Below are 72,089 nucleotides of genomic sequence, written 5' to 3' on the forward strand. Positions count from 1 at the left end.
TCTGCTCTCCTCTCTGCTCTGCTCTCCTCTCTGCTCTTCTCTCTGCTCTGCTCTCCTCTCTGCTCTTCTCTCTGCTCTGCTCTTCTCTCTGCTCTGCTCTCCTTTCCTCTCTGCTCTTCTCTCTGCTCTTCTCTCTGCTCTTCTCTCTGCTCTGCTCTCCTCTCTGCTCTTCTCTCTGCTCTGCTCTTCTCTCTGCTCTGCTCTCCTTTCCTCTCTGCTCTTCTCTCTGCTCTGCTCTTCTCTCTGCTCTTCTCTCTGCTCTGCTCTCCTCTCTGCTCTGCTCTCCTCTCTGCTCTGCTCTCCTTTCCTCTCTGCTCTCCTCTCTGCTCTGCTCTCCTTTCCTCTCTGCTCTTCTCTCTGCTCTCCTCTCTGCTCTGCTCTCCTCTCTGCTCTGCTCTCCTCTCTGCTCTGCTCTCCTTTCCTCTCTGCTCTCCTCTGCTCTTCTCTCTGCTCTCCTCTGCTCTGCTTTCCTCTCTGCTCTCCTCTCTGCTCTTCTCTCTGCTCTTTTCTGCTCTCCTCTCCTCTCTTCTCTGCTCTTCTCTCTGCTCTCCTCTCCTCTCTTCTCTGCTCTTCTCTCTGCTCTCCTCTCTTCTCTGCTCTTCTCTCTGCTCTCCTCTCCTCTCCTCTCTGCTCTCCTCTCTGCTCTCCTCTGCTCTGCTCTCCTCTCTGCTCTTCTCTCTGCTCTGCTCTTCTCTCTGCTCTGCTCTTCTCTCTGCTCTGCTCTCCTTTCCTCTCTGCTCTTCTCTCTGCTCTGCTCTCCTCTCTGCTCTTCTCTCCTCTCTGCTCTGTCTCCTCTCTGCTCTTCTCTCTGCTCTGCTCTTCTCTCTGCTCTGCTCTCCTTTCCTCTCTGCTCTTCTCTCTGCTCTTCTCTCTGCTCTCCTCTCTGCTCTTCTCTCTCCTCTCCTCTCCTCTCCTCTCTGCTCTTCTCTCTGCTCTCCTCTGCTCTGCTCTCCTCTCTGCTCTTCTCTCTTCTCTGCTCTTCTCTCTGCTCTGCTCTTCTCTCTGCTCTCCTCTGCTCTGCTTTCCTTTCTGCTCTCCTCTCCTCTCTGCTCTTCTCTCTGCTCTCCTCTGCTCTGCTCACCTCTCTGCTCTTCTCTCCCCCCTCCCCTCCCCTCCCCTCCCCTCCCCTCCCCTCCCCTCTGCTATGTTCTCCTCTCCTCTCTCCTCTCCTGTCCTCTCCCTTGCTCCTCTCCCCTCATCTCCTCTTGGTTTTACTATCAATCGTCCATGTATCTATGAACTTACAAACTGTCTCATACTTTACACACACTTCACTCTACTGTACAGGTCTAGCCTGGTCCCAGATCAGTTTGTGCTGTCTTGCCAACTAATCGGTCACTGTCACATCTGACGATCATTGTTCTACTTGCCAGTCATTACACTGGAACTGTATTCCTCGACTCTTATGCAGACCACTGACACTATAGGATTTCCTCTATGGTTGTGTTTGTATTGACAAGTAGTTCTGCAAAGCAATACTTGTTAGTTGTGTGGTGTGTAACGTAAGGCTATGGGTGTTAAAACTCACGTCTTGGTTTAGTGTTATTTGTCAGTGTGTTCGGTGAGATTTGGGCGGGACACAGATCTGGCAGTGGGGTTGAGTGGGAGGGTGGGCCCCGGTTGGGTCGGCGAGGGACGGAGTGAGGCTGGCCTGCCTGCCCATCTGCACCCATTCAATTGTAGGTTGTAGGTTGGTGCATCGTGCGGAGAGACTCAAACTATGATAAATAATGAGAACGGCGGTTCCTGAAATAGCCGCCCCCTCTTCTCTGTGGTCCGCTCTTGTGAAGCTCCCGTCCAGCCGTTACTTTCCAGCTGAACCCTCCCTTCTGCCTCCTCCGTTCTGGTTAGCATCCTGGCTAAATCTGTTGCCGTGTGCCTGTAATTAGGCCTTGTGTTGGAGAGTGCTCCATACACCAGCTAGGCTAAACACGGCTAGGCTAAACACGCTGGCAGCTGGCAGTGCTGGAGGAACAGGGTTGGCGGTACTGGAGGAACAGGGTTGGCGGTACTGGAGGAACAGGGTTGGCGGTGCTGGAGGAACAGGGTTGGCGGTACTGGAGGAACAGGGTTGGCGGTACTGGAGGAACAGGGTTGGCGGTACTGGAGGAACAGGGTTGGCGGTACTGGAGGAACAGGGTTGGTGGTACTGGAGGAACAGGGTTGGCGGTACTGGTGGAACAGGGTTGGTGGTGCTGGAGGAACAGGTTTGGCGGTACTGGAGGAACAGGGTTGGCGGTACTGGAGGAACAGGGTTGGCGGTACTGGAGGAACAGGGTTGGCGGTACTGGAGGAACAGGGTTGGTGGTACTGGAGGAACAGGGTTGGTAGTACTGGAGGAACAGGGTTGGTGGTACTGGAAGAACAGGGTTGGCGATACTGGTGGTTGGAGGCGGTACTAGAGGATGGAGGCAGTACTGGAGGTTGGAGGCGGTACTGGAGGAACAAGGTTGGGAAACACTGATGTGTATTATAGGCCTACATGTATGTCTGTAGAAGAAATGATCTATGTACTGTATCTCCCTCTCCTCCTCACTTCCTCTCTCTCTCTCTCTCTCTCTCCCTGTCCTACTCGCTTCCTCTCTCTCCCTCTCCTCCTCACTTCCTCTCTCTCTCTCTCTCCCTCTCCTCCTCACTTCCTCTCTCTCTCCCTCCCTCTCTCTCTCTCTCTCCCTCTCCTCCTCGCTTCCTCTCTCTCTCTCTCTCTCTCTCTCTCTCTCTCTCTCTCTCTCTCTCTCTCCCTCTCCTCCTCGCTTCCTCTCTCTCTCTCTCTCCCTCTCCTCCTCACTTCCTCTCTCTCCCTCCCTCTCTCTCTCTCTCCCTCTCCTCCTCGCTTCCTCTCTCTCTCTCTCTTCCTCTCCCTCTCCTCCTCACTTCCTTTCTCTCTATCTCTCTCCCTCTCTCTCTCTCTCTCTCCCTCCCTCTCTCTCTCTCTCCCTCTCTCATCCTCGCTTCCTCTCTCTCCCTCTCTCCCTCTCCTCCTCGCTTCCTCTCTCTCTCTCTCCCTCCCTCTCTCTCTCTCTCTCTCTCTCTCTCCCTCTCCCCCTCGCTTCCTCCCTCTCTCTCTCTCTCTCTCTCCCCCTCGCTTCCTCTCTCCGTCCCTCACTTTCTCTTTCTCTCTCTCCAGCACTATCTTTCTCTCTCTCTCCATCACTCTCTCTCCCTCCCCTACTTCCCCAGTTTGCCACCCTTGAAATACAGAGTAGGCAGTAGGCTGTGTGTGTTAAAGATTTTAGGAGATGTAAGAGCTTTTTACTTGCTATATAAAAACATCAGAGTGATATTACCTCAGTTCTCCATCCTCCATCCGCCCAAAGGAAGGGAAGGGGCTAACTAGCTAGCACTGTGTGAATCTTTTTTCCATTCCCCTCACTAGTGATTCATAAATTGCATAAGAGAACAGAGTGCGAGCCATGCTATGTCCGTCTGAACACTACTGAGACCCTGATGCTGCTGTCCTGTTATCAACCCTGCATTCAATTAATAGTAACCTCTTCTTAATTGACTTGCCTGTATGAATAAAGGTTAAATAAAAACAATTTTTAAACACACAAGACTATAGTAACCAGTAAACCGAGCATCTCATCATGGAAGCACACAGGAAATGAAAAGAATGTAGTCATATGATGCCATTTCTGTATGGTAATGGTTTTCCTAGGTCAAATACAAGAGAACACCTCATGTATGTGCGACGTGTACATGACTCAATTTAAACTGAGATGTTATGGGGTGTCCAAGGTCGCAGACAGACCTGCAAAGTGCCAAACAGAGAGTCCTTCTGAGATGTAGTAACGTAGCTGTAATACAAGGTTTCCTTCTGTCAGTCCTCACACACAGCCTGAGATGTTGTCCTCCCTGTGTACCGACCACAATAGAGATATTAAGTAGAACAGAATATAGTGGGCCAGCACCAGTCACTAATCACCTGACGAGTCTTGTCCTCATGTGGCATATAGTTATGCTTTCTGACAGGTTATTTGATTCTGAATGCAGATAAAAAGCACTGGGGCAAGTCATTTCTGCCAGCGCTCGCCTCGGTCCGGGTGGTTTGATAGACCAGATCCATACAGACGCACTTGTTGCCTTTCCTTGACTGCTCTCTCTCTCTTTCTTTCTTTCTCTCTCTCCTCTCACCTCTCTTTCTTTCTTTCTCTCTCTCACCTCTCTTTCTCCCCCTCTCTTTCTTTCTCTCTCTCTCTCTCTCGGTCTCTTCCCCTCTCTTTCTTTCTCTCTCTCTCTGTCTCTCTCTCTGTAGCTAGCTACTCCTCTCTCTCTTTGCCTGGCTATTTTAACAGCTTTCCACAGCTAACCCACAATCATTCACTGACCAGCCCAGCCCTTTCCTCTCCTCCTCCCCATAATCATTATGTAGGATATTGATAGTCTATACTGATGATTATGTACTGAATATATATTATATTGTCCCCACGTGGTCACTTCAATCTGGAAAACAGTAAACAAGTAATCATGGGTAACTACTGTATAAGTCTGTTTTGATAACGACTGAGGTAAGTTGAAGTCCTTGCTGAATGACCTAAAGTGCTAGGTTATTTTATATTTTTATGTTTTTATCTACACACAATACCCCATAATGACAAAGCAAAAACTGGTTATTAGAAATGTTTGCAAATATCACATTTACATAAGTATTCAGACCCTTTACTCAGTACACAGTACTTTGTACCTTTTGGCGGCGATTACAGCCTCAAGTCTTCTTGGGTATGACGCTATAAGCTTGACACACCTGTATTTGGGGAGTTTCTCCCATTCTTCTCTGCAGATCCTCTGAAGCTCTGCCAGGTTGGATGGGGAGCGTCTCTGCACAGCTATTTTCAGGTCTCTCCAAAGATGTTCGATCAGGTTCAAGTCCGGGCTCTTGCTGGGCCACTCAAGGACATTTAGAGACTTGTCCCGAAGCCACTCCTGCGTTGTCTTGGCTGTGTGCGTAGGGTCGTTGCCCTGTTGGAAGGTGAACCTTCGCCCCAGTCTGGGGTCCTGATCGCTTTGGGGCATGTTTTCATCAAGGATCTCTCTGTACTTTGCTCCTTTCATCTTTCCCTCGATCCTGACTAGTCTCCCAGTCCCTGCCGCTGAAAAACACTTCCACAGCATGATGCTGCCACCACCAACCTACATCATAGGGATGGTGCCAGGTTTCCTCCAGACGTGACGCTTGGCATTCAGGCCATAGGGTTCAATCTTGGTTTCATCAGATCAGATAATCTTCTTTGGGGTGTCATGGGCTGTCATATGCCTTTTGCTGAGGAGTGGCTTCCATCTGGCCACACTACCATAAAGGCCTGACTGGTGGAGTGATGCAGATATGGTTGTCCTTCTGGAAGATTCTCCCATCTCCACAGAGGAACTCTGGAGCTCTGTCAGTGACCATCGGGTTCTTGATCACCTCCCTGACCAATTACACATTACAGAACAGAAAATGTTACAACAACCCTTTCTCAAAGGGTTATACTTCCTCTCCTGTGGGGACAAATGAGTTGTGGCTATCACTTTCTTTTCTGAAAAGTATGTTTAGTAGATTAGTGCAGCAGCTCTGAGAAAATCTGTTGAGATAAAGGTGCTGTGATAGACCTCACCTTTCCTTCTGGGCCTGTTTCTAAACCACAACAGTGAGGTGATGATACACTGAGGCATGATAACAAAATACTATAACCTTTTAGAGTCTGTTTCTCTATTAACCCAGACCCACATCCTGTCTCCCCCACATCAGCATATTCTCAAACACATCTGAGAAAAAAAAACTGAGTGAATGAGTACATATAGAAAAAAAACTAAACTTAGATCATCAAGCAGGATCATCTAAGTATTGAAGTCACATATTTTTTAAAAGAAGAAGTTTACCTTTTTCATAGGATAGATACAGTATACTCCCTGTCTGGAAAGGGGAGTGACCTTCGTCTGTCAATTACAAGATTATGGGAGGGACTTCCATATGACTGATGATTGGCTGAGAGAAATTGATGATACAATTATTGTGAGGGCTGTCTTGTTAGACTTCAGTGCAGCTTTTGACATTATCGATCATACTCTGCTGCTGGAACAACGTATGTGTTATGGCTTTATACCCCCTGCTATAATGTGGATAAAGAGTTACTTGTCTAACAGAACACAGAGGCTGTTCTTTAATGGAAGCCTCTCAAACATAATCCAGGTAGAATCAGGAATTCCCCAGGGTAGCTGTTTAGGCTCTTTGCTTTTTTCAATATTTACTAATGACATATAACTGACTTTGAGTAAAGCCAGAGTGTTTTTGTATGCGGATGACTCAACACTATACACGTCAGCTACTACAGCGACTGAAATGACTGCAACACTCAACAAAGAGTTGCAGTTCGCTTCAGAGTGGGTGGCAAGGAATAAAACTAAAAGCGTTGTATTTGGGACAGAACATTCACTAAACCCTAAACCTCAACTAAATCTTGTAATACATCATGTGGATGTTTAGCAAGTTGAGATGACTAAACTACTTGGAGTAACCCTGGATTGTAAACTGTCATGGTCAAAACATATTGATGGAACAGTAGCTAAGATGGGGAGAAGTCTGTCCATAATAAAACACTGCTCTGCCTTCTTAACAACACTATCGACAAGGCAGGTCCTACAGACCCTGGTTTTGTCGCACCTGGATTACAGTTCAGTCATGTGGTCAGGTGCCACAGAAAAGGACTTAGGAAAATAGCAGTTGGCTCAGAACAGGGCAGCACAGCTGGCCATTGGATGTACACAGAGAGCTAATATTAATAACATGCATGTCAATGTCTCATGGCTCAAAGTGGAGGAGAGATTGACTTCATCACTACTTGTATTTATGAGAGGATTTGACATGTTGAATGCACCGAGCTGTCTGTTTGAACTACTGGCACACAGCTCGGACACCCATGCATACCCCACAAGACATACCACAAGAGGTCTCCAAGTCCAGAACAAACTATGGGAGGCACACAATACTACATAGAGCCATGACTACATGGAATTCTGCATCAAGTAACTCATGCAACAGTAAAATTAGATATAAAAAAACACCTTATGGATGCATGGACTGTGAAGCAACACAAACATAGGCACACACACACACACACACACACACACACACACACACACACACACACACACACACACACACACACACACACACACACACACACACACACACACACACACACACACACACACACACACACACACACACACACACACACACAAACACGATAACATACGCACTATACATACATACACATGGATTTAGTACTGTAGATATGTGGTAGTGGTGGAGTACGGGGCTGAGGGTACACAGTGTGTTGGGAAATCTGTGAATGTATTATAATGTTTTTGAAATTGTATAAACTGCCTTAATTTTGCTGAACCCCAGGAAGAGTAGCTGCTGCCCTGGCAGGAACTAATGGGGATCCATAATAAATACAAATACTTCCTCTTTCTTCCTGGTCCCTGTTTCCTGTGGTTATGTAATAGGAAAACCATGTTTGTCACATTGTATATCTAAATACTGTACATGAACTCATCTTCATACAGTCAAATCACTCCAGCCTGGTTTATATATTCTCTCTACCCCATGCAGTGACAGGGTTAAGTTGACAGAAGTGCTCCCTCCCTCCCATCCCTATCCTCTCTCCCTCCTGCAGCTGCCCACCCACCCACCCACCCACTCCCTCCTCCTGCTACAGGGTGGGTAGGATGTACAGTATGTTGAGAGAGGAGTTCTGTGAAACTGTGTAGGAGAGGCTAAGAAAAACATTCCGGCCTGGCAGCAATATCGTTGAAGAGGAGGAGTGGAGGAGGGGGAGAACAAGGGAGAGAGAGAGGGTCGAGTTGGTGGATGGAGGGGTGGGGGGTGAAGCGAATGAGGGTGTGGGTGCGGGGGGTGAGGTAATATATTTCTGGGAGAGAACGTGTGGTTAGATCACATTCCTCTCCCTGTCTTCTCATGCCGTGGGTTGAGGGCCTGACTGGGAGGGAGGGAGGGAGGGAGGGAGGGAGGGAGGGAGGGAGGGAGGGAGGGAGGGAGGGAGGGAGGGAGGGAGGGAGGGGAGAGAGCTGCTCATGTGAACCAGTCCGACCGCTCCAGGGGCGTAGCCTTGGCATGGCCTCACTTAGAACCACGGACACGCAGCTCTATTTCGGCTCTATCTTACCTCTCGCTTTCCTTCCACCTCTCTCTCTCTCTCTTTCTCTCTCTCTCTCTCTCTCTCTCTCCCTCCAATTCTTTTGTGAGAGAGGTATTGGTTTCCTAGCCAGACTTTGCCTGTGGTGGGTGCCGGGTTTTGCCAGTTCTATGTTGTTTATGGTACATGGCACAATGTCTATGGTACATACCGATACATAGCGTTTCTTGGCAGAGATGTGAACTTGACTGGTTTCACCCCTACTCCAATAGCAACACACCCTGTATAACGTTAGAGTTAACACCAAGTCAACCTCTCAGGGACAGGGAGTTCTTAGGGTGCGTTCCACTTGATTTGTGTATCGGTTAAGGAGGATTATGTGCTTTGTTATAACCAATACCAACTGATGAAAGACATAGCCTACCAACTTCTGAAAAACAACTCTGTTAACCTCTGAAAGACATTCTTAACAGACTGAAAAGTCTAAATCGTGTTTTTTCATGAAATTTGATGATATTTGGATGAAAAAAGACCAAAGTGGGATGACTGTTGCTTCAACATTGATAAAGTTTGATCGTAAAGTTACTGGTCGCCTCCTCTGTGACAAACACTTCAGGAGACAGGATTATTAACCCCTGAGAATCGATTGGCGCACACACACAAAAAAAATAAAGAATCCCCATAAAAATCCATCAGTTTAAGCTAGATATCTGTTTCAATCCGCCAGTTTTACACTTCCTCATCTGTGGTGAAAGACGGCAGAGCTAGAGCGGTGTTTGTCAGACCATGAGACATCCCGAAAATCGGTCTTCTCACGAAAACGTCTGTAGCGTCCGAACAGTTTGACCTACAATCTATTATTATCTATAACCACTCTATGGAAAGGAGAGACTCTCATTTTACTCTACGACCCCCAGTTGTCACGGGACTTGTCTAAAGGTAACCGGTACTGGTTTAAAAAAAATGAATGGAAGTATGAAGGTAGTTTTGTGCCTACCCAAAAAAAGGGGTTATAAACATTGTAGAATAATAGTGAAGAAAACAAAACATTGAAATAACACATATGAAATCATGTAAACTCAGCAAAAAAAGAAACGGCCCTTTTTCAGGACCTTGTCTTTCTAAGATAATTTGTAAAAATCCAAATAACTTCACAGATCTTCATTGTAAAGGGTTTAAACACTGTTTCCCATGCAAGTACAATGAACCATAAACAATTAATGAACATGCACCTGTGGAACGGTCGTTAAGACACTAACAGCTTACAGACGGTAGGCAATTAAGGTCACAGTTATGAAAAGTTAGGACACTAAAGAGGCCTTTCTAATGACTCTGATAATCACCAAAAGAAAGATACCCAGGGCCCCTGCTCATCTGCGTGAACGTGCCTTAGGCATGCTGCAAGGAGGCATGAGGACTGCAGATGTGGTCAGGGCAATAAATTGCAATGTCCGTACTGTGCGACGCCTAAGACAGCGCTACAGGGAGACAGGACGGACAGCTGATCGTTCTCTGAGTGGCAGACCACGTGTAACAACACCTGCACAGGATCGGTACATCCGAACATCACACCTGTGGGACAGATACAGGATGGCAACAACAACTGCCCGAGTTACACCAGGAACGCACAATCCCTCCATCAGTTCTCAGGCTGTCCGCAATAGGCTGAGAGAGGCTGGACTGAGGGCTTGTAGCCGGCGTAACCGGCAACAACGTTGCCTTTTGGCACAAACCCACCGTCGCCGGACCAGACAGGACTGGCAAAAAGTGCTCTTCTCTGACGAGTCGCGGTTTTGTCTCACCAGGGGTGTTGGTCGGATTTGCGTTTATTGTTGAAGGAATGAGCATTACACCAAGGCCTGTACTCTGGAGCAGGATCGATTTGGAGGTGGAGTGTCCGTCATGGTCTGGGGCGGTGTGTCACAGCATCATCGGACTGAGCTTCTTGTCATTGCAGGCAATCTCAAAGCTGTGCGTTACAAGGAAGACATCCTCCTCCCTCATGTGGTACCCTTCCTGCAGGCTCATCCTGACATTACCCTCCAGCATGACAAAGCCACCAGCCATACAGCTCGTTCTGTGCGTGATTTCCTGCAAGACAGGAATGTCAGTGTTCTGCCATGGCCAGCGAAGAGCCCGAATCTCAATTCCATTGAGCACGTCTGGGACCTGTTGGATCGGAGGGTGAAAGCTAGGGCCATTCCCCCCAGAAATGTCCGGGAACTTGCAGGTGCCTTGGTGGAAGAATGGGGTAACATCTCACAGCAAGAACTGGCAAATCTGGTGCAGTCCATGAGGAGGAGATGTACTGCAGTACTTAATGCAGCTGGTGGCCACACCAGATACTGACTGTTACTTTTAATTTTCACCTCCCCTTTGTTCAGGGACACATTTATCCATTTATGTTAGTCACATGTCTGTGGAACTTGTTCAGTTTATGTCTCAGTTGTTGAAACTTGTTATGTCCATACAAATATTTACACGTTAAGTTTGCTGAAAATAAACGCAGTTGACAGTGGAGAACATTTCTGTTTTTGCTGAGTTTAGTAACCAAAACAGTGTTCAACAAATTAATAATTTTATAATTTTGAGATTCTTCAAAGTAGCCACCCTTTGCCTTGATGACAGCTTTGGCATTTTCTCAACCAACTTCATGAGGTAGTCACCTGGAATGCATTTCAATTAACAGGTGTGCCTTGTTAATTTGGGGAATTTCTTTCCTTCTTAATGCGTGTGACAAGGTAGGGTAGGTATACAGAAGATAGCCCAATTTGGTAAAAGACCAAGTCCATATTATGGCAAGAACAGTTCAAATAAGCAAAGAGAAATGACAGTTCATCATTACTTTAAGACATGAAGGTCAGTCAACACAGAACATTTTCAAGAACTTTGAAAGTTTCTTCAAGTGCAGTCGCAAAAACCATCAAGCGCTATGATGAAACTAGCTCTCATGAAGACTGCCACAGGAAAGGAAGACCCAGAGTTACCTCTGGATAGAGGATACGTTCTTTAGAGTTATTACCAGCCTCAGAAATTGCAGCCCAAATAAAAGTTTCACAGAGTTCAAGTAACAAACACATCTCAGCATCAACTGTTCAGAGGAGACTGTGTGAATCAGGCCTTCATGGTCGAATTGCTGCAAAGAAACCACTACTAAAGGACACCAATAAGAAGAAGAGACTTGCTTGGGCCAAGAAACACAAGCAATGGACATTAGACAGGAGGAAATCTGTCCTTTGGTCTGATGAGTCCAAATTTGACATTTTTGTTTCCAACTGTCGTGTCTTTGTAAGACGCAGAGTGGGTGAACGTATGTTCTCCGCATGTGTGGTTCCCACCATGAAGCATGGAGGAGGAGGTCTGATGGTGTGGGGTTGCTTTGCTGATGACACTGTCAGTGATTTATTTTGAAATCAAGGCACACTTAACCAGCATGGCTACCACAGCATTCTGCAGCAATACGCCATCCCATCTGGTTTGGGCTTAGTGGGACTATCATTTGTTTTTCAACAGGACAATGACCCAACACACCTCCAGGCTGTGTAAGGGCTATTTGACCAAGAAGGAGAGTGATGGAGTGCTGCATCAGATGACCTGGCCTCCACAATCACCTGACCTCAACCCAATTGAAATGGTTTGGGATGAGTTGGAACGCGGAGTGAAGGAAAAGCAGCCAACAAGTGCTTTATCATATGTGGGAACTCCTTCAAGACCCTTGGAAAAGCATTCCAGGTGAAGCTGGCTGAGCGAATGCCAAGAGTGTGCAAAGCTGTCATCGAGGCAAAGGGTGATTATTTTGAAGGATCTAAAATATAAAATATATTCTGATTTGTTTAACACTTCCTTGGTTACTACATGATTCCATATGTGTTATTTCATAGTTTTGATTTCTTCACTATTATTCTACGATGTAGAAAATAGTAAAAAAATAAAGAAAAACCCTTGAATGAGTACGTGTGTCCAAACTATTGACTGGTACTGTAGGTGTTTCAAAGAGCTGCCAGTCAAGGCGAGCTCATGAATATAAGCTCCCCACACACTCAGCCTGTCTTTTCAAACTTCCTGGTAGTTAAAACAATATATATGTTTTCCTCAAATTTTGAGCATTTCTACCCCACCCCCCCCCCCCCCCCCCCCAATAATATACTAATATTGATATTTAATCGCTCAAAAGACTATTTTACATGGGAATCAGAATGACTTTTCGGGACCTTTAAACATTTCCCAAACTTTTTGTTCAGTCTGTCATTTTACAAGTGTCTGTTGTGTGATCTCCAGAATTACAAAGCCTATAGCACCCAGAAGGAATAGTAAACAGTACCTGACCTGTATGTACACAACCATACTCTATTCCTCTCGGCTAACTGGAAACCCCTTTAGTCTATACAGAGTTAGGTAAATCAGCTTTTAGGTTTGTTTTGCATCTTATTTGTGAAACAATCTTCAAAATATTCTTAATTTTGATTGAGGACCTTATTACTGATGAATGTGTTTGTTTTTATTGACTCTGTTTTTCTTTCTGTTTGCATTTTGTATTTATATTTTGATGTGTGTATTTTCTGTAATTTCTGTAATTCAGGGGTCATCTGTAAAAGACGTATGACTCCCTGATAAAACAAAGTAAATAAAATACTCCTGACAACTCTACCTACTCTACTCTACCTACATGTACCATTTACCTAGACTAACCGGTGCCAGCGCACATAAACTCTGTACCGTTACACCCTGTATATAGCCTCGCTATTGTTATTTTAATGCTGCTCTTTAATTATTTGTTACTTTTATTTCTTATTTTTCTTTAGGTATTTTTCATAAAACTGCATTGTTGGTTAAGGGCTTGTAAGTAAGCAACCTGTTGTATTTGGCACATGTGGCACATACAATTTGATTTGATTTGATAACATGATTTGATAACATGATTTGACACCTACAATCTTAACATAGTCAGACAGCCTGACACCACTTTAATTCACATAAACCTGGTTAATAGTTAAAGTGAGACTAGATAAGAATGTAGGAATTAAAGTGGTGGCAGGCTGTCTGACTAGATAAGAATGTAGGCACAGCGCTTCACAGGTAATGCCATCCCAAAGGGCAGGTTGTCTGAATACAACCTGCAGACAATATCAGGTAAGGCTAGGGGCAAGGTGGGACAATCTGCAGTCAGTCTCAGGTGAGGCCAGATGAGGCCAGGCGAAGGTGGGACAATCTGCAGAATCTCAGGTGAGGCCAGGGGAAGGTGGGACAGGACAGCTGGCAGGTACAGTATGGGAATGAGGAAGGCAAGGAGCAGGATGTTTGCCTTGGGTGTGTCTGTCAGCTCGACAACCTCCTGAGGCTCAAGGGCCTAACCTCACCTACCCTTAACATATACCCTACAATGACCTACCCCTACGCTCTCCCTACCACTTACCCACCCTTACCTTATACCCTACCCCTACGCTCTCCCTACCACTTACCCACCCTTACCTTATAACCTACCCTGACCCTACCCCTATGCTCTCCTTACCCCTTTCCCACCCTTACCTTATACCCTACCCCTACGCTCTCCCTACCACTTACCCACCCTTACCTTATACCCTACCCCTACGCTCTCCCTACCACTTACCCACCCTTACCTTATAACCTACCCTGACCCTACCCCTACGCTCTCCTTACCCCTTATCCACCCTTCCCATATACCCTACAATCACCCTACCCCTATGCTCTCCCTACCCCTTACCCACCCGTACCATATACCCTACCTACCCCTACACTACCACTCAACCACACTTACTGTATATCCTACTCTCACCGTACCCCTACGCTCCTCCTATACCCTCACCCTACCCCTACACTACCACTCAACCACACTTACTGTATATCCTACTCTCACCGTACCCCTACGCTCCTCCTATACCCTCACCCTAGTGAGGTGGCACCGTGGCAACAATTCACAAGCATGTGCAGACAATGAAAGAGTTTATTTTCTCATCTATAGGCTACACTCATTGCACTATAGCTTCAAGACAAAAGCACAGAGTTAATAATAGCATGTCTTCACCAAGTAACATTAGCCTATCAAAAATGAACGATTACCCCTCTGAAACTAAATCAAAAGTTCAGTACTACCTTACAACATTACAAAATACAGGCTTCATTTTTATCAATATCATGCAAATCTTTACATGTGGTAAAAGCTAATTACTACTGAAAATGTGGCTATTAGTGAATTCAAATCAAATCAAATGTTATTTGCACAGAATCCAACAGGTATAAACCTTACTGTGAAATGCTTACTTACAAGCACTTAACCAACAATGCTGTTCAAGAAATAGAATTAAGAAAATATTTACTAAATAAACGAAGGTTAAAAAAAAAATATATAACAATAACGAGGTTATATACAGGGGGTACTGGTACTGAGTCAATGTTCGTGGGTACAGGTTAGCCGAGGTAATTTGTAAATGTAGGTAGGGATAAAGTGACTATACATAGATAATAATTAGCGAGTAGCAGCAGTGTAAAAACATAGGTGGCGGGGGGGTGGGGGGTGTCAATGCAAATAGTCTGGGTGGCCATTTGATTCATTATGGCTTGGGCGTAGAAGCTTTTAAGGAGCCTTTTGGACCTAGACTTGGCGCTCCGGTACCGCTTGCCATGCGGTAGCAGAGCGAACAGTCTATGACTTTAGTGACTGAAGTATTTGACGGTGCAGCTGTAGACCTTTTTGAGGACCCATACCAAATCTTTTCAGCCTCCTGAGGGGGAAAGGCGTTGTTATGCCCTCTTCACTACTGTCTTGGTGTGTTTGGACCATGATATTTGTTGGTGATGTGGACACCAAGGAACATGAAACTCTCGACCCGCTCCACTACAGCCCCGTCGATGTTAATGGGGGCCTGTTCGGCTCTCCTTTTCCTGTAGTCTGCAATCATCTCCTTTGTCTTGCTCACATTGAGGGAGAGGTTGTTGTCCTGGCACCACACTGACAGGTCTCTGACCTCCTCCCTATAGGCTGTCTCATCGTTGTCTGGGATTAGGCCTACCACTGATGGTGTTGGAGCCGTGTTTGGCCACACAGTCATGAGTGAACAGGAAGTACAGGAGGGGACTAAGCACGCACCCCTGCGGGGCCCCGGTGTTGAGGATCAGCGTGGCAGATGTGTTGTTGCCTACCCTTACCACCTGGGGGTGGAACGTCAGGATGTCCAGGATCCAGTTGCAGAGGGAGGTGTTAAGTCCCAGAGTCCTTAGCTTAGTGATGAGGTTTGTCGGCACTCTGGTGTTGAATGCTGAGCTGTAGTCAATCAACAGCATTCTCACATAGGTGTTCCTTTTTTCCAGGTGGGAAAGGGCAGTGTGGAGTGCGATTGAGATTGAATCATCTGTGGATCTGTTGGTATGCGAATTGGAGTGGGTCTAGGGTTTCCGGGATGATGGTGTTGATGTGAGCCATGACCAGCCTTTCAAAGCACTTCATGGATACCGACGTGAGTGCTACGGGGCGGTAGTCATTTAGGAAGGTTACCTTTGCATTCTCGGGCACAGGGACTATGGTGGTCTGCTTGAAACATGTAGGTATTACAGACTCGGTCAGGGAGAGGTTGAAAATATCAGTGAAGACACTTGCCAGTTGGTCCACGCATGCTATGAGCACACATCCTGGTAATCTGTCTGGATGTGTACTCAGTGCTCACAGCTGGGTTTCCCTTTGTAGTCCGTAATAGTTTGCAAGCCCTGCCACATCCGATGAGCATCAGAGTCAGTGTTTTAAGATTCAATCTTTGTCCTGTATTGACGCCTTACCTGTTTGATGGTTCGTCTGAAATCTTCAGCAGGATTTCTTTATAAGCGTCCGGATTAGTGTCCTGCTCCTTGAAAGTGGCAGCTCTAGCCTTTAGCTCAGTGCACATGTTGCCTGCAATCCATGGCTTCTGGTTGGGATATGTATGTACTGTCACTGTGGGGACGACGTCGTCGATGCACTTATTGATGAAGTCGGTGACTGAGGTGGTGTACTTCTCAATGCCATTGGATGAATCCCGGAACATATTCCAGTCTGTGCTAGTAAAACAGTTCTGTAGCATATCATCTGCATCACCTGACCACTTCCGTATTGAGCGAGTCACTGGTACTTTAGTTTTTGCTTGTAAGCAGGAATCAGGAGGATAGGATTAAGGTCAGATTTGCCAAATGGATGGCGAGGGAGAGCTTTGTATGCGTCTCTGTGTGTAAATGTGGTTTAGAGGTTTTTTCCCATCTGGTTGCACATATGACATGCTGGTAGACATTAGGTAAAACGGATTTAATTAAAACTTCTTAGGGTTAGGCCCCTTTTTTCCTCAATTTCGGCCTGAATGACGTGCCCAAAGTAAACCGCCTGTTTCTCAGGCCCTGAAGCCAGGATATGCATTTAATTGGTATCATTGGAAATAAAACACCTTAAAGTTTGTAGAAATGTGAAAATAATGTAGGAGAATATAACACAATAGATATGGCAGGAGAAAATCCAAAGAAAAAACAAACGGAAATATACTTTTTTGGGGAGACCATCGTCTTACAATGGTAAGAGTAAGGTCATACTGAAAATTTGCTCCCTGGATGCAATTGCTATGGCTTCCACAGGGTATCAGCAGTCTATGTTCAAGGTTTCAGGCTTGTAACTTCAAAAACTAATAAGAAATAACAGTTTTAGTAGAAGGACACAGTCTTGGAAATTCGTATTTGCACGCCATGAAGACAGGACGCACCTGCTAAAAATCGGTTTCCTATTGAACATACTTCTTTCCGTAAGAAATATTATAGTTAGATTACATTTTAGGGTATCTGAAGAGTATATAGAAATGTAATTTGACTTGTTGAAACAAAGTTTAGGGGAAGATTTTCGGATTCCTTTCTCTGCATGTTGATCAAGTGGATTGCTCAAATTGATGGCGCCAACTAAACAGACTTTTTGGGATGTAAAGAAGGATTTATCTAACAAAACGACACTACATGTTATAGCTGGGACCCTTTGGATGACAAATCAGAGGAAGATTTTCAAAAAGTAAGTGAATATTTAATCGCGATTTGTGAATTTATGAAACCTGTGCCGGTGGAAAAATGTTTTGATGTGGGGCGCCGTCCTCAAACAATCGCATGGCATGTTTTCGCTGTAATAGCTACTGTAAAGTGGACAGTGCAGTTAGATTAACAAGAATTTAAGCTTTCAAACGATATGAGACACTTATATGTACCTAAATGTTTAATATCCATCATTTTTATGAATATTTATTTGAATTGCGCGCCCTCCAATTTCATCGGAAGTTGTCCCGCTAGCACACCCGTTAATTGAAATGCATTCCAGGTGCCTCCCTCATGATGAGGGTTGAAAGAATGCCAAGAGTGTGCAAAGCTGTGGCAAAGGGTGGCTACTTTGAACAAAATAAAAAAAATCCCTGTCTTAGGTCAGTTCACCACTTTCAGATCACCACTTTATTTTAAGAACGTAAAATGTCAGAATAATAGTAGAGAGAATGATTTATTTTAGCTTTTATTTCTTTCATCACATTCCCAGTGGGTCAGAAGTTTACATACACTCAATTAGTATTTGGTAGCATTGCCTTTAAATTGTTTAACTTGGGTCAAATGCTTCGGGTAGCCTTCCACAAGCTTCCCACAATAAGTTGGGTGAATTTTGGCCCATTCCTCCTGACAGAGCTGGTGTAACTGAGTCAGCTTTGTAGACCTCCTTGCTCGCACACGCTTTTTCAGTTCTGCCCACAAATGTTCTATAGGATTGAGGTCAGGGCTTTGTGATGGCCACTCCAATACCTTGACTTTGTTGTCCTTAAGCCATTTTGACACAACTTTAGAAGTATGCTTGGGGTCATTTTGCATTTGGAAGACCCATTTTCCACCAAGCTTTAACTTCCTGACTGATGTCTTGAGATGTTGCTTCAATATATCCACATAATATTGCTTCTTCATGAGACATCTATTTTCTGAAGTGCACCAGTCCCTCCTGCAGCAAAGCACCCCCCACAACATGATGCTGCCACCTCCGTGCTTTACGGTTGGGATGGTGTTCTTTGGCTTGCAAGCCTCCCCGTTTTCCGCCAAACATAACGATGGTCATTATGGCTAAACAGTTCTATTTTTGTTTCATTTTTCTCCAAAAAGTATGATCTTTGTCGCCGTAGTTGTGCTTTTTTATTGCGGTTTTGGAGCAGGGGCTTCTTCCTTGCTGAGCGGCCTTTCAGGTTATGTCGATATAGTTATGTCGGTAAACGTCCGACTTCAACTGTAAGTGTTCAGTCCCTTTGCTATGAGACCCAAAATTTTGCTCGGGTACATCCTGTTTCCATTGATCTTCCCTGAGATGTTTCTACAACTTGATTGGAGTCCATCTGTGGTAAATACAATTGATTGGACATTATTTGAAAAGGCACATACCTGTCAATATAAGGGCCCACAATTGCCAGTGCATGTCAGACCAAAAACCAAGCCATGAGGTTGAAGGATTCTGTCTGTTGAGCTCAGAGACAGGATTGTGTCGAGGCAGAGATCTGGGGAAGGGTACCAAAAAATGTCTGCAGCATTGAAGAACATAATTCTTAAATGGATGAAGTTTGGAACCACCAAGACTTCCTAGAGCTGGCTGCCCGGCCAAACTGAGCAATCTGGGGAGAAGGGCCTTGGTCAGGGAGGTGACCAAGAACCCAATGATCCCTCTGACAGAGCTCCAGAGTTCCTCTGTGGAGATGGGAGAACCTTCCAGAAGGACAACCATCTCTGCAGCATTCCATCAATCAGGCCTTTCTGGTAGAGTGGCCAGATGGAAGCCACTCCTCAGTAAAGGGCACGTGACAGCCCGCTTGGAGTTTGCCAAAAGGCACCTAAAGGACTCTCCATGAGAAAGAAGATTCTCTGGTCTGATGAAACCAAGATTGAACTCTTTGGACTGAATGCCAAGCGTCACATTTAGAGGAAACCTGGCACCACCCCTAAGGTGAAGCACGGTGGCGGCAGCATCATGCTGTGGGATGTTTTTCAGCGGCAGCGACTGGGAGACTAGTCAGGATCGAGGGAAAGATGAACGGAGCAGAGAGTACAGAGAGATCCTTGATGTAAACCTGCTCCAGAGCGCTCAGGATCTCAGACTGGGGTGAAGGTTCACCTTCCAACAGGACAACAACCCTAAGCGCACATCCAAGAAAACGCAAGAGTGGCATTTGGAGTCTCTAAATGTCCTTGAGTGTCCCAGCCAGAGCCCGAACTTGAACCCGATCGAATATCTCTGGAGAGACCTGAAATTAGCTGTGCAGCGACGCTCCCCATTCAACCTGACAGAGCTTGAGAGGATCTGCAGAGAAGAATGGGAGAAACTCCCCAAATACAGGTGTGTCAAGCTTGTAGCGTCATACCCAAGAAGACTTGAGGCTGTAATTACTACCAAAGGTGCTTCAACAAAGTACTGAGTAAAGGGTCTGAATACTTATGTAAATGTGATATTTCAGTTTTCTGTCTCGGAGCTAAATAGACAATTCCTTCGACCTCATGGCTTTTGCTCTGACATGCACTGTCAACTGTGTGCCTTTCCAAATCATGTCCAATCAATTGAATTTACCACAGGTGGACTCCAATCAAGTTGTAGAAACATCTCAATGATGTTCAATGCAAAAAGGATGAACCTGAGCTCAATTTCGAGACTCATAGCAAAGGGTCTAAATACTTATGTAAATAAGGTATTTCTGTTTTTATTTTTAATAATTGTTTTCACTTTGTCATTATGGGGTATTGTGTGTAGATGATGATGACATGTTGATGACATGTTTTATTTATTTAATCAATTTTAGAATAAGGCTGTAACGTAACAAAATGTGGAAAAGGGGAAGGGGTCTGAATACTTTCTGAATGCTCTGTACATGTATACTTTCATATAATTATACGCTGCTACTGCACTGTACACTATTCCACTCCAGTCACATGGGAAAACAATGTCCATACAAAATGGTGGCTATTTTTTTTAAATTGTATTTTCAGTTATATTTTATTTTATCTGCATGCCTCTTGTACTTGATTTAGTTCATGTTGTCCTTTTATTAGGCCTACGCTGTTATATATTTACAATTTTACTTATTTGCTTGCTTCCCTGTGTTACTTATTTGATTACTTTGTCACTTTTGTCTCCCTTGCACTACTGTGTGAGAAGCCTGCAAGTACATGACAATAACATTTGATTTAGGTGGATTTAATTCGTCGTCCCCAGCGGATCCACGTGACCAGGACTGGCACTTGTTATCTGATATATTACACACATTAACAGTACTTTTCCACAAACCATTTTCAAATGGACATGGCATACAATGTATCTTAAATAATAAATATAAATATATAGAAAAATAAGTGGTGTCAAGGTGTACGCATACCGCTGGCTTAACGCTGAAAAAGCATACCGTCTCCAACTGACAGCTGTAGTGTACCCGGGAGAAGGGCGGTTGGGCTGTGCGAGCAGAGGGCGGCTGCCGCTTGACAAATTGGTATATTCGCGGGCACCCGGTGAGCGATGGGCAAAAAGCCTGTCGCACGGCGCTCAACCACTTTGTAGGGATGCCGTGGTCCCGAGTGGGTCTTTGTCTGTGTATAGGGTTTTAATGTTTTCATCCTCCCAAGGACCAGGAGTTTTTTCAGTAGTTTTTTCAAAACCGTAAGACCTGATTAGGAAAAGTATCTGGTCCCATCATACATAGCCTATATAAAACCTTGTTGTTTATTCCAGCTGATTTATTAAGCTGCAACTTAATAAGCTACAACTAGAGTCCGGAGTTGGTTTGGTTACCTTACTACCAGATCAGGAAAAACTCTGGGTACCAGGAAAATAATCCCCCCCCCCACTCTGGGACCTGTGGTGCCACCTCTGAAATCACAACACAATGTTTCAAATGAAAAAAACATATCCTATTTGTGATCTACATCAACAACAACAATTTGGTGGTGGGGATGGGCTTCCATAGTTTTACATGGCTCAGTGCAGCCAGCAGCTACTGCGACAATTTCAAAATGTAACAGGCTGATACTGCAATTTCAGGTAAAAACTCAATAAAACAAGTCTCAAATATCAGGAAAATGTCTTTACATTCAGCTGTTTAAAAAACATGGCTCTACTATTTACCATTTACCAGTGCTTTACTTGGACATATATAGGTGCCCGGTAGATTATTCATTTTAGGTACCGGTGGGCTACTGTTTATATGTACAGGAGCTCCACAATACTTTTGAGGCTACAGTAATAGTCTATGAGGAACAGGAGCTCAGTAGAAAATTGGAGGTAGTCTACTCAGCTCTGGTAAACTCCGGCCCAAATCAAGCACTGCCATTTACGTATAGCCTACTGTAGAAATGAGTGTTGGCTCAACGAGACAAAGCTGTCGGGTGAGTGTCGTGAGCTACCCCGAGGTAGCGGTTGAGACGTAGCAAGTCCGCAAGTTTACATTTGAGTAATATGTGTAGCCGACGGTAGGCTATTTTTACGAAAAGTGTAGCAAGTGTGAAACGGCTCTATGTCTTTCTGCCTCTCACCGCTGCGCATATCAGCCAACCAGACCGAAAATTGATGATGTAGGCTAAATCAAGTGTTATCAAGGGTTAATCCGAACGTTATGCTGATGTGGCAGTACCGTTGATATTTAAACTAGGAAGCTTCCTAGCTACACACACTCGACCGGTGACCGCATGTCTCCAGCAATGCATGTTTGGATACCGGGCGCGCGCAATCTCCATTCAAAGCGCAGACTGGGAAAAAGGCGCAACCGGTCTTCCTGTCTCCGCAACTAACGGACGGGTGACATTTATACAAAAACTATTATTTTTGGGAAAAATTATACCACCAACCAAAATGGCACTTTGGAGACTGAAATGGCAATGTGCTCTATACAGGTAAAGTCCTATCTGTGCACGTGCCTGCCCTACACATACCCTCTCCCTACCCCTCACCCAACCACCCTTACCTTAAACCCTACCCTGACCCTACCCCGCACCTACCCTTACCATATATCCTCCCCTAACCCTATGCCTACACTCTCTCTGCACCTCTCCCACCCACCCTTACATTATACCCTATCATAATCCCCCCTACCCCTATGCTCTCCATACCCATCACCCACCTTACCACTGCCCTCACCCTACCCCTCACCCACCTTACCACTACCCTCACCCTACCCCTCACCCACCTTAGCACTACCCTCTCCATACCCCTCACCCACCTTACCACTACCCTCACCCTACCTCTCACCCACCTTTTTTTATTTAAACATTTTTGTTGAACCTTTATTTAACACCCTCACCCCACCCTCACCCCTATCCTGAGCTGTTCTTATAAATTAATATTCTGTATTATGTCATGTTTTATGTTCTATGTGGACTCCAGGAAGAGTAGCTGCTTTATGTTCTGTGTGGACTCCAGGAAGAGTAGCTGCTTTATGTTCTGTGTGGACTCCAGGAAGAGTAGCTGCTTTATGTTCTGTGTGGACTCCAGGAAGAGTAGCTGCTTTATGTTCTGTGTGGACTCCAGGAAGAGTAGCTGCTTTATGTTCTGTGTGGACTCCAGGAAGAGTAGCTGCTTTATGTTCTGTGTGGACTCCAGGAAGAGTAGCTGCTTTATGTTCTGTGTGGACTCCAGGAAGAGTAGCTGCTTTATGTTCTGTGTGGACTCCAGGAAGAGTAGCTGCTTTATGTTCTGTGTGGACTCCAGGAAGAGTAACTGCTTTATGTTCTGTGTGGACTCCAGGAAGAGTAGCTGCTTTAGCAACAGTTAGCGAGGCTCCTAATAAAAGACAGAAAATAGTGAATGTCTTCTATTTTAATTGTCTATTCTCTGTCCAGTCATTGTCCTTGGTTTGTGATCAGAATGAAAAGCCAACAGCAATTAGCCAGGCGTTTGAGACCTTGCTGAGGGGTTTTATGGTAATCAGTGTAGTAGTAGTGGCCACTGCTAATTGCATTGTTTTAAATCACTGTGTTGAGAGGGACTCATTACGTTTTCAATGATATTTCACATTAAAATGACTCAACGTATGAATGTGTTTGTAGAAGTTAAAACAAGCAACAATTGTATAACAGCATATTTAATTTGAAGCAGACATTCTTGTTTGTGTGCTATTGTATTACTGTAAGTATTTTTATAGTGCACAGCACACCTCTTTTCTAAGACTGGTTCTTCACAAGCAATGAAAACCAAACATCCGTTTTTGGGGCCATTTAATTGCAGTGCCCAACCTGATACTTGGGCCCCTCCCTTATACGCCTCTGTGCTTTGGAAGGATAATACTGGGAGACATAGATGTTGACAAATTTTCCAAAATAGTGGACACATTTACAAATTTGAGACAAAAATAAACAAGCAAGGAAACAAGAAAGATTTGTAGCTACTTTTTTAATACTGTACAGCTAAAAAAACAAAAATCAGCAGGTCATATGATGTCTGAGGCCCGACCTTGATTAACCCAAAGAATATAGGTATACAGTAGGTCTATACTTGGTAAGCATTGACATCACTGATTACACCTTTTCATTATGTTCTCTATACGTGTCTAAAGAGCCTTCACAATGATGTGTGTTTTTACCTGCCACCAGGCACCAACCGACACACACCAGCACACACCCAACGCGATCACACAATCAGATAGCCCACCACACCACAGAACACACCCTGACCCAACATAAAAAGAAAGATAGCACACTTATGTCATTGCCTTTCTTCACTGTTATTTGCTTTTGTAATATTATATTGCTTAATTCCTGGCAGCATGGGCTTTGTATTGAGCCCCTACCACAACCCTCGACAACCCCAGTCCTAGCCCCAGTTCCAGAGCACCAATTTCACCCTTAGCTCCAATCCCAACCCCAGTCCCAGTTCTAGAGACCCTGTCCCAGTTCTAGAGACCCTGTCCCAGTTCTATAGACCCTGTCCCAGTTCTAGAGACCTTGTCCCAGTTCTATAGACCCTGTCCCAGTTCTAGAGACCCTGTCCCAGTTCTAGAGACCCTGTCCCAGTTCTATAGACCCTGTCCCAGTTCTAGAGCCCCTGTCCCAGTTCTAGAGACCCAGTCCCAGCTACTATTTCAGTTCCAGCCCCAGTCCAAACATACACCCAGTTCTATTCTCAGCCAAAGTCCCAGACCAGACCCACCTGGGTTTCAGAACCAGCCCTAGCCCCAGGTATTGTTTCAAACCCAAGCCACAGACCTGGCCATAGCACCAAGCCTTATCAGAAACCCAAACAAATCCAGTTCTAGTCCCAGGCCCAGCCCCAATGCCATTACTGTGTGAGCAGGTTGATTTGTAGGCTTGGCCTGTGTGTGCGTCACTCTCCTACCCTCCACACAGCACAGGTGGACGTGTGGGGAACACTGCCAAATAGTTGGGCCTGGAGAGAGGGAGGGGTTTTGGTAGGTAGGTGGGTGGGTGTTCACATTTTAACTGTTGGTAATGTTCATTTTCCCCACACTTCCTAAATCAGTGACACACCTTCAGAGCAAAGTTGAGCTCTTCTGTCTCTGTCTATCTCTCTTTCTTTCTCTCTCACTTTCGCATGCATGCCTGCCACAGAGGCTAGGACTCTGCTTCCTGACAGACAGGGACTGAGAGTAGCGTGAGAAGAAGAAACTGAAATCCAAAACGCCTGTCTGCTAAAAGGTCAGTAACATCTTTTCGTTCACACAAACTCATTAGTAAAGATGTCTGTTGAAGTGAGTAGAGTTCAGTGTTCACATTATGATACATCCTCGGGGTTTGTTTTACATTATAGGGTCTGCATGTACCCCACACTTACTGCCTAAACTGTGGCTGCTCTCATTTCAGCAACTCTCTCCTTTACTAGAAAGTCAAACTGTACTGAGGAAGCAGTACTATTGATGATGACTTGTTGACTAGATTGCAATGCAGTCCCTCTGTTGTGTGTTGGTGATTGTCAGAAGCATGTAATGTCTTAGTAATTACATCATAAAATCATTCACATGAATGCACTTGTGGTAATATAATGCCTTGGCATGACAGTGACATCTCCTTGTTGTCTTGAGACTTCCTCAAGAGCATCTTCAATGGAATACTGGAATGGGTTTGAAAAAGGGTAACGTAATAATAAAGTGACTGAATACCACTTTCAAATGGTTATATCAGAAGATTCTACAACAACATTTTAGTAAATCTTAGAGATTTTACATAACAGAAATGTTTTTTTTATTTTTTATTAACCACCTACAACAACATTACGCCCTCATAATCGTGTACAAATGTCATTATGCCCAGAAATAGAGAGAATCCAGCGGGCCGGCTCTCAATGGTCAAGGTTATATCAGGCTATATCAGGCTATATCAGGCTATATCAGGTTATATCATGCTATATCAGGCTATATTAGGTTATATCAGGTTATATCAGTCTATATCAGGCTATATTAGGTTATATCAGGTTATATCAGGCTATATCAGGCTATATCAGGCTATATCAGGCTATATTAGGTTATATCAGGTTATATCAGTCTACATCAGTCTATATCAGGCTATATCAGGTTATATCAGGCTATATCAGTCTATATCAGTCTATATCAGTCTATATCAGGTTATATCAGGCTATATTAGGTTATATCAGTCTATATCAGGCTATATCAGGTTATATCAGTCTATATCAGGCTATATCAGGCTATATTAGGTTATATCAGGCTATATTAGGTTATATCATGCTATATTAGGTTATATCATGCTATATCAGGCTATATTAGGTTATATCAGTCTATATCAGTCTATATCAGGCTATATCAGGCTATATCAGGCTATATTAGGTTATATCATGCTATATCAGGCTATATTAGGTTATATCATGCTATATCAGGCTATATCAGGCTATACCAGGCTATATCAGGCTATACCAGGCTATATCAGGCTATATCAGGTTATATCAGGCTATATCAGGCTATATCAGGCTATATCAGGTTATATCAGGCTATATCAGGCTATATCAGGTTATATCAGGCTATATCGAGTTGTATCAGGCTATATCAGGCTATATCAGGCTATATCAGGCTATATTAGGTTATATCAGGTTATATCAGGCTATATCAGTCTATATCAGTCTATATCAGTCTATATCAGGTTATATCAGTCTATATCAGTCTATATCAGGCTATATCAGGCTATATCAGGCTATATCAGGCTATATCAGTCTATATCAGTCTATATCAGGTTATATCAGGCTATATTAGGTTATATCAGGTTATATCAGTCTATATCAGGCTATATCAGTCTATATCAGGCTATATCAGGCTATATTAGGTTATATCAGGCTATATTAGGTTATATCATGCTATATTAGGTTATATCATGCTATATCAGGCTATATTAGGTTATATCAGTCTATATCAGTCTATATCAGGCTATATCAGGCTATATCAGGCTATATTAGGTTATATCATGCTATATCAGGCTATATTAGGTTATATCATGCTATATCAGGCTATATCAGGCTATACCAGGCTATATCAGGCTATATCAGGCTATATCAGGTTATATCAGGCTATATCAGTCTATATCAGTCTATATCAGTCTATATCAGGTTATATCAGTCTATATCAGTCTATATCAGTCTATATCAGGCTATATCAGGCTATATCAGTCTATATCAGTCTATATCAGGTTATATCAGGCTATATTAGGTTATATCATGCTATATCAGGCTATATTAGGTTATATCAGTCTATATCAGTCTATATCAGGCTATACCAGGCTATATCAGGCTATACCAGGCTATATCAGGCTATATCAGGTTATATCAGGCTATATCAGGCTATATCAGGTTATATTAGGTTATATCATGCTATATCAGGTTATATCAGGCTATATCGAGTTGTATCAGGCTATATCAGGCTATATCAGGCTATATCAGGCTATATTAGGTTATATCAGGTTATATCAGGCTATATCAGTCTATATCAGTCTATATCAGTCTATATCAGGTTATATCAGTCTATATCAGTCTATATCAGGCTATATCAGGCTATATCAGGCTATATCAGGCTATATCAGTCTATATCAGTCTATATCAGGTTATATCAGGCTATATCAGGTTATATCAGTCTATATCAGGCTATATCAGGTTATATCAGGCTATATCAAGTTGTATCAGGCTATATCAGGCTATATCAGGCTATATCAGGTTATATCAGGCTATATTAGGTTTCAGATTCAATTATTCATCTAGCATTATTGTGCCCCCGTCACATTAAATAGACATCTGTTGTAGATGCATGCTAGTCTGAGATTTCCTTTCAAACCATAAGTGAGAATGGGTTTGGATCAGGGCACAGTACCATAATTCTCTCTACATGTCAGTCATTAGTCAATGATTGATATCTGATGATGATTACACCAGCAGACCCACCCTGCAGAGAAAGGTGTGTGTGTGTGTGTGTGTGTCAACACTCGAAAAGGGTTACTTAAGCAATAAGGCCCGAGGGGGTGTGGTATATGGTCAATATACCACGGCTAAGGGCTGTTCATATGAATGACACAACGTGGAGTGCCTGGATACAGCCCTTAGCCGTGGTATATTGGCCATATAACACAAACCCCTGAGGTGCCTTATTGCTATTATAAACTGGTTACCAACATAATTAGCGCAGTAAAAAATACACGTTTTGTCATACCAATGGTATACGGTCTGATATACCACGGCTTTCAGCCAATCAGCATTCAGGGCTCGAACCACCCAGGTTATAATTGTGGATAGCCAACATGTGCCACTGTAGTGCACCACACCTCTGTCTATTGAATAAATCTACCAGGGCTCTTTCATTTCAGTCACTCACTGGGACAACAAGTTTTATCCCAGTTGAACCTGATCCCAGAGGTTGTTTTGTTACAGCATACCGGATACTTTTACATCGGTGTGTTAACAATACAACCCAGGAGCAGCCAGCCTCTCTCGTGTGTGTGTGTGCGCAGCTCTAGTGTGGTGTGGGAATGCAACAGGCAGTGCAATGCTCAGACAGGCGTGTTTACAGTGGAGTACCAACATCCCACATGGCAACAACCCTGCCATGTCTCTTTCTACCCTCTCCTGCCTTTGACTCAAAACCACAATTTAGACCAAGCGGGGCAAAGTATGGCCGCCGGGCACTTCAATCCGTCCCGCGAGACATATATATATTTTTTAAATACTTATTTAATTTTTATTAATAAAAAAAAATAAAAATTCTCCCCAATTTCGTGGTATCCAATTGGTAGTTAGTCTTGTCCCATCGCTGCAACTCCCGTACGGATTCGGGAGAGGCGAAGGTCGAGAGCCGTGCGTCCTCTGAAACACAACCCAACCAAGCCACACTGCTTCTTGACACACTGCTCGTTTAACCCGGAAGCCAGCCGCACCAATGTGTCGGAGGAAACACCGTACACCTGGCGACCGCGTCAGCGTGCATGTGCCCGGCCCACCACAGGAGTAGCTAGAGCGCGATGGGACAAGGAAATCTCACCCTGCCAAACCCTCTCCTAACCCGGACGACGCTGGGCCACACACTCCCCTAACCCGGACGACGCTGGGCCAAACCCTCTCTTAACCCGGACGACGCTGGGCCAAACCCTCCCCTAACCCGGACGACGCGGGGCCAAACCCTCCCCTAACCCGGACGACGCTGGGCCAAACCCTACCCTAACCCGGACGACGCTGGGCCAAACCCTACCCTAACCCGGACGACGCTGGGCCAAACCCTCCCCTAACCCGGACGACGCTGGGCCAAACCCTCTCCTAACCCGGACGACGCTGGGCCAAACCCTCTCCTAACCCGGACGACGCTGGGCCAAACCCTCTCCTAACCCGGACGACGCTCCTAACCCGGACGACGCTGGGCCAAACCCTCTCCTAACCCATCCAAAGTCCTGTAGTGGACAGCTAAATTATCATCCATAGTCCCGTAGTGTTATAATGCCTGCTGAGGTCCTGTCCTATAGTGTTATAATGCCTGCTGAGGCCCTGTCCTATAGTGTTATAATGCCTGCTGAGGCCCTGTGCCATAGTGTTATAATGCCTGCTGAGGCCCTGTCCCATAGTGTTATAATGCCTGCTGAGGCCCTGTCCTATAGTGTTATAATGCCTGCTGAGGCCCTGTCCTATAGTGTTATAATGCCTGCTGAGGCCCTGTCCTATAGTGTTATAATGCCTGCTGAGGCCCTGTCCTATAGTGTTATAATGCCTGCTGAGGCCCTGTCCTATAGTGTTATAATGCCTCCTGAGGCCCTGTCCTATAGTGTTATAATGCCTGCTGAGGCCCTGTCCCATAGTGTTATAATGCCTGCTGAGGCCCTGTCCCATAGTGTTATAATGCCTGCTGAGGCCCTGTCCTATAGTGTTATAATGCCTGCTGAGGCCCTGTCCTATAGTGTTATAATGCCTGCTGAGGCCCTGTCCTATAGTGTTATAATGCCTGCTGAGGCCCTGTCCTATAGTGTTATAATGCCTGCTGAGGCCCTGTCCTATAGTGTTATAATGCCTCCTGAGGCCCTGTCCTATAGTGTTATAATGCCTGCTGAGGCCCTGTCCTACAGTGTTATAATGCATAATTCCTGCTGAGGCCCTGTCCTACGGTGTTATAATGCATAATGCCTGCTGAGGCCCTGAGGCCCTGTCCTATAGTGTTATAATGCCTGCTGAGGCCCTGTCCTATAGTGTTATAATGCCTGCTGAGGCCCTGTCCTATAGTGTTATAATGCCTGCTGAGGCCCTGTGGCCCTGTCACAGTACCATGAAGAGAAACTAGCTCAAGGTTTGGGGGCTATAAGGGGCTATCTCTGCAGTGTGTGTGAGTGTGTGTGAGTGGTCATGTGTGAGTACCATCCTCCTCCACCTCCTCATCAGGTTGTGTTGTGTGTGAGTAAGCAGCCATCACAGAGCAAAGCAGCTGAATAGAGGAAGTGGGAGGATACTTGAAAAGGTTGGGAGGAGACTTGAAGAGGGTGGGAGGAGGCTTGAAGCGGGTGGGAGGAGACTTGAAGAGGGTGGGAGGAGGCTTGAAGAGGGTGTTGTGGGTGGGAGGTCTGATCACTGCCAAAAAAGCAAGTTTGGGGGATTTGTGTACTCTGTGTTACTCACGAACAAACGCTGTTTTCAAATCGTCAGGCATACACTCACACCCCCAGAGGTCTCACCCTCCCTCTCTTTCTGTCCCTCTATCTATTTCTGTTCCTCTCACACACACACACACACACACACACACACACACACACACACACACACACACACACACACACACACACACACACACACACACACACACACACACACACACACACACACACACACACACACACACACACACACACCACACACACCACACACACACAAACTATCTCTCACCCCTTCTCTCTATTCAATTTAAATTTCTCTATTTTTCTCTCTCTCTCGCGCTCTTCTTCTTGCCTCCTCTCTCTCTCTCTCTCTCCCTCTCCCTCTTGCCTCCTCTCTCCTTCTCAATACAATTCAAATGGCTTTATTGGCAGGGGACACATGTTAACATTGTCAAAGCAAGTGAAATAGATAATAAACAAAAGTGAAATAAACAATAAAAAATGAACAGTAAACATTACACTCACAAGTTTCAAAAGAATAGACACATTTCAAATGTCATCTCTCTCTCTCTCTCTCTCTCTCTCTCTCAATCTTGCCTCCTCTCTCCCTCTCCATCTCACACTCTCTCTCTCTTGCCTCTTCTCTCTCCCTCTCCATCTCACTCTCTCTCTCTCTTGCCTCTTCTCTCTCCCTCTCCATCTCACACTCTCTCTCTCTTGCCTCTTCTCTCTTCCTCTCCATCTCACTCTCTCTCTCTCTCTCTACTTGCTCTGAAGATTGAGTAGACTGACATGCAATAGTGTATGGCTTAGTCAATCACTGTTTCCCTCCACTCCTTGTCCTCGACTCACACTGTCTTTCCCCCAATGCTAAAATAATGTAGAATGACATACTGGTAATAGGCTAGTGTGAACCAAGTCCTCATACTGCCATTAAACAACAACAAAAACATCATGGCTTTGGATCAGTATTGGAATTTACAGTAAACTACTTATGATAATTGTAGCTCAACTAGAATATCAAACCTCAAATATGAATGTTGTACAGTAATTGTCTTGAACACAAAGCATACTGTATGTGACATGATGGTGATAAAGTCCTTGAGAAGAGAATCTATCTACTGTTAGTTATGTAGGAGTTTCCTGTGTGGACAAGCGAGCTCATCATAAATAGTCCTGGTAACCACTGGCAACCCCCTGAGCAGAGCTCACTTTCCACCTAGCCTCTCCTAGCCTTCACAGTCACGACTCTCAGACGATCAAGTGAAATGAACTCAAAGTAAATCAACAAGACAACAACAGACGGAGCACTGGAAGACCAGAAAATTAGACCACATCATTTCGTACGTCTTTCGAAGATCTGTGTTGAAGAAGTGGGTCTACCGACCTTGTGTGATGCGGGACATGGGGAAGGAATGGATGTCAGTTTATAGAAGACATGAGTGTGTGGCCTAACGTATCTAGCGCTGTACTGTGTGTGCTGTACTTCGGAAGGCTGCAGCGATCTACCCACCCACCCCAGACACACAGCAGCTTGTGTGGGTCTGGTTCATGAAAGCAGATTACTATACACTACATTCCCATGCTCAGAGAGACACAGTGACAGTCTGAAGATACACACAGGACAAGGCTAGCCACTAGACTAGGATGGCCCAACCTATACAGTATCTGATGGGCACAGAGCACCTGCTACGGGCCAGACTGTGTGAGTGCTTGTTTTAGAGTGTGGGTGGGGGCGCGATGTGCATACTTGTATACACGGATGTCTGTGTGTGACCATGTGCGTGCCTGTACTGTATGTGCATACTTGTATACACGGATGTCTGTGTGTGACCATGTGCCTGTACTGTATGTGCATACTTGTGTATATCTCTGTCTGTGTGCATGTGTGTCTCTCGCTGTCTGTTGTGTACCGGTCTCTGTGTGCCTGCACTGTAAGTGTGTGTGCCTTGGCGTGACAAGCATCTGTCTGCCCTGCCCTACAGCCTGGCTGCTTTTAATTAGGAGGTGCCAGAGCGCCCCAGGGCAGACAGAGGCTCTCCGCCTCTCCCTCCTCTACTCTCGTCTCTCCTCCCTCCTCTCCTCTACTCTCCTCCCTCCTCCCTCCTCTTCTCCTCTCTCATCTCCTCTCCTCTCTCCTCTCATCTCCCCTCGTCTCCCTCCCTCGTCTCCCTTTTCTGTCCTCTCCTCTTCCTCCTCTATCCTCCTCTCCCTTCCTCCTCTCTCCTCTCTCCTCTCCTCTCATCTCCCACCTTTCCTCTCTCCTTTCCTCTCCCCTCCACCCCCTCATCTCTCCTCTTCCTCCTCTCGCTCCCTCCTCTCCCTCTTCTCTCCTCTCCCACCTCTCCTCTCTCCTCCTCTTCTCTCGCTCCTCTCCTCTATCCTCCTCTCCATCCCTCATCTCCCTACTCTCTCCTCTCCTCTCTTCTCCTCTCTCCTCCTGCCCCTCCCTCCTCTATTCCTCTCCCTCTTATCCTCTCCCTCCTCCTCCCCCTCTTCTCCTCCCTTCCCCTCCGCCTCCCCATTCCTCAGCCTGGACTCCCCCTCGTTATCATCAGCAGAGCCAGGAGATGTCCTCACTCACCCCACAGAACCACACACACACACACACACACACACACACACACACACACACACACACACACACACACACACACACACACACACACACACACACACACACACACACACACACACACACACACACACACACACACACACACACACACACACACACACACACACACACATACAACTGCGACCACCTGTGAAATAAGCCAGCCAAAGTATAGCTATCTCTCTGTCTGGCTGGCTATACTCATATATGGTTGTGAATAGATTGTGTATTACAGTACATCTCTCCAGAACATGTATATTTCTGGTAATAAAAAAAACCTCCCAACCAGATTAGGATGTTTAGGAACAGACAAAACAAGGGGAATAGTTTCAGTATGTCAGCAGAAAAACAGCTCTGAACCTGAACTCACCCTGAATAGTGGGCTACTTAGAGGTGAGCTGGTCTAATGACCTTGCTGTGTGTGGTGTGTGTCTACTGCACTGTACTGCCTGTAAGCTGTCCTTGGAGATGGTTTTTAAGGAGGTCTGTCTGGCTGGTCTGGCAGGTGGGAGATGCGGGGTCTATCTACAGTGGGCATAATAGCTGGCAGAGCTGAACTGTGGGGTGGGGGGGGGGGGGGGGGGGGGGGCACCCCTGCCTCGGCCCACGTCTGCTTGCTGCTTCTTTCCCACAGCAACCTTGTCCTCCAGACAACAAGAGCCACATGGTGTGGAATGGGTTGGGGGGTTGTGGCAGGTGGGGTGGTGGGGGGCAAGATGGCTGGCCTCTGAGTCGGCCTACTCTTACCCATAAAACTGCACTAGCAGCAGAACAGCCCAAACCCACAAGCCTCATTGGTTTACTTTAAGTGGCTGTAGAACAGATTTCTTTCCCCTTGACCCCTACAGTACAAACAGTAATAACGCAAACAGAAACACACATTTAGGCCTAAAGGCCTCGTCTCCCTTCAAATCAGTTCAGCTGTTGATGATCGAGAGAGCCCTGTTTGCCTAACTAATTTTATGTAAGATCTATGCCAGTCTCTGTGCCAGTCTGCCCCTCCTCATGGGTAAGAGATTGAGAGCCGATCTGCTGCTGAGAGCTGAGTATGTCATGCTGGGAACACAGCGGGTGGAAGCAAACAGGTACTGCAGTGCCCAACACTTACTCAGACCCAGCCTCCTGTGCAGTGCGAACAGACTGCACGAACCCTTAAAGACAAGTCCAACTGAGATGGACCAGTATTTAACCCCTTGTTAGGGTAGCTCTTCAGAGATGGACCCGTATTTAACCCCTTGTTAGGGGAGCGCTTCAGAGACTTGCGGAGAACTAACATTAGGAGATTATAGGAAATACTTGTTAAGCTTTTAAGCATTAAAACAAACCTCAGATATGTGTCGCTAGTAACTAGTTTGACTAATTTTAGTTATTTGTTTAAAAAATCTAAATACAGTGCCTTCAGAAAGTGTTCACACCCCTAGACGTATTCCACATGTTGTTGTGTTACAGCCTGAATTCAAAATGGATGAAATATATTTTTTATACTTTATTCTCACCCACACAATACCACATAATGATAAAGTAAAAAAAAAAAGATGTTTAGATTTTTTTTGCAAATAATTGAAAATGAAATACAGAAATATCTCATTTACGTAAGTATTCACACCCCTGAGTCAATACATGTTAGTGTAACGGATGTGAAATGGCTAGCTAGTTAGCGGGTACGCGCTAGTAGCATTTCAATCAGTTACGTCACTTGCTCTGAGGCTTAAGTAGTGTTGCCCCTTGCACTGCAAGGGCCGCGGCCTTTGTGGAGCGATGGGTAACGATGCTTCGTGGGCGACCGTTGTTGATGTGTGCAGAGGGTCCCTGGTTCGCGCCTGTGTCGGGGCGAGGGGACGGTTTAAAGTTATACTGTTACATTGATGCTGTTGACCCGGATCACTGGTTGCTGCGGAAAAGGAGGAGGTTGAAAGGGGGGTGAGTGTAACGGATGTGAAATGGCTAGCTAGTTAGCGGGTACGCGCTAGTAGCATTTCAATCAGTTACGTCACTTGCTCTGAGGCTTAAGTAGTGTTGCCCCTTGCACTGCAAGGGCCGCGGCTTTTGTGGAGCGATGGGTAACGACGCTTCGTGGGCGACCGTTGTCGATGTGTGCAGAGGGTCCCTGGTTCACGCCCGTGTCGGGGCGAGGGGACGACGTAAAGTTATACTGTGACATTAGCATCACCTTCGGCAGCGATTACAGCTGTGAGTCTTTCTGGGTAAGTCTCTGAGAGCTTTACACACCTGGATTGTACAATATTTGTACATTATTCTTTTTTAAATTCCTCAACCTCTGTCAAGTTAGTTGTTGATCATTGCTTCGACAGCTATTTTCAAGTCTTGCCATAGATTTTCAAGACGATTTAAGTCAAACCCGTAATTAGGCAACTCAGGAATATTCAACGTCATCTTGGTAAGCAACTCCTGTCACGGCTGTTGAAAGCAGAGGACCAAGGTGCAGCGTGGTGAGAGTACATTTTATTTATTAAATCAAAATGATGCCGAACAAAACAATAAACATGACAAAAACAAACCGTGAAGCTCAAAGGCTATGTGCCCTAAACAAAGTCAACTTCCCACAAACACAGGTGGGAAAGGGGCAGCCTAAGTATGGTTCTCAATCAGAGACAACGATAGACAGCTGCCTCTGATTGAGAACCACACCCGGCCAAACACAAAGAAATACACAACATAGAACATAGAATACCCACCCCAACTCACGCCCTGACCAAACCAAAATAGAGACATAAAAAGGATCTCTAAAGTCAGGGTGTAACAACTCCAGTGTATATTTGTGTTTTAGGTAATTATCCTGCTGAAAGGTGAATTTGTCTCCCAGTGTCTGTTGGAAAGCAGACTGAACCAGGTTTCCTCTAGTATTTTGCGTGTGTTTAGCTTTATTCCGTTTCATTTTTTATTTTTTTTTACTCCTGAGTCCTTGCCAATGACAAGCATACCCACAACATGATGCAGCCACCACCATACTTGAAAATATGGAGAGTGGTACTCAGTGATGTGTTGTGTTGGATTTGGACCAACATAACGCTTTGTATTCAGGACATAAAGTTAATTTATTTGCCACATTTTTTGCAGTATTTCTTTAGTGCCTTATTGCAAACAGGATGTATGTTTTCGAGTATTTGTATTCTGTACAGGCTTCCTTCTTTTCACTCTGTCATTTACAGTATTTTGGTTTGGTGGAGTAACTACAATGTTGTTGATCCATCCTCAGTTTTCTACTCTACTCTGTAGCTGTTTTAAAGTCACCATTGGTCTCATGGTGAAATCTCTGAGCGGTTTCCTTCCTCTCCGGCAACTGAGTTAGGAAGGATGCCTGTATCTTTGTAGTGACTGGGTGTATTGATACACCATCCGAAGTGTAAATAAAAACTTCACCATGCTCAAAGGGATATTCAATGTCTGCTTTTTAAAAATGTTTTGTATCTACCAATAGTTGCCCTTCTTTTCGATGAATTGCAAAACTTCCCTGGTCTTTGTGGTTGAATCTGTATTTGAAATTCACTGCTCAACCTAGGGATCTTCCAGATAATTGTATGTGTGGGGTACAGAGATGAGGTAGTCATTCATTATTGCACAGAGAGAGTTCAAGGAACTTATTATGTGACACATGTTTTACAGCTGAACTTATTTAAAATTGTCATAACAAAGAGCTTGAATACTTATTGATTTCAAACATTTCAGCTTTTCTTTTTTAATTTAAAAATAATAATAATTCTAAAAACATAATTCCACTTTGACATTATGGGGTTTTGTGTGTTGGGCAGTGACACAAGATCTCAATGTAATCCATTATACATTCAGGCTGTAACAACAAAATGTGGAAAAAGTCAAGGGGTGTGAATACTTTCTGAAGGCACTGTATGGCATGATTATTCTACGTATACATTGTACAGTATATAACAGATAAATCTGCAGAGAGTTTATATGACAACAGCGGACAGAGAATTTGGATAAGCAGTCCTCCTGTACAGGTTGTGATTTGTGCTTGACTGGCCGGCTGGTTGGTCTGCTAACATTTTGTGGCTTTCCTGTTTATATATACCAAGATTCCCTCAGTGTACTTAAACTCTCACAATGTAGGCTACAACACATTGCAACCACCAGGAATAAGGCTGTGGTCTCGCTACATACTCCTAAGGGGACGTTGGCCTACGGTATGCATGAGGACAAGTCTATCTTGCTACAGAATGTGAGGAAGCATGTGAGCATTCAAGTACTAACATAACACATGTTCCTATAACAACACAATCATTCACTATAAACAGACCCATCTAGGTTTTGGCAAGAACATTTTTGGGATGTTGATTTGATTTAACCAATATAGGGTTGTTTAACAAGCTTTATTCTGCTGTGCCAAATGCCAACTTGTACCATTTTAATAGTAAACTTGACATGAGTAGAAGTCTATCATAGAGAATGGGGAGATGTGAGTTAAACATCCTTATGTAACTAACTCGTATTACTTGTTGTTATGGGCAGAGAGGTTTGGAACTCTCTTTCTTATTGGTCTACTAACTAATTTACCACCTGGTGATGTCACCATGGAAGGCCAAAACTCCATCCCACCAAAACAGGCTGAAATTTCAGACAGTCTTTTCAAAAAGCTCTGACATTAAAAGGGCATTATCATAAATTTCACAATTTCACAGTATTATTCCAACCTCATAGTGTACATAAATCACAGGAAAACACATATTTATTGACTGCACTGGGTCTTTAATAACATAATATCAATGGAATTTAAACATGTTTGTTTAGCAAGATTAATTTGACTAAACCAAACTCTGGTACCACATAAAAACCACAACATTCAGAACCTGTTTAGATTCTAATTTTGATGAGTGAAATTGCAAGAATTGACCTAAATCCTATAATACTGGTCATTACATATTAAGCAGTAGAGGTGATCTAGGAAATGATGTCCCAATGGGCCAGTCTGTCAGTAACAGAAGTTATCCTTTGAAAGTGTCCTGTCATGGTAAACCAAGGGGCTTGTGAAATTCAGGAAACACTGGGAGAGAATGAGATCTACATTGTTATGTTTGTCCTGGCTGTGATGCCATAGACACTGAGCAGTGAGTTCATTGTTACGAGACAAGAAAAAACGACTTCCTTTGCCATCTCCCTTTTTCATTGCCTTATAGTTGAGTGAAGCCCACCCCTCTGAGAGCGTGTGAGGTTTCTCAGTCTCTCCATTGCTCTCTTTCACTCTCTCTCGGCCGCCTATCAAAGTCCACATGCCAGACAGATACTTTCCCTTTCTAAATTGAAGAAGCGGGGGACCACATATTTTCTATTTTTTTCTGTTCTATGTCAACACCCTGGTCTTAGGAGTCTGTCCTCCACCTTTACAGACCGGCAGAGCAGTATATTATGGCTGAGCAGTATAATATGGCTGAGCAGTGTAATATGACTGAGCAGTGTAATATGGCTGAGCAGTATAATATGGCTGAGCAGAATAATATGGCAGAGCAGTATACTATGGCTGAGCAGTATAATATGGCTGAGCAGTATAATATGGCTGAGCAGTGTAATATGACTGAGCAGTGTAATATGGCTGAGCAGAATAATATGGCTGAGCAGTATAATATGGCTGAGCAGTATAATATGGCTGAGCAGCATTATATGGCAGAGCAGTATACTATGGCTGAGCAGTATAATATGGCTGAGCAGTATAATATGGCTGAGCAGTGTAATATGGCTGAGCAGTATAATATGGCTGGTCAGTATAATATGGCTGGTCAGTATAATATGGCTGAGCAGTGTAATATGACTGAGCAGTGTAATATGACTGAGCAGTGTAATATGGCTGAGCAGTATAATATGGCTGAGCAGTGTAATATGACTGAGCAGTGTAATATGGCTGAGCAGAATAATATGGCTGAGCAGTATAATATGGCTGAGCAGTATAATATGGCTGAGCAGCATTATATGGCAGAGCAGTATACTATGGCTGAGCAGTATAATATGGCTGAGCAGTATAATATGGCTGAGCAGTGTAATATGGCTGAGCAGTATAATATGGCTGGTCAGTATAATATGGCTGGTCAGTATAATATGGCTGAGCAGTGTAATATGACTGAGCAGTGTAATATGACTGAGCAGTGTAATATGGCTGAGCAGTATAATATGGCTGAGCAGAGTAATATGGCTGAGCAGTATAATATGGCAGAGCAGTATAATATGGCTGAGCAGTATAATATGGCTGAGCAGTGTAATATGACTGAGCAGTATAATATGGCTGAGCAGTATAATATGGCAGAGCAGTATAATATGGCTGAGCAGTATAATATGGCTGAGCAGTGTAATATGACTGAGCAGTATAATATGGCTGAGCAGTATAATATTATCTCACTGCTGTGATCTCTGACTCAAAGTGAAGAACCTGTCACCTCTCTGATCGTCCTAAGTAGACTGAATCACTTTCAGGAAGTCAAACAAGGGATCATATCATTAAATGTCATTGAGTTAAATACATATGCAGTTCAACTCGTTAGTTTCTTTTTTGGATTTAGTCTTGTACAAAATGTATTTATATTTTTATATACAAAATATTCCTTAAAATATGTATTTGTACAACATCTTCTACAATTAGTCCAGTGAATACAAGTGAGCGACGTAGTGGAGTTTGACTAGAAATGAACCAACAGGAAACAGACAGGTTGAACAGAGTGGAGAGCTGCTCCAGATTATAAACTCAGATTAGCGTGTCTCCCAGCCCAGAGTGAGCGTTTACGAACGCACTGAGTTTGTGGTGTGATGGAGCTACAAATAGAATTTCTTTTAAGGGTGTGAAAAGGTTGAATGATAGAAAATTGTTCGAATTGAGACCGTAGTCACTGAAGGGCTACAGTACTGTATCACGTCTTATTTGACAAAGTAAAACATACCGATCATATTTGGGGTTTTTGTCTTAAATCTTAAAGTTGTCGCTTCATCTCTGATCTCTACTCTGTTGCTTCATCTCTGTTCTCTGTTGTAGTGACCAGTGGAGGTTCACAAATAGTCTTTTTTTTTTAAATTTGATTTCTTTACTTAATTTTTTTGTTATAACCCAAACAGCCACATACTGCTTCACCCCTCTCCTTCCATAATGTAATTCACTCTAACAAAACAACAAATTCATTTTGTCTGACCTAAATCAGAGGGTGTCTGAGCCATGAGTTTATAACACACTGTGCTTAACTTGTGTTGTGGAGGAGGACTGGGGTATTATTATCTTTCAGCTACCCACCCTGCTATAAAAACTAGTGGTGCAACATCTCCACATAGCAGTAATGCTGCTCTGCTCTCCCTCCCTACTGTGAATCTGACAAGCCTGCCTTCCCTGCCTGCCGTCTCTCAACTCCACTGTTGCTCTGCTCACCAGCCTGTTAAAGTCTGCCAGGGACACACACACCTCTCTCCGCTCCGGTCCGGTCTGGCGGTCCACTGTTAACCTCCTTCAGCTGCTACTTGTCTTTTTTATTGGTTTTGGAAGTGTTGGATATTTCCTGGTTTTTGTGAATGGGCGGCTGATGCGAGGTGGCTGTGACTGTGAATGGACTGACTGACTGTCAGCTCTGGGTACACTATTCTGAAGAGGCAATGTGACAGGTCTCTGGACACCACTGGTAGACTCTGAATTATAAACAAACGGAAAGAAAGGAATTAAGAAGGTAGGTAATGAGGATTCCGTTTAGAATTCTAAGGATTCTTTTTTTTCCAATTCTGCTGACTTGTGGCATGCTGAAAATTCTGTATCTAGTTTGTGTACATTTGTGTTTGAGTGAGTGTGCCTGCTTATTGCTGCAGTGAATAAGTCTTTCTTTTCTATTGTAGATGTGTACAGTGCACCTGTTCAGTGTGTGTATGTGTTTGTGTGTGTGTGTAGTTAGGTATGTTTTAGGTCTTTAGAGCGTTGCCTGTTGTGTTGTATTCCTCCCAGGTGCAACACTCTGAAAGTGCCTCAGTTCCAGGTGTGGATACAGTCATTTATGACTCCCGTAATTGTTTTGGATAGCACTATAAGACACCGTCTTGAGAAAATGAGGTTGCCAAGATCTCTTTCGCAATAAAAATGTGGAATTTATTTTACTGGGTAGATGAAATGTTAAATACAGTATTTTGCCTTTAACTTTTTTAAATGTTATTGTATTCTCCTGATGGGGTTTCATTCATTATTTAGTCAAAACAGACACTTGCGCTGGTGGATTTGTGCAAAAAAGCAGAATAAAATGTGTAAGAGAATTGAACTCTTACATAGCACCGGGGCTGAGATATAACTCCTAAAACAAAAGTTGAAGTTGTTTTAAGTTGAAGTAGGAGAGTGTTGCGAGAATAAGAACTGAGGGGTGTAGAAGATGACTGTTTGTGACACTCCTATCCCCTCAAAACATAGGGATTAGGCTAGCTTGTTTTACAACAATTGTTTGTTGTCTACTTTTTATTTATTATTGGGGTACTGTATATATATAAAAGAGATGATGAAACATTCAAGTAAAATTAGCTACAAGGATTTGTTCTACAGAGTAGCAAATATGAAAATATATTTTGTAAAGCCATTATCCGTTGAAAGTAGCCTCATCTGCTGTCTGGTTGACTCTTAATGAGACAATCTGAATTATAATTAATTTGTCATAAATCACTTAAACTCACAACAGGAGGACAGGTTGTGAGATTGATAAAAGTGGTTGTCAAGGAGACACCAACGATTCTTTAAAAACTACCACCTCTGCCATGGATCATCAATAATTTAATTAAAAGCATCAGTGGTCAAAATTGAACTCATTAATTTAAAAACCAAACAAATTGCATTATCATAAGAAATATCAGTAAATGAATATCTATTAATGATTTAGAATGGTTCTATAAATGAATAATAACAGCCAATTAACTAATTATAAACCCTTTATTGAGATAAACGTATTGTAAAGTATGATATCTTGCTAAATCATATTTAATAAAGTGGGTACTCTTTTACATAAAAAGTTACCAGAATGGATTCAGTGAAACCAAAAGGTTGTCCTCTGAGACCTAATAAACTCCCAGAACAACGTATTGACTGTCTGATGCAGATAATGGCGTGAACCTCAGGGTTCTCCTGGAGGCTCAGTGGATGGCTCGATAATAAACTCCTATAGGATTGGTCTTTATTTAAACAAACAAACTGTACGATTGGCTTATAGGTTTAATGAGCTTTCAATTCACCAGTATTTCTAGTACATTCTCATTACACATTCCATAAACAAAAATAAACTGTTGGATTCAACATAAATATTCAGATTATCAATATTTTTTTCTGTAGCGCACCAGATGATAATATGTATGCTATACTGTAGGTAAAAGTATGCATCAGAGATGTCTCAATATACAGTATACAGTATCAACTATTTATATATTTAAATTAATTTGTCCTCCCCAATAATTCACTATTTCTATATGAACATTTTGTCTGTAGAAAAAGCCACTTCATCTACTGTATGTCACAGGTGTTGTCGAACCAGACGAGTAGTTTCATATAAATATCCTTGATATTCTGTGAATATAGTAGTTTCATATCAATATCCTTTATATTCTGTGAATATAGTAGTTTCATATCAATATCCTTTATATTCTGTGAATATAGTAGTTTCATATCAATTTCCTTTATATTCTGTGACTATACAGTTAAGAATACATTTGATTTAAAACAATCAACAAAAAACACCATTTGGGAGGAAATCATAAATGAAGTATAAACTTTGGTCGAGTGTATCTGTGGAAGGCTCTGTATTCACCTGTAGTAATTCAATTATTGGGAGTCTGATAGTGTACGACCATCTATATATATATATTTTAATCAGTTGGAAAAGTACTCAATTGTCATACTTGAGTAAAAGTAAAGATACCTTAATAGAAAAATGGCTCAAGTAAAAGTGAAAGTCACCCAGTAAAATACTACTTGAGTAAAAGTCTAAAAGTATCTGGTTTGAAATGTACTTAAGTACATTAGTGGAAAAAATACAAAATTGTCATACTGGAGTAAACATCACAAGTTAAAGTAAATGCTATACATCAAATTCCTTTTATTAAGCAAACCAGACGGCACAATGTATGTTTTTTGTTTATTTTTACGGACACACAGGGGCACACCACACTCGGACTTCATTTACACACACAGTATTTGTGTTTAGTGAGGCCGCCAAATAGGGATGACAGTGCACTTTATTGACATGTGTGTGAATTGGACCATATTGCTGTCATGCTTGAGCATTCGAAATGTAACAAGTACTTTTGGGAGTCATATTTTCTTTAGGAATAAGTTGTCAAAAATATAAATATTAAAGTAAAGTCCAGACACTCCCCCAAAAATACATGTTTTACTTAAGTACTTTACACACCTGAAACAATTCATAACCAACTCATCCTAAATACAGGCTGTAGGTCAGTTTGGCTCTAAATGCCATTGTACAGTGTTCTGAGTTAACTAAGTCTCCCAGCTAACACATTTAATTTGCTACATACGGCATAGCTCAGTCCAGACAAGTGTTTCCCCCAGACAGTGGAGCTTGGTGGCCCTTGGTGGCCTTTGGGGGAGCTTGGTGGCCTTTGGGGGAGCTTGGTGGCCTTTGGGGGAGCTTGGTGGCCTTTGGGGGAGCTTGGTGGCCTTTGGGGGAGCTTGGTGGCCTTTGGGGGAGCTTGGTGGCCTTTGGGGGAGCTTGGTGGCCTTTGGGGGAGCTTGGTGGCCCTGGGGTCACTAATCAGAGGTGGTGATGGGGAGTTTGGAACACAGAAAGAGAACTATGTTACTGTTAGCCCCTGTCTGTCTTGCCCCTGGCAGCCTCTAATGATGACACTGCCTGCCACAGCACTAGAGGTGAGTGAGGACATAGTGTCAGTGGTGCTTTGGGATGGTGGGTAGATAGTGACTGAGGGGTCGGAGGGAAGCAGAGGAGCTGTGGATCCTGGATAGACCAACCTGCTCTCTCATTGTGACATTCTCTTGTAATGCTTTTCAAAACCTCATGTTCTTCCTGCTCACTAGCAATGATATACAGTAATATTAGGATTATTAGAATTCGAATCAGGTAAAATCAAAATACATGTTTTAATCCAAAACAATATGATAGTCTTTTTTTTTTTCTTTTTTTTTTTACATATTTGATTCTAATAGTTGCCTTGTAAGCATTATCTGGGACTATTTGACAATGCAGAGTGGAAAGGCTACTCTATGGGCTCTATTGAGAACAAACACTGGATCAACGCTGTCTTTCCATGGGATGAAAGACAGACAGGACAGGGAGAGACTGCCAGAGCAAATCACACAAAAATAAGGGGTTATCAGGCCCTTTGACAGAGGTTTACAAATGTAAAGGGAGGGAGGGAGGGAGGGAGGGAGGGAGGGAGGGAGGGAGGGAGGGAGGGAGGGAGGGAGGGAGGGAGGGAGGGAAGGAAGGAAGGAAGGAAGGGAAGGAAGGAAAGGGTTAAATTAAGGAAGGCATTGTGTGATGAATCAGTGATCTATGCAGGACCGTGGGGTGGGAAAGCAATGCCCTCCTCTCCTCTCCTCTCCTCTCCTCTCTTCTCCTCTCCTCTCCTCTCTTCTCTTCTCTTCTCCTCTCCTCTCCTCTCCTCTCCTCTCCTCTCCTCTCCTCTCCTCTCTTCTCCTCTCCTCTCCTCTCCTCTCCTCTCCTCTCCTCTCCTCTCCTCTCTTCTCTTCTCTTCTCCTCTCCTCTCCTGTCCATGTGGCACATCCTCCTCAGATCCTCTCCAGGACATAGTAATTAGCCCGGGTGTGTTAGCGTTAGCTAACGTTAGTGCTGGAGCAGAGAGAGAGAAAGAGGGGAGTGGAGCGTTGGCTACTGCCTGGCTAGCAGCCCATGTTCCCAGGGTGGGGGAGACAGTCTAAGTCCTAAACGGCACCCAATTCCCTACATAGGGCACAAGTTTTGAGCAGGGCCCATTGGGCTCTGGTCCAAAGTAGTGCACTATAAAGGGAATAGGGTGCAATTTGAAAACAGATAGAGACCAACAGCGGCCTCCCTCCCAGGTCCTCTCAGGCCCCTCTCTTATCCACTCTGTTGTTTTAAGCGCCACACCAATTGTTTGACTTGGCTGGGTATTCCAGGGAGGGGCTCCTGGTACTACACAGCGCTGGTTTTTATGCAGCCTGTTAGGGAGGGGCTCCTGGTACGACACAGAGCTGGTTTTTATGCAGCCTGTTAGGGAGGGGCTCCTGGTACTACACAGAGCTGGTTTTTATGCAGCCTGTTAGGGAGGGGCTCCTGGTACGACACAGAGCTGGTTTTTATGCAGCCTGTTAGGGAGGGGCTCCTGGTACTACACAGAGCTGGTTTTTATGCAGCCTGTTAGAGAGGGGCTCCTGGTTTGACGCAGCTCTGGTTTTTATGCAGCCTGTTAGGGAGGGGCTCCTGGTTTGACGCAGCTCTGGTTTTTATGCAGCCTGTTAGGGAGGGGCTCCTGGTACGACACAGAGCTGGTTTTTATGCAGCCTGTTAGGGAGGGGCTCCTGGTACTACACAGAGCTGGTTTTTATGCAGCCTGTTAGGGAGGGGCTCCTGGTACGACACAGAGCTGGTTTTTATGCAGCCTGTTAGGGAGGGGCTCCTGGTTTGACGCAGCTCTGGTTTTTATGCAGCCTGTTAGGGAGGGGCTCCTGGTACTACACAGCTCTGGTTTTTATGCAGCCTGTTAGGGAGGGGCTCCTGGTTTGACGCAGCTCTGGTTTTTATGCAGCCTGTTAGGGAACTTTGGTGAACATCTGATGCCTTTTTCTCTCACTTGCTCTCTCTCTCTCACACACACACACACATCCACTCTCTCTTTCTCTCTCTCTCTCTCTCTGCCGCCCCTCCTCTCTCTCTCTCTGCCCCCCCCCCCTTCTCTCTCTCTCTCTCTCTCAAGATCCCTCCTCTCTTCCCTCTGTCTGTCCTCTGTGTTGAACGAATGCTGAGTGTTACACTTACGGAAATCTGGTGAAGTCAAGACCCCAGAGCCCACGAATCCGATCCCTCTTGTCTCTTTTCCTTGCATTGTTACAGAGCTGACCTTTGACCTTTGACATGCCATCTATGCCTTACCAAGACCTAGAAGATGATTAGGTCCCTTGTGTCAACATCAGCTGCTTCCAAGAATAATGTTAATATGGTACAGCAGATGAAAGATATGCTAGACCTTATTGATCTTATGTCCATGAAGGTTATTAGTACTTAGTACTGTATGGATACATATTTTATAATGAAGGTTATTAATACTTAGTACTGTATGGATACATATTTTATAATGAAGGTTATTAATACTTAGTACTGTATGGATACATATTTTATAATGAAGGTTATTAGTACTTAGTACTGTATGGATACATATTTTATAATGAAGGTTATTAGTACTCAGTACTGTATGGATACATATTTTATAATGAAGGTTATTAGTACTTAGTACTGTATGGATACATATTTTATAATGAAGGTTATTAGTACTTAGTACTGTATGGATACATATTTTATAATGAAGGTTATTAGTACTTAGTACTGTATGGATACATATTTTATAATGAAGGTTATTAGTACTTAGTACTGTATGGATACATATTTTATAATGAAGGTTATTAGTACTTAGTACTGTATGGATACATATTTTATAATGAAGGTTATTAGTACTTAGTACTGTATGGATACATATTTTATAATGAAGGTTATTAGTACTTAGTACTGTATGGATACATATTTTATAATGAAGGTTATTAGTACTTAGTACTGTATGGATACATATTTTATAATGAAGGTTATTAGTACTTAGTACTGTATGGATACATATTTTATAATGAAGCAACTTCTCTTTCTATGAACTGGCAGAACAGAAATAATCATCTCACTGAATTCCACTTTGTCTTTTGTTTCAAGTTGCTCATCAAAGATACTTCATCCTCCACTGTATATCTGTAACTTATATATTCGCCTATAGGTCTTCCACTGTCTACATCTGTACCATAATCATAGCAACTGTTCCTTAGCAACAAGATCGAGAACACATTTGATTGGTAACTGAGCACAATGCCACCTGGAAATGAATTAAGGAGAGGCTTTAAATATTTATCCTGTGTGATGTATAGAGAGAGTGTTAATATGGGGTCGGAAACTCATAGCGTACATACAGGGATTCTTCTGTAATGTTTAACTGTGGACCATTGAGATCCAATCACACAATGCAGCTGTGGCAAGAAGCCATCTGAAAGCGTCTATCCACATACCCGTTCTAACCGCTGAGGAGCGGACAGCTAAGTTTAACCTCTATTCATAGACAAGACATGAATGGGCGAGAAACTGTCACAAACCATTTTTTCACTCACTGTAAACATTACCTAGAATGGACAAGACCATCTAGGACAGCATTCAACACCACTTTGACTATGATCAAAAGACAATGAATGGATAGTCAGCCGTGGTCCATGCAGTTCTGTTGTATCTCTATGTGCTCTGAATCATCTTGCCTGGTGAAAGAATGTTTTATACATTTTATAAATTAAATGAAATGTTTACCTCCATAGTAATAACACTTCTTTGCCACTGGGTTTCTGCTCCCTCTTTGGGATCTAGGCAGGGTTACTGTAAAGCTCTTTGGGGTCTAGGCATGGTTACTGTAAAGCTCTGTTATCTAGGCAGGGTTACTGTAAAGCTCTTTGGGGTCTAGGCATGGTTACTGTAAAGCTCTGTTATCTAGGCAGGGTTACTGTAAAGCTCTTTGGGATCTAGGCAGGGTTACTGTAAAGCTCTGTTATCTAGGCAGGGTTACTGTAAAGCTCTTTGGGATCTAGGCAGGGTTACTGTAAAGCTCTTTGGGATCTAGGCAGGGTTACTGTAAAGCTCTTTGGGATCTAGGCATGGTTACTGTAAAGCTCTTTGGGATCTAGGCATGGTTACTGTAAAGCTCTTTGGGGTCTAGGCATGGTTACTGTAAAGCTCTTTGGGGTCTAGGCATGGTTACTGTAAAGCTCTGTTATCTAGGCAGGGTTACTGTAAAGCTCTTTGGGATCTAGGCATGGTTACTGTAAAGCTCTTTGGGATCTAGGCAGGGTTACTGTAAAGCTCTTTGGGATCTAGGCAGGGTTACTGTAAAGATCTGTTATCTAGGCAGGGTTACTGTAAAGCTCTTTGGGATCTAGGCAGGGTTACTGTAAAGCTCTTTGGGATCTAGGCAGGGTTACTGTAAAGCTCTTTGGGATCTAGGCAGGGTTACTGTAAAGCTCTTTGGGATCTAGGCATGGTTACTGTAAAGCTCTTTGGGATCTAGGCAGGGTTACTGTAAAGCTCTTTGGGATCTAGGCAGGGTTACTGTAAAGCTCTTTGGGATCTAGGCAGGGTTACTGTAAAGCTCTTTGGGATCTAGGCAGGGTTAGTGTAAAGCTCTTTGGGATCTAGGCAGGGTTACTGTAAAGCACTTTGGGATCAAGGCAGGGTTACTGTAAAGCACTTTGGGATCTAGGCAGGGTTACTGTTAAGCTCTTTGGGATCTAGGCAGGGTTACTGTAAAGCTCTTTGGGATCTAGGCAGGGTTACTGCAAAGCTCTTTGGGATCTAGGCAGGGTTACTGTAAAGCTCTTTGGGATCTAGGCAGGGTTACTGTAAAGCTCTTTGGGATCTAGGCAGGGTTACTGTAAAGCACTTTGGGACAACTGTTGGTGTAAAGAGGACTATAAATGTGTAATAAATGTGATTGTTTTGTCTCTGTCTATAAATCAGTATCTTGCCTGACTAAACAGAACTGTCCACCTACATAGTAGTAATAGTTCATATCTGTCTCCCTGTTCTGTAGATCAGAGAGAGGAGAAGGAGAGTCGAGGATGGGCCACAGTGAAGATGACCTGATCGGGATTCCGTTCCCCAACCACAGCAGTGATGTCCTGTGCTGCCTTAACGAACAGCGACGCGCCGGGTTGCTCTGTGACGTGGTGCTCATCGTACGCGACCAGGAGTATCAGACCCACCGATCTGTCCTCGCCGCCTGCAGCCAGTACTTCAAGAAGCTCTTCACCGTGGCCTCGGGCGGAACGGACAAGCACGGGGTGTATGAGATAGATTTCGTGGCCCCCGAGTCACTGACGGCCATCTTGGAGTTCGCCTACACATCTACGCTAACGGTGACGGCGTCCAACGTGAAAGAAATTCTTGGAGCGGCTCAAATGCTGGAGATCCCCTGCATCGTCACTGTCTGTCTGGAGATTATGGACTCTGACAAGGGAGCAGGAGGAGAGGGAGATGAGGAGGAAGACGAAGAGGAGGAGGTAGAGGAACAGGAGGAGGAGGAGGAGGAGGAGGAGGAGGAAGAGTCGAGGAAGGACGAGCAGGAGGTTCATGAGGAGGACAACGCCAGTGAGTGGTCAACGAGGTCGTCAGAGAGTCAGGACCAGGCCGAGTCGGAGAGAGGAGCACCACCCAGTACCTCTCAGTACCAGCACCAGTACGAGCTGCAGAGGAACAGGAAGTGCACAGACAAAGACTCTCAGTGTGAGAAACCCAGCCCGGAGCATGAGCGCATGGAGAGCCGAGCCCTCAAGGACTTTTCCATTGAGTCTCTGCTACAGGAAGGGCTGTACCCTAAACTGCCATCAGTCCTGGACAGGAGGGACAACTTTTCCCCTCTGCTCCCTGGCTTCTACCCTCCCATGTGGGCTGCAGAGTTCCCAGGATTCCCCCGACAGGTCCTGGACTCCAACCACAACCCCAGCCACCACGCCCAGACCCCGACCCTCCACCGTTCCTCCCACCCTTCTCAACTGGACAACCGACCCTTAGACCTGGCCGTGAAGAGAGAGGTCGTCAAGGAGGAGCTGAAGGAGGAAATCCCTCCCAGCATGCTCCACAGTGACTTCCTGAAAGACTTAATGACCTCTGGCCTGGGGGTGGTACGGTCTGAGGGACCTCACCTCCACCCAAGTCAGATAAAGCAGGAGGAAGACTTCCGCTCATACCTGAGCTTCCTGAGTGCATCGAGCCACCTGGGGGCGCTGTTCCCTCCCTGGCAGATGGAAGAGGAGAGGAAGATGAAGCCCAAAGCCTCCCAGCAGTGTCCCATCTGTAACAAGGTGATCCAGGGGGCGGGGAAACTACCCAGACACATGAGGACTCACACAGGAGAGAAACCATACATGTGCACCATCTGTGAGGTGCGATTCACCAGGTATGACAAACACTCTTGATACTGTAGGTCTTACCATTTTCTGCAAGGAGATTATAAAAGCCAATAAACACAGTACTGACACATACAGTATCCATTAGTGACGCCACGTATGTGGATAAGTGGCTAAGTGATTAGGTAAAAGTGTTGCCTCATCATATTCTAAGATAATAATCAAAATGCCTACATGTAAAAAAAAAGATGGCAATCATTAACACGTGAAATTGAGAGGGGTTTTTTTTGGACAAAGATGATGGTATTACGGTAAGGGAGTGTTTTTGTGGTTAAGGCGTTTGATTTGTATCCTCTCATCTGAATATCATCCGAGACCTAAAAAGTGGAAACCCCCTGTCTTTCTTTCTAGTCACTTCCTGCCTCTGCTCTGGCATGATTGTTTCACCTGGCACATTTAATATGTACCCCAGAGTATACCCACCAACAATGCTTTCATCTCTGATACATCTTTCAGAACACATACAGTTGAAAGGACAATACATTGAAAAATATATATTTTCACCTCAATGGGACAACCTGGTAACATAAAAGTGAAATAAAGTAAATAATATAAGCTTGTATTTTTTCTTTTCAGGCAAGACAAGCTGAAGATCCACATGCGGAAGCACACAGGAGAGCGGCCCTACGTCTGCCTCCACTGCAACTCCAAGTTTGTCCACAACTACGACCTGAAGAACCACTTGCGTATCCACACAGGGGTGCGGCCCTACCAGTGTGAGTACTGCTACAAAAGCTTCACACGCTCAGACCACCTGCACCGACACATCAAGAGGCAGAGCTGCCGCGTCTCACGCCCTCGACGAGGCCGTAAGCCCGCCGCCTGGCGCTCAGCCAACAACTTCCTGCAGGGTCCTCCTGGCTCGGCCAATCACCACGAGGATGGCAAGGGCGGCTGCCGGCTCCTGCCCTCCTCCCACAGAGGCGTTAGAGGTCACGGTCTGGGCCTAGGGGAGAGAGAGAGACAGGCCCTGGGTGGTAAGGACCTGGGCTATAAGGACTTGGACAGTGACAGCAGAGAGAGCAGGGAGGGCAGGGAGGCCAGAGAGGGCCGGGAGGCCAGAGAGGGCCGGGAGGCCAGAGAGGGCCGGGAGGCCAGAGAGGGCCGGGAGGCCAGAGAGAGCCTGGAGGCCAGAGAGGGCCGGGGGGCCAGGGAGGCTCGGCATCACCAGTCAGACAGGAAGCATGTGGTTGACAAGGTGGAGCTGGAGAGACAGAGGGGCGTGTTCACCTTTGCCCTGGCGGGGCCTGGTGGGGAAGTCCTTACCCACCCTCCATTTTACACCCCGACCCCTGACCCCTGGACCATTAGACTGGAGAACCACCCCTCTCCCATCCCTGAGCCGACCAACTGACACAGATTAAAGATGATAGAACAGAGACAGTGCCAGACTACTGACACCTGGACAGAGAGAGAGCCGGCCAACTGACACCTGAACAGAGAGAGAGCCAGCCAACTGACACCTGAACAGAGAGAGAGCCGGCCAACTGACACCTGAACAGAGAGAGAGCCGGCCAACTGACACCTGAACAGAGAGAGAGCCAGCCAACTGACACCTGAACAGAGAGAGAGCCGGCCAACTGACACCTGAACAGAGAGAGAGCCGGCCAACTGACACCTGAACAGAGAGAGAGCCGTCCAACTGACACCTGAACAGAGAGAGAGCCGGCCAACTGACACCTGAACAGAGAGAGAGCCGGCCAACTGACACCTGAACAGAGAGAGAGCCGGCCAACTGACACCTGAACAGAGAGAGAGCCGGCCAACTGACACCTGAACAGAGAGAGAGCCGGCCAACTGACACCTGAACAGAGAGAGAGCCGGCCAACTGACACCTGAACAGAGAGAGAGCCGGCCAACTGACACCTGAACAGAGAGAGAGCCGGCCAACTGACACCTGAACAGAGAGAGAGCCGTCCAACTGACACCTGAACAGAGAGAGAGCCGGCCAACTGACACCTGAACAGAGAGAGAGCCGGCCAACTGACACTTCCAACAGATAACTGATGCTTCATCCCAGACTTCTAAGAACCATACAGAACAGAAAGTAATCTGCCTGATAGATGTTCTACCTGCTGTTTAGAGATACAAGGATATTAGGCTGAGGAGATGAGAGATTGAGGGTAGTGATGTCTGGGAATATAAATGTATAGAAAACAGGGGAATTACTGGAAAACAGTTGATTTTAGACATCTCAGATCAAAATCACAAGGATTTTTATAAAAACATTTAATTTGTAGAAATAAAACTGGATGAATAGATTTTGTATGTTGCAAAAGTACACACACACACAAAATAATACTCTCAGGACATTATATAATTCTTTATCTTTGGATTGTAATTGTTTATCTTTGGATTCACTACAATCAATGTAAATGTCTAATTCATAGCATAATTCATAGTATACTTAATATTAGCAATAGGTTTTTTCTCAAATTCACAGTCTACAAAAAAATAAACCGATATCAGCCATCAAAAGTTATTTATAAAAGAGATTCCAAATCCCTCCAAAGTTGTGGACCAATATCAGTTCTAATGTGCAATGTCTAATGTGTAAACCACCGAAGAACATTCAAAACCAGGACAAAATTATTCACTTGACTTAAAAAAATAAAAATAATCTAGATCTAAAACTTATTTTCACCCTCGTATTGCCTTGTTCTCAGGTTTTGTAAATATATACAAAATGTTTAAAAGATTTTGACCCATAGTAATATTGATTATTGTTGTATTATACTTGTTGTTTTTCTCATCGATAACCCATCCAAAGATGTGCCGTTTGATATTGCACACATTTTTCATAAGCCTTGTGTTACATATGGTATCTGTGTTTCTTCTAAAGACCAAGACGTGTACAATTTGTGAGACTGATATACACTGAATTATTGCTTTAGCTACGCCCTGCTCCCGATTGGAGCATTAACACCTACCCTATGTTCATATAGTGCTCTTAACTGATCTATGTATAAATATTGCTATTCAGAATTGTTTGAATTGAAATGAAATGGGAAACTATTTTCTTGCTATTTATGCATATTTAAATGAGCCTTGGCTATATTTAGCAAATATGTTGTTTTATAAAGACACTAAATGTTGTACTCCTGTGGGTCTAGGAGTCTCATTATCTGACTTTTCTGGTGTGTGTGTGTGTGTGTGTGTGTGTGTGTGTGTGTGTGTGTGTGTGTGTGTGTGTGTGTGTGTGTGTGTGTGTGTGTGTGTGTGTGTGTGTGTGTGTATGTGTGTGTGTGTGTGTGTGTGCGCGCCTTTGTTGCGAATCTTTCATAAATGTAAATATGGTTTAGATTCCATTTTAGAGAATGGATATTTGACACACAATTAAATTAGGACTCTATTCAATCAGATCTGCTTTGGCTGACATCTGTATAGTGGCTGTTTTGGCGGGGTCTGAGGTGAAGCTGGCAAATCCACAAGCAGCTCCTAGCGTTATACCTAAAGCAGACATTGCCATTGACTGCATGGAGACACATTTAGAGAAATCCCATGCGGTCTTGTTTACAAGTTGGAACACTGGAATGTGATATAATCTACACCTCCATTAGGATGATAGATATAATCTACACCTCCATTAGGATGATAGATATAATCTACACCTCCATTAGGATGATAGATGTAATCTACACCTCCATTAGGATGATAGATGTAATCTACACCTCCATTAGGATGATAGATGTAATCTACTCCTCCATTAGGATGATAGATGATAGATGTAATCTACACCTCCATTAGGATGATAGATGTAATCTACACCTCCATTAGGATGATAGATGTAATCTACTCCTCCATTAGGATGATAGATGTAATCTACACCTCCATTAGGATGATAGATGTAATCTACAACTCCATTAGGATGACAGATGTAATCTACTCCTCCATTAGGATGATAGATGACAGATGTAATCTACTCCTCCATTAGGATGACAGATGTAATCTACTCCTCCATTAGGATGACAGATGTAATCTACACCTCCATTAGGATGACAGATGTAATCTACTCCTCCATTAGGATGATAGATGATAGATGTAATCTACTCCTCCATTAGGATGACAGATGTAATCTACACCTCCATTAGGATGATAGATGTAATCTACTCCTCCATTAGGATGATAGATGTAATCTACTCCTCCATTAGGATGATAGATGTAATCTACTCCTCCATTAGGATGATAGATGATAGATGTAATCTACACCTCCATTAGGATGATAGATGTAATCTACACCTCCATTAGGATGATAGATGTAATCTACTCCTCCATTAGGATGATAGATGTAATCTACACCTCCATTAGGATGATAGATGTAATCTACACCTCCATTAGGATGACAGATGTAATCTACTCCTCCATTAGGATGATAGATGACAGATGTAATCTACTCCTCCATTAGGATGACAGATGTAATCTACTCCTCCATTAGGATGACAGATGTAATCTACACCTCCATTAGGATGACAGATGTAATCTACTCCTCCATTAGGATGATAGATGATAGATGTAATCTACTCCTCCATTAGGATGACAGATGTAATCTACACCTCCATTAGGATGATAGATGTAATCTACTCCTCCATTAGGATGATAGATGTAATCTACTCCTCCATTAGGATGATAGATGTAATCTACTCCTCCATTAGGATGATAGATGTAATCTACTCCTCCATTAGGATGATAGATGATAGATGTAATCTGCACCTCCATTAGGATGATAGATGTAATTTACTCCTCCATTAGGATGATAGATGATAGATGTAATCTACACCTCCATTAGGATGATAGATGTAATCTACACCTCCATTAGGATGACAGATGTAATCTACTCCTCCATTAGGATGACAGATGTAATCTACTCCTCCATTAGGATGACAGATGTAATCTACACCTCCATTAGGATGACAGATGTAATCTACTCCTCCGTTAGGATGATAGATGACAGATGTAATCTACTCCTCCATTAGGATGACAGATGTAATCTACACCTCCATTAGGATGACAGATGTAATCTACTCCTCCATTAGGATGATAGATGATAGATGTAATCTATTCCTCCATTAGGATGACAGATGTAATCTACAACTCCATTAGGATGATAGATGTAATCTACTCCTCCATTAGGATGATAGATGTAATCTACTCCTCCATTAGGATGATAGATGATAGATGTAATCTACTCCTCCATTAGGATGATAGATGTAATCTACTCCTCCATTAGGATGATAGATGATAGATGTAATCTACACCTCCATTAAGATGATAGATGTAATCTACTCCTCCATTAGGACGATAGATGATAGATGTAATCTACACCTCCATTAGGATAATAGATGTAATCTACACCTCCATTAGGATGACAGATGTAATCTACTCCTCCATTAGGATGACAGATGTAATCTACTCCTCCATTAGGATGACATATGTAATCTACACATCCATTAGGATGACAGATGTAATCTACTCCTACATTAGGATGATAGATGACAGATGTAATCTACTCCTCCATTAGGATGACAGATGGAATCTACTCCTCCATTAGGATGACAGATGTAATCTACACCTCCATTAGGATGACAGATGTAATCTACTCCTCCATTAGGATGATAGATGATAGATGTAATCTACTCCTCCATTAGGATGACAGATGTAATCTACACCTCCATTAGGATGATAGATGTAATCTACTCCTCCATTAGGATGATAGATGTAATCTACTCCTCCATTAGGATGATAGATGATAGATGTAATCTACTCCTCCATTAGGATGATAGATGTAATCTACTCCTCCTTTAGGATGATAGATGATAGATGTAATCTACACCTCAATTAGGATGATAGATGTAATCTACTCCTCCATTAGGATGATAGATGATAGATGTAATCTACACCTCCATTAGGATGATAGATGTAATCTACTCCTCCATTAGGATGATAGATGATAGATGTAATCTACACCTCCATTAGGATGATAGATGTAATCTACACCTCCATTAGGATGATAGATGTAATCTACTCCTCCATTAGGATGACAGATGTAATCTACTCCTCCATTAGGATGATAGATGATAGATGTAATCTACTCCTCCATTAGGATGACAGATGTAATCTACACCTCCATTAGGATGATAGATGATAGATGTAATCTACTCCTCCATTAGGATGATAGATATAATCTACACCTCCATTAGGATGATAGATGTAATCTACTCCTCCATTAGGATGACAGATGTAATCTACTCCTCCATTAGGGTGATAGATGTAATCTACACCTCCATTAGGATGATAGATGTAATCTACTCCTCCATTAGGATGAAAGATGTAATCTACACCTCCATTAGGATGACAGATGTAATCTACACCTCCATTAGGATGACAGATGTAATCTACACCTCCATTAGGATGACAGATGTAATCTACTCCTCCATTAGGATGACAGATGTAATCTACACCTCCATTAGGATGACAGATGTAATCTACTCCTCCATTAGGATGGTAGATGACAGATGTAATCTACTCCTCCATTAGGATGACAGATGTAATCTACTCCTCCATTAGGATGACAGATGTAATCTACACCTCCATTAGGATGACAGATGTAATCTACTCCTCCATTAGGATGATAGATGATAGATGTCATCTACTCCTCCATTAGAATGACAGATGTAATCTACACCTCCATTAGGATGATAGATGTAATCTACTCCTCCATTAGGATGATAGATGTAATCTACTCCTCCATTAGGATGATAGATGATAGATGTAATCTACTCCTCCATTAGGATGATAGATGTAATCTACTCCTCCTTTAGGATGATAGATGATAGATGTAATCTACACCTCCATTAGGATGATAGATGTAATCTACACCTCCATTAGGATGATAGATGTAATCTACTCCTCCATTAGGATGATAGATGTAATCTACACCTCCATTAGGATGATAGATGTAATCTACAACTCCATTAGGATGACAGATGTAATCTACTCCTCCATTAGGATGATAGATGACAGATGTAATCTACTCCTCCATTAGGATGACAGATGTAATCTACTCCTCCATTAGGATGACAGATGTAATCTACACCTCCATTAGGATGACAGATGTAATCTACTCCTCCATTAGGATGATAGATGATAGATGTAATCTACTCCTCCATTAGGATGACAGATGTAATCTACACCTCCATTAGGATGATAGATGTAATCTACTCCTCCATTAGGATGATAGATGTAATCTACTCCTCCATTAGGATGATAGATGTAATCTACTCCTCCATTAGGATGATAGATGATAGATGTAATCTACACCTCCATTAGGATGATAGATGTAATCTACACCTCCATTAGGATGATAGATGTAATCTACTCCTCCATTAGGATGATAGATGTAATCTACACCTCCATTAGGATGATAGATGTAATCTACACCTCCATTAGGATGACAGATGTAATCTACTCCTCCATTAGGATGATAGATGACAGATGTAATCTACTCCTCCATTAGGATGTCAGATGTAATCTACTCCTCCATTAGGATGACAGATGTAATCTACACCTCCATTAGGATGACAGATGTAATCTACTCCTCCATTAGGATGATAGATGATAGATGTAATCTACTCCTCCATTAGGATGACAGATGTAATCTACACCTCCATTAGGATGATAGATGTAATCTACTCCTCCATTAGGATGATAGATGTAATCTACTCCTCCATTAGGATGATAGATGTAATCTACTCCTCCATTAGGATGATAGATGTAATCTACTCCTCCATTAGGATGATAGATGATAGATGTAATCTGCACCTCCATTAGGATGATAGATGTAATTTACTCCTCCATTAGGATGATAGATGATAGATGTAATCTACACCTCCATTAGGATGATAGATGTAATCTACACCTCCATTAGGATGACAGATGTAATCTACTCCTCCATTAGGATGACAGATGTAATCTACTCCTCCATTAGGATGACAGATGTAATCTACACCTCCATTAGGATGACAGATGTAATCTACTCCTCCGTTAGGATGATAGATGACAGATGTAATCTACTCCTCCATTAGGATGACAGATGTAATCTACACCTCCATTAGGATGACAGATGTAATCTACTCCTCCATTAGGATGATAGATGATAGATGTAATCTATTCCTCCATTAGGATGACAGATGTAATCTACAACTCCATTAGGATGATAGATGTAATCTACTCCTCCATTAGGATGATAGATGTAATCTACTCCTCCATTAGGATGATAGATGATAGATGTAATCTACTCCTCCATTAGGATGATAGATGTAATCTACTCCTCCATTAGGATGATAGATGATAGATGTAATCTACACCTCCATTAAGATGATAGATGTAATCTACTCCTCCATTAGGACGATAGATGATAGATGTAATCTACACCTCCATTAGGATAATAGATGTAATCTACACCTCCATTAGGATGACAGATGTAATCTACTCCTCCATTAGGATGACAGATGTAATCTACTCCTCCATTAGGATGACATATGTAATCTACACATCCATTAGGATGACAGATGTAATCTACTCCTACATTAGGATGATAGATGACAGATGTAATCTACTCCTCCATTAGGATGACAGGCGGAATCTACTCCTCCATTAGGATGACAGATGTAATCTACACCTCCATTAGGATGACAGATGTAATCTACTCCTCCATTAGGATGATAGATGATAGATGTAATCTACTCCTCCATTAGGATGACAGATGTAATCTACACCTCCATTAGGATGATAGATGTAATCTACTCCTCCATTAGGATGATAGATGTAATCTACTCCTCCATTAGGATGATAGATGATAGATGTAATCTACTCCTCCATTAGGATGATAGATGTAATCTACTCCTCCTTTAGGATGATAGATGATAGATGTAATCTACACCTCAATTAGGATGATAGATGTAATCTACTCCTCCATTAGGATGATAGATGATAGATGTAATCTACACCTCCATTAGGATGATAGATGTAATCTACTCCTCCATTAGGATGATAGATGATAGATGTAATCTACACCTCCATTAGGATGATAGATGTAATCTACACCTCCATTAGGATGATAGATGTAATCTACTCCTCCATTAGGATGACAGATGTAATCTACTCCTCCATTAGGATGATAGATGATAGATGTAATCTACTCCTCCATTAGGATGACAGATGTAATCTACACCTCCATTAGGATGATAGATGATAGATGTAATCTACTCCTCCATTAGGATGATAGATATAATCTACACCTCCATTAGGATGATAGATGTAATCTACTCCTCCATTAGGATGACAGATGTAATCTACTCCTCCATTAGGGTGATAGATGTAATCTACACCTCCATTAGGATGATAGATGTAATCTACTCCTCCATTAGGATGATAGATGTAATCTACACCTCCATTAGGATGACAGATGTAATCTACACCTCCATTAGGATGACAGATGTAATCTACACCTCCATTAGGATGACAGATGTAATCTACTCCTCCATTAGGATGACAGATGTAATCTACACCTCCATTAGGATGACAGATGTAATCTACTCCTCCATTAGGATGGTAGATGACAGATGTAATCTACTCCTCCATTAGGATGACAGATGTTATCTACTCCTCCATTAGGATGACAGATGTAATCTACACCTCCATTAGGATGACAGATGTAATCTACTCCTCCATTAGGATGATAGATGATAGATGTCATCTACTCCTCCATTAGAATGACAGATGTAATCTACACCTCCATTAGGATGATAGATGTAATCTACTCCTCCATTAGGATGATAGATGTAATCTACTCCTCCATTAGGATGATAGATGATAGATGTAATCTACTCCTCCATTAGGATGATAGATGTAATCTACTCCTCCATTAGGATGATAGATGATAGATGTAATCTACACCTCCATTAGGATGATAGATGTAATCTACACCTCCATTAGGATGACACATGTAATCTACTCCTCCATTAGGATGACAGATGTAATCTACTCTTTCATTAGGATGATAGATGATAGATGTAATCTACTCCTCCATTAGGATGACAGATGTAATCTACACCTCCATTAGGATGATTGATGTAATCTACTCCTCCATTAGGATGATAGATGTAATCTACTCCTCCATTAGGATGATAGATGATAGATGTAATCTACTCCTCCATTAGGATGATAGATGTAATCTACTCCTCCATTAGGATGATAGATGATAGATGTAATCTACACCTCCATTAGGATGATAGATGTAATCTACACCTCCATTAGGATGACAGATGTAATCTACTCCTCCATTAGGATGACAGATGTAATCTACTCCTCCATTAGGATGACAGATGTAATCTACACCTCCATTAGGATGACAGATGTAATCTACTCCTCCATTAGGATGATAGATGACAGATGTAATCTACTCCTCTATTAGGATGACAGATGTAATCTACACCTCCATTAGGATGACAGATGTAATCTACTCCTCCATTAGGATGATAGATGACAGATGTAATCTACTCCTCCATTAGGATGATAAATGTAATCTACACCTCCATTAGGATGATAGATGTTATCTACTCCTCCATTAGGATGATAGATGATAGATGTAATCTACTCCTCCATTAGGATCATAGATGTAATCTACACCTCCATTAGGATGATAGATGTAATCTACTCCTCCATTAGGATGATAGATGTTATCTACTCCTCCATTAGGATGATAGATGATAGATGTAATCTACTCCTCCATTAGGATGATAGATGATAGATGTAATCTACTCCTCCATTAGGATGATAGATGTAATCTACACCTCCATTAGGATGATAGATGTAATCTACACCTCCATTAGGATGATAGATGTAATCTACTCCTCCATTAGGATGACAGATGTAATCTACTCCTCCATTAGGATGACAGATGTAATCTACACCTCCATTAGGATGACAGATGTAATCTACTCCTCCATTAGGATGATAGATGATAGATGTAATCTACTCCTCCATTAGGATGACAGATGTAATCTACACCTCCATTAGGATGATAGATGTAATCTACTCCTCCATTAGGATGATAGATGTAATCTACTCCTCCATTAGGATGATAGATGTAATCTACTCCTCCATTAGGATGATAGATGTAATCTACTCCTCCATTAGGATGATAGATGATAGATGTAATCTGCACCTCCATTAGGATGATAGATGTAATTTACTCCTCCATTAGGATGATAGATGATAGATGTAATCTACACCTCCATTAGGATGATAGATGTAATCTACACCTCCATTAGGATGACAGATGTAATCTACTCCTCCATTAGGATGACAGATGTAATCTACTCCTCCATTAGGATGACAGATGTAATCTACACCTCCATTAGGATGACAGATGTAATCTACTCCTCCGTTAGGATGATAGATGACAGATGTAATCTACTCCTCCATTAGGATGACAGATGTAATCTACACCTCCATTTGGATGACAGATGTAATCTACTCCTCCATTAGGATGATAGATGATAGATGTAATCTATTCCTCCATTAGGATAACAGATGTAATCTACAACTCCATTAGGATGATAGATGTAATCTACTCCTCCATTAGGATGATAGATGTAATCTACTCCTCCATTAGGATGATAGATGATAGATGTAATCTACTCCTCCATTAGGATGATAGATGTAATCTACTCCTCCATTAGGATGATAGATGATAGATGTAATCTACACCTCCATTAAGATGATAGATGTAATCTACTCCTCCATTAGGACGATAGATGATAGATGTAATCTACACCTCCATTAGGATAATAGATGTAATCTACACCTCCATTAGGATGACAGATGTAATCTACTCCTCCATTAGGATGACAGATGTAATCTACTCCTCCATTAGGATGACATATGTAATCTACACATCCATTAGGATGACAGATGTAATCTACTCCTACATTAGGATGATAGATGACAGATGTAATCTACTCCTCCATTAGGATGACAGATGGAATCTACTCCTCCATTAGGATGACAGATGTAATCTACACCTCCATTAGGATGACAGATGTAATCTACTCCTCCATTAGGATGATAGATGATAGATGTAATCTACTCCTCCATTAGGATGACAGATGTAATCTACACCTCCATTAGGATGATAGATGTAATCTACTCCTCCATTAGGATGATAGATGTAATCTACTCCTCCATTAGGATGATAGATGATATATGTAATCTACTCCTCCATTAGGATGATAGATGTAATCTACTCCTCCTTTAGGATGATAGATGATAGATGTAATCTACACCTCAATTAGGATGATAGATGTAATCTACTCCTCCATTAGGATGATAGATGATAGATGTAATCTACACCTCCATTAGGATGATAGATGTAATCTACTCCTCCATTAGGATGATAGATGATAGATGTAATCTACACCTCCATTAGGATGATAGATGTAATCTACACCTCCATTAGGATGATAGATGTAATCTACTCCTCCATTAGGATGACAGATGTAATCTACTCCTCCATTAGGATGATAGATGATAGATGTAATCTACTCCTCCATTAGGATGACAGATGTAATCTACACCTCCATTAGGATGATAGATGATAGATGTAATCTACTCCTCCATTAGGATGATAGATATAATCTACACCTCCATTAGGATGATAGATGTAATCTACTCCTCCATTAGGATGACAGATGTAATCTACTCCTCCATTAGGGTGATAGATGTAATCTACACCTCCATTAGGATGATAGATGTAATCTACTCCTCCATTAGGATGATAGATGTAATCTACACCTCCATTAGGATGACAGATGTAATCTACACCTCCATTAGGATGACAGATGTAATCTACACCTCCATTAGGATGACAGATGTAATCTACTCCTCCATTAGGATGACAGATGTAATCTACACCTCCATTAGGATGACAGATGTAATCTACTCCTCCATTAGGATGGTAGATGACAGATGTAATCTACTCCTCCATTAGGATGACAGATGTTATCTACTCCTCCATTAGGATGACAGATGTAATCTACACCTCCATTAGGATGACAGATGTAATCTACTCCTCCATTAGGATGATAGATGATAGATGTCATCTACTCCTCCATTAGAATGACAGATGTAATCTACACCTCCATTAGGATGATAGATGTAATCTACTCCTCCATTAGGATGATAGATGTAATCTACTCCTCCATTAGGATGATAGATGATAGATGTAATCTACTCCTCCATTAGGATGATAGATGTAATCTACTCCTCCATTAGGATGATAGATGATAGATGTAATCTACACCTCCATTAGGATGATAGATGTAATCTACACCTCCATTAGGATGACAGATGTAATCTACTCCTCCATTAGGATGACAGATGTAATCTACTCTTTCATTAGGATGATAGATGATAGATGTAATCTACTCCTCCATTAGGATGACAGATGTAATCTACACCTCCATTAGGATGATTGATGTAATCTACTCCTCCATTAGGATGATAGATGTAATCTACTCCTCCATTAGGATGATAGATGATAGATGTAATCTACTCCTCCATTAGGATGATAGATGTAATCTACTCCTCCATTAGGATGATAGATGATAGATGTAATCTACACCTCCATTAGGATGATAGATGTAATCTACACCTCCATTAGGATGACAGATGTAATCTACTCCTCCATTAGGATGACAGATGTAATCTACTCCTCCATTAGGATGACAGATGTAATCTACACCTCCATTAGGATGACAGATGTAATCTACTCCTCCATTAGGATGATAGATGACAGATGTAATCTACTCCTCTATTAGGATGACAGATGTAATCTACACCTCCATTAGGATGACAGATGTAATCTACTCCTCCATTAGGATGATAGATGACAGATGTAATCTACTCCTCCATTAGGATGATAAATGTAATCTACACCTCCATTAGGATGATAGATGTTATCTACTCCTCCATTAGGATGATAGATGATAGATGTAATCTACTCCTCCATTAGGATCATAGATGTAATCTACACCTCCATTAGGATGATAGATGTAATCTACTCCTCCATTAGGATGATAGATGTTATCTACTCCTCCATTAGGATGATAGATGATAGATGTAATCTACTCCTCCATTAGGATGATAGATGATAGATGTAATCTACTCCTCCATTAGGATGATAGATGTAATCTACACCTCCATTAGGATGATAGATGTAATCTACACCTCCATTAGGATGATAGATGTAATCTACTCCTCCATTAGGATGACAGATGTAATCTACTCCTCCATTAGGATGACAGATGTAATCTACACCTCCATTAGGATGACAGATGTAATCTACTCCTCCATTAGGATGATAGATGATAGATGTAATCTACTCCTCCATTAGGATGACAGATGTAATCTACACCTCCATTAGGATGATAGATGTAATCTACTCCTCCATTAGGATGATAGATGTAATCTACTCCTCCATTAGGATGATAGATGTAATCTACTCCTCCATTAGGATGATAGATGTAATCTACTCCTCCATTAGGATGATAGATGATAGATGTAATCTGCACCTCCATTAGGATGATAGATGTAATTTACTCCTCCATTAGGATGATAGATGATAGATGTAATCTACACCTCCATTAGGATGATAGATGTAATCTACACCTCCATTAGGATGACAGATGTAATCTACTCCTCCATTAGGATGACAGATGTAATCTACTCCTCCATTAGGATGACAGATGTAATCTACACCTCCATTAGGATGACAGATGTAATCTACTCCTCCGTTAGGATGATAGATGACAGATGTAATCTACTCCTCCATTAGGATGACAGATGTAATCTACACCTCCATTTGGATGACAGATGTAATCTACTCCTCCATTAGGATGATAGATGATAGATGTAATCTATTCCTCCATTAGGATAACAGATGTAATCTACAACTCCATTAGGATGATAGATGTAATCTACTCCTCCATTAGGATGATAGATGTAATCTACTCCTCCATTAGGATGATAGATGATAGATGTAATCTACTCCTCCATTAGGATGATAGATGTAATCTACTCCTCCATTAGGATGATAGATGATAGATGTAATCTACACCTCCATTAAGATGATAGATGTAATCTACTCCTCCATTAGGACGATAGATGATAGATGTAATCTACACCTCCATTAGGATAATAGATGTAATCTACACCTCCATTAGGATGACAGATGTAATCTACTCCTCCATTAGGATGACAGATGTAATCTACTCCTCCATTAGGATGACATATGTAATCTACACATCCATTAGGATGACAGATGTAATCTACTCCTACATTAGGATGATAGATGACAGATGTAATCTACTCCTCCATTAGGATGACAGATGGAATCTACTCCTCCATTAGGATGACAGATGTAATCTACACCTCCATTAGGATGACAGATGTAATCTACTCCTCCATTAGGATGATAGATGATAGATGTAATCTACTCCTCCATTAGGATGACAGATGTAATCTACACCTCCATTAGGATGATAGATGTAATCTACTCCTCCATTAGGATGATAGATGTAATCTACTCCTCCATTAGGATGATAGATGATAGATGTAATCTACTCCTCCATTAGGATGATAGATGTAATCTACTCCTCCTTTAGGATGATAGATGATAGATGTAATCTACACCTCAATTAGGATGATAGATGTAATCTACTCCTCCATTAGGATGATAGATGATAGATGTAATCTACACCTCCATTAGGATGATAGATGTAATCTACTCCTCCATTAGGATGATAGATGATAGATGTAATCTACACCTCCATTAGGATGATAGATGTAATCTACACCTCCATTAGGATGATAGATGTAATCTACTCCTCCATTAGGATGACAGATGTAATCTACTCCTCCATTAGGATGATAGATGATAGATGTAATCTACTCCTCCATTAGGATGACAGATGTAATCTACACCTCCATTAGGATGATAGATGATAGATGTAATCTACTCCTCCATTAGGATGATAGATATAATCTACACCTCCATTAGGATGATAGATGTAATCTACTCCTCCATTAGGATGACAGATGTAATCTACTCCTCCATTAGGGTGATAGATGTAATCTACACCTCCATTAGGATGATAGATGTAATCTACTCCTCCATTAGGATGATAGATGTAATCTACACCTCCATTAGGATGACAGATGTAATCTACACCTCCATTAGGATGACAGATGTAATCTACACCTCCATTAGGATGACAGATGTAATCTACTCCTCCATTAGGATGACAGATGTAATCTACACCTCCATTAGGATGACAGATGTAATCTACTCCTCCATTAGGATGGTAGATGACAGATGTAATCTACTCCTCCATTAGGATGACAGATGTTATCTACTCCTCCATTAGGATGACAGATGTAATCTACACCTCCATTAGGATGACAGATGTAATCTACTCCTCCATTAGGATGATAGATGATAGATGTCATCTACTCCTCCATTAGAATGACAGATGTAATCTACACCTCCATTAGGATGATAGATGTAATCTACTCCTCCATTAGGATGATAGATGTAATCTACTCCTCCATTAGGATGATAGATGATAGATGTAATCTACTCCTCCATTAGGATGATAGATGTAATCTACTCCTCCATTAGGATGATAGATGATAGATGTAATCTACACCTCCATTAGGATGATAGATGTAATCTACACCTCCATTAGGATGACAGATGTAATCTACTCCTCCATTAGGATGACAGATGTAATCTACTCTTTCATTAGGATGATAGATGATAGATGTAATCTACTCCTCCATTAGGATGACAGATGTAATCTACACCTCCATTAGGATGATTGATGTAATCTACTCCTCCATTAGGATGATAGATGTAATCTACTCCTCCATTAGGATGATAGATGATAGATGTAATCTACTCCTCCATTAGGATGATAGATGTAATCTACTCCTCCATTAGGATGATAGATGATAGATGTAATCTACACCTCCATTAGGATGATAGATGTAATCTACACCTCCATTAGGATGACAGATGTAATCTACTCCTCCATTAGGATGACAGATGTAATCTACTCCTCCATTAGGATGACAGATGTAATCTACACCTCCATTAGGATGACAGATGTAATCTACTCCTCCATTAGGATGATAGATGACAGATGTAATCTACTCCTCTATTAGGATGACAGATGTAATCTACACCTCCATTAGGATGACAGATGTAATCTACTCCACCATTAGGATGATAGATGACAGATGTAATCTACTCCTCCATTAGGATGATAAATGTAATCTACACCTCCATTAGGATGATAGATGTTATCTACTCCTCCATTAGGATGATAGATGATAGATGTAATCTACTCCTCCATTAGGATCATAGATGTAATCTACACCTCCATTAGGATGATAGATGTAATCTACTCCTCCATTAGGATGATAGATGTTATCTACTCCTCCATTAGGATGATAGATGATAGATGTAATCTACTCCTCCATTAGGATGATAGATGATAGATGTAATCTACTCCTCCATTAGGATGATAGATGTAATCTACACCTCCATTAGGATGATAGATGTAATCTACACCTCCATTAGGATGATAGATGTAATCTACACCTCCATCAGGATGATAGATGTAATCTACACCTCCATTAGGATGACAGATGATAGATGTAATCTACACCTCCATTAGGATGATAGATGTAATCTACTCCTCCATTAGGATGATAGATGTAATCTACTCCTCCATTAGGATGATAGATGTAATCTACTCCTCCATTAGGATGATATATGTAATCTACTCCTCCATTAGGATGATAGATGATAGATGTAATCTACACCTCCATTAGGATGATAGATTTAATCTACACCTTCATCAGGATGACAGATGTAATCTACACCTCCATTAGAATGATAGATGTAATCTACTCATCCATTAGGATGATAGATGATAGATGTAATCTACACCTCCATTAGGATGACAGATGTAATCTACACCTCCATTAGGATGATAGATGTAATCTACACCTTCATTAGGATGATAGATGTAATCTACTCCTTCATTAGGATGATAGATGTAATCTACTCCTCCATTGGGATGATAGATGTAATCTACACCTCCATTAGGATGATAGATGTAATCTACTCCTCCATTAGGATGATAGATGATAGATGTAATCTACACCTCCATTAGGATGATAGATAATAGATGTAATCTACACCTCCGTTAGGATGATAGATGTAATCTACACCTCCATTAGGATGATAGATATAATCTACACCTTCATTAGGATGATAGATGTAATCTACTCCTCCATTAGGATGATAAATGTAATCTACTCCTCCATTAGGATGATAGATGTAATCTACTCCTCCATTAGGATGATAGATGTAATCTACACCTCCATTAGGATGATAGATGATAGATGTAATCTACACCTCCATTAGGATGATAGATGATAGATGTAATCTACTACTCCATTAGGATGATAGATGTAATCTACTCCTTCATTAGGATGATAGATGTTATCTACTCCTCCATTAGGATGATAGATGTAATCTACACCTCCATTAGGATGATAGATGTAATCTACTCCTCCATTAGGATGATAGATGATAGATGTAATCTACACCTCCATTAGGATGATAGATAATAGATGTAATCTACACCTCCGTTAGGATGATAGATGTAATCTACACCTCCATTAGGATGATAGATATAATCTACACCTTCATTAGGATGACAGATGTAATCTACACCTCCATTAGGATGATAGATGTAATCTACTCCTCCATTAGGATGATAGATGTAATCTACTCCTCCATTAGGATGATAGATGATAGATGTAATCTACACCTCCATTTGGATGATAGATGTAATCTACTCCTCCATTAGGATGATAAATGATAGATGTAATCTACACCTCCATTAGGATGATAGATGTAATCTACTCCTCCATTAGGATGATAGATGATAGATGTCATCTACTCCTCCATTAGGATGACAAATGTAATCTACACCTCCATTAGGATGATAGATGTAATCTACTCCTCCATTAGGATGATAGATGTAATCTACTCCTCCATTAGGATGATAGATGATAGATGTAATCTACTCCTCCATTAGGATCATAGATGTAATCTACACCTCCATTAGGATGATAGATGTAATCTACTCCTCCATTAGGATGATAGATGTTATCTACTCCTCCATTAGGATGATAGATGATAGATGTAATCTACTCCTCCATTAGGATGATAGATGATAGATGTAATCTACTCCTCCATTAGGATGATAGATGTAATCTACACCTCCATTAGGATGATAGATGTAATCTACACCTCCATTAGGATGATAGATGTAACCTACACCTCCATCAGGATGATAGATGTAATCTACACCTCCATTAGGATGACAGATGATAGATGTAATCTACACCTCCATTAGGATGATAGATGTAATCTACTCCTCCATTAGGATGATAGATGTAATCTACTCCTCCATTAGGATGATAGATGTAATCTACTCCTCCATTAGGATGATATATGTAATCTACTCCTCCATTAGGATGATAGATGATAGATGTAATCTACACCTCCATTAGGATGATAGATTTAATCTACACCTTCATCAGGATGACAGATGTAATCTACACCTCCATTAGAATGATAGATGTAATCTACTCATCCATTAGGATGATAGATGATAGATGTAATCTACACCTCCATTAGGATGACAGATGTAATCTACACCTCCATTAGGATGATAGATGTAATCTACACCTTCATTAGGATGATAGATGTAATCTACTCCTTCATTAGGATGATAGATGTAATCTACTCCTCCATTGGGATGATAGATGTAATCTACACCTCCATTAGGATGATAGATGTAATCTACTCCTCCATTAGGATGATAGATGATAGATGTAATCTACACCTCCATTAGGATGATAGATAATAGATGTAATCTACACCTCCGTTAGGAAGATAGATGTAATCTACACCTCCATTAGGATGATAGATATAATCTACACCTTCATTAGGATGATAGATGTAATCTACTCCTCCATTAGGATGATAAATGTAATCTACACCTCCATTAGGATGACAGATGTAATCTACTCCTCCATTAGGATGATAGATGATAGATGTAATCTACTCCTCCATTAGGATGACAGATGTAATCTACACCTCCATTAGGATGATAGATGTAATCTACTCCTCCATTAGGATGATAGATGTAATCTACTCCTCCATTAGGATGATAGATGATAGATGTAATCTACTCCTCCATTAGGATGATAGATGTAATCTACTCCTCCTTTAGGATGATAGATGATAGATGTAATCTACACCTCAATTAGGATGATAGATGTAATCTACTCCTCCATTAGGATGATAGATGATAGATGTAATCTACACCTCCATTAGGATGATAGATGTAATCTACTCCTCCATTAGGATGATAGATGATAGATGTAATCTACACCTCCATTAGGATGATAGATGTAATCTACACCTCCATTAGGATGATAGATGTAATCTACTCCTCCATTAGGATGACAGATGTAATCTACTCCTCCATTAGGATGATAGATGATAGATGTAATCTACTCCTCCATTAGGATGACAGATGTAATCTACACCTCCATTAGGATGATAGATGATAGATGTAATCTACTCCTCCATTAGGATGATAGATATAATCTACACCTCCATTAGGATGATAGATGTAATCTACTCCTCCATTAGGATGACAGATGTAATCTACTCCTCCATTAGGGTGATAGATGTAATCTACACCTCCATTAGGATGATAGATGTAATCTACTCCTCCATTAGGATGATAGATGTAATCTACACCTCCATTAGGATGACAGATGTAATCTACACCTCCATTAGGATGACAGATGTAATCTACACCTCCATTAGGATGACAGATGTAATCTACTCCTCCATTAGGATGACAGATGTAATCTACACCTCCATTAGGATGACAGATGTAATCTACTCCTCCATTAGGATGGTAGATGACAGATGTAATCTACTCCTCCATTAGGATGACAGATGTTATCTACTCCTCCATTAGGATGACAGATGTAATCTACACCTCCATTAGGATGACAGATGTAATCTACTCCTCCATTAGGATGATAGATGATAGATGTCATCTACTCCTCCATTAGAATGACAGATGTAATCTACACCTCCATTAGGATGATAGATGTAATCTACTCCTCCATTAGGATGATAGATGTAATCTACTCCTCCATTAGGATGATAGATGATAGATGTAATCTACTCCTCCATTAGGATGATAGATGTAATCTACTCCTCCATTAGGATGATAGATGATAGATGTAATCTACACCTCCATTAGGATGATAGATGTAATCTACACCTCCATTAGGATGACAGATGTAATCTACTCCTCCATTAGGATGACAGATGTAATCTACTCTTTCATTAGGATGATAGATGATAGATGTAATCTACTCCTCCATTAGGATGACAGATGTAATCTACACCTCCATTAGGATGATTGATGTAATCTACTCCTCCATTAGGATGATAGATGTAATCTACTCCTCCATTATGATGATAGATGATAGATGTAATCTACTCCTCCATTAGGATGATAGATGTAATCTACTCCTCCATTAGGATGATAGATGATAGATGTAATCTACACCTCCATTAGGATGATAGATGTAATCTACACCTCCATTAGGATGACAGATGTAATCTACTCCTCCATTAGGATGACAGATGTAATCTACTCCTCCATTAGGATGACAGATGTAATCTACACCTCCATTAGGATGACAGATGTAATCTACTCCTCCATTAGGATGATAGATGACAGATGTAATCTACTCCTCTATTAGGATGACAGATGTAATCTACACCTCCATTAGGATGACAGATGTAATCTACTCCTCCATTAGGATGATAGATGACAGATGTAATCTACTCCTCCAT

The 72,089-nt window shown here is 42.5% G+C and overlaps 1 protein-coding gene across 2 annotated transcripts; it reads left to right on the forward strand.

The window, feature by feature from the left end:
- The first annotated feature begins 24,518 nt into the window (after positions 1–24,518).
- On the forward strand, positions 24,519–53,097 carry LOC129812145 (zinc finger and BTB domain-containing protein 7C). 2 transcript variants are annotated; one of them, XM_055864074.1, is made up of 3 exons: positions 24,519–24,794; positions 48,625–49,989; positions 50,576–53,097. In XM_055864074.1, the coding sequence occupies exons 2-3, from the start codon at positions 48,653–48,655 to the stop codon at positions 51,351–51,353; spliced, it is 2,115 nt and encodes a 704-aa protein (XP_055720049.1). In that variant the 5' UTR covers positions 24,519–24,794; positions 48,625–48,652; the 3' UTR covers positions 51,354–53,097. The 2 variants fall into 2 exon arrangements, with proteins under 2 accessions (XP_055720049.1, XP_055720044.1); XM_055864069.1 differs by lacking the exon at positions 24,519–24,794 and adding an exon at positions 40,115–40,490.
- The last annotated feature ends 18,992 nt before the right edge of the window (positions 53,098–72,089 follow it).

Source organism: Salvelinus fontinalis, chromosome 2 (assembly GCF_029448725.1).
Source record: "Salvelinus fontinalis isolate EN_2023a chromosome 2, ASM2944872v1, whole genome shotgun sequence".
Taxonomy (NCBI): Eukaryota; Metazoa; Chordata; class Actinopteri; order Salmoniformes; family Salmonidae; genus Salvelinus; species Salvelinus fontinalis.

Coding starts and splice junctions, on each gene's coding strand:
- LOC129812145 (XM_055864074.1), top strand. CDS start 48,653: ATGGGCCACAGTGAAGATGACCTGATCGGGATTCCGTTCCCCAACCAC. Junction 49,990..50,575: donor TGTGAGGTGCGATTCACCAG/GTATGACAAACA, acceptor TTTTCTTTTCAG/GCAAGACAAGCTGAAGATCC.